Source organism: Ranitomeya imitator, chromosome 4 (genome assembly GCF_032444005.1).
Source record: "Ranitomeya imitator isolate aRanImi1 chromosome 4, aRanImi1.pri, whole genome shotgun sequence".
NCBI lineage: Eukaryota > Metazoa > Chordata > Amphibia > Anura > Dendrobatidae > Ranitomeya > Ranitomeya imitator.
Genome location: NC_091285.1, coordinates 482,559,418 through 482,629,327, shown reverse-complemented (window position 1 = coordinate 482,629,327; position 69,910 = coordinate 482,559,418). Strand labels below are relative to the sequence as shown.

The window sequence follows — 69,910 nt, the reverse complement described above, 5'->3', positions numbered from 1 at the left end:
CCTCTAAAATTCCATCTCAAACAAGGAGAAGACTGATCAGAGATGCAGCCAAGAGGCCCATGATCACTCTGGATGAACTGCAGAGATCTACAGCTGAGGTGGGACAGTCTGTCCATAGGACAACAATCAGTCCTACACTGCACAAATCTGGCCTTTATGGAAGAGTGGCAAGAAGAAAGCCATTTCTCAAAGATATCCATAAAAACTGTTGTTTAAAGTTTTTGCAACAAGCCGCCTGGGAGACACACCAAACACGTGGAGGAAGGTGCTCTGGTCTGATGAAACCTAAATTGAACTTTTGGCAACAATGCCAAACGATATGTTTGGCGTAAAGGCAACACAGCTCATCACCCTGAACACACCATCCCCACTGTCAAACATGGTGGTGGCAGCATCATGATTTGGGCCTTCTTTTCTTCAGCAGGGACAGGGAAGATGGTTAAAATTGATGGGAAGATGGATGGAGCCAATTACAGGACCATTCTTGAAGAAAACCCGTTGGTGTCTGCAAAAGACCTGAGACTGGGATTGAGATTTGTCTTCCAACAAGACAATGATCCCAAACATAAAGCAAAATCTACAATGCAATGGTTCACAAATAAACGCATCCAGGTGTTAGAACGGCCAAGTCAAAGTCCAGACCTCAATCCAATCGAGAATCTGGAAAGAGCTGAAAACTGCTGTTCACAAACGATCTCCATCAAACCTCACTGAGCTCGAAAACTGATAGAGACATACCCCAAGCGACTTGCAGCTGTAATCGCAGCAAAAGGTGGTGCAACAAAGTATTAAGTTCAAGGGGGCCAAATACTTTCGCAAGGCACTGTATCTGCCCAGGGAGCAGAATAAAGTACCGCAATTCTCCTCCCATGCAACCTCATAAAGAACAAGACATTGCTCCCATAACATCATCAGAGAGTAGAGAGAATAAGTGGTTTTCCTCCACAGGCCCAAATGAGCCTTTGGTCTTTGACTTGTCCACCAGGCCTTTGACATTGACCCCCCTTCATTGTCCCCAAATCTCCCCATTGACTCCTCATTTTGGCAAAAAGTCTTCATCTACTGTAACAACCTGACTGTTTAATAAGTAAAGAAGTTGTCAGGTTTTGACTTAATTATATTTGCCGAAAATAAAAGTGACGCTGCATGCAATGCGATGGACACCTTGGCATTACCCGACACACCCCGATAAGAGTCAACAGTAACTTAGCGTGGTGCAAAAAATGTTGATATTCAACATGCCGGATCCTTCTCTCCCCTGACATAATCTGATGGGAGAAAGTCGGGAGTCCCCCCGACACATGAGGTGGTCGGATGTTCCTTCTAAAATCAGTAAGTTCAATCGACCTATCTAATATGTATGTATGTAGGTGTTTAGCTTGCAGAGCGTACAGTACAGACCAAAAGTTTGGACACACCTTCTCATTTAAAGATTTTTCTGCATTTTCTTGACTATGAAAATTGTACATTCACACTGAAAGCATTAAAACTATGAATTAATACATGTGGAATTATATACTTAACAAAAAAGTGAAACAACTGAAATTATGTCTTATATTCTAGGTTCTTCAAAGTAGCCACCTTTTGCTTTGATGACTGCTTTGCACACTCTTGGCATTCTCTTGACGAGCTTCAAAAGGTAGTCAGCGGGAATGGTTTTCACTTCACAGGTGTGCCCTGTCAGGTTTAATAAGTGGGATTTCTTGCCTTATAAATGGTGTTGGGACCATCGGTTGTGTTGTGCAGAAGTCTGTTGGATACACAGCTGATAGTCCTACTGAATAGACTGTTAGCTGCTTTTTTCTTGCCATAATAAAAATTCTAAGTAAAGAAAAATGAGTGACCATCAGTACTTTAAGAAATGAAGGTCAATCATTCCGAAAATTGGGAAAACATTGAAAGTGTCCCCAAGTGCAGTTGCAAAAACCATCAAGCGCTACTAAGAAACAGGCTCACAAGAGGACCGCCCCAGGAAAGAAAGACCTCTGCTTCTGAGGATAAGTTTATCCGAGTCACCAGCCTCAGAAATCGCGGGTTAACAGCAGCTCAGATTAGAGACCAGGTCAATGCCATACAGAGTTCTAGCAGCAGACACATATCTACAGCAACTGTTAAGAGGAGACTTTGTGCAGCAAGCCTTCATGGTAAAATAGCTGCTAGCAAACTACTGCTAAGGACAGGCAACAAGCAGAAGACTTGTTCGGGCTAAAGAACACAAGGAATGGACGTTAGACCAGTGGGAATCTGTGCTTTGGTCTCATGAGTCCAAATTTGAGATCTTTGGTTCCAATTGAACGGATGGACTCTACATGCCTGGTTCCCACCATGAAGCATGGAGGAGGAGGTGTGATGGTGTGTGGGTGCTTTGCTGGTGACACTGTTGGGGATTTATTCAAAATTGAAGGCATACTGAACCAGCATGGCTACCACAGCATCTTGCAGCAGCATGCTATTCCATCCGGTTTGCGGTTAGTTGGACCGTCATTTATTTTTCAACAGGACAATGACCCCAAACACACCTCCAGGCTGTGTAAGGGCTATTTGACCAAGAAGGAGAGTGATGGGGTGCTATCCCACATGACCTGATCTCCACAGTCACCAGACCTGAACCCAATCAAGATGTTTTGGGGTGAGCTACACCGCAGAGTGAAGGAAAAAGGGCCAACAAGTGCTAAGCATCTCTGGGAACTCCTTCAAGATTGTTGGAAGACCATTCCCGCTGACTACCTCTTGAAGCTCATCAAGACAATGCCAAGAGTGGGCCAAGCAGTCATCAAAGCAAAAGGTGACTACTTTGAAGAACCTAGAATATAAGACATAATTTCAGTTGTTTCAAACTTTTTTGTTAAGTATATAATTCCACATGTGTTAATTCATAGTTTTGATGCCTTCAGTGTGAATGTACAATTTTCATAGTCATGAAAATACAGAAAAATATTTAAATGAGAAAGTGTGTCCAAACTTTTGGTCTGTACTGTATGTTGTGCATTATTCTGTAAGAGCAGAGTATCCATTGTACTAGATTGTGAGCTCCTATGAGCAGGTTGCATGTCTTTCTTTCCAGGGTCGGCTCTCCTGAGCTTATAATTACATACAGCCAAGAGTGGGCAAAGCAGTCATCAAAGCAAAAGGTGGCTACTTTGAAGAACCTAGAATATAAGACATATTTTCAGTTGTTTCACACTTAGTTTTGATGCCTTCAGTGTGAATGTTCAATTTTCATAGTCATGAAAATACAGAAAAATCTTTAAATGAGAAGGTGTGTCCAAACTTTTGGTCTGTGCTGTATGTCTAATATTTACCTGCAGAGCTAGGCTCCATCAGAGGAGATGTACACTCATCTGTCCAAAAGGTTAGTGGAGGAGATGAATTGATTGATATGTCTCTGCCCACTTGGCTAAAAGGACGATTTACATACAGGACAAAGGGGCAGTAACACAAGAAAAACAATGCCGGATTCAGAACAGCGGCATTTACAGAAGGATAAAAATTACATATTTCTGGAAAGTGGCAAGTTCACTTTAAAGGGATTTTGTGGAAGACTGAGAACATCTCTATCACCTGAACTTGAGGACCCACATCTCTGGTGTCGTCTATAATAACCGATCATTAATGGGAGAAGTATGGAGATGGGACCAGTTGTTTGCAAGGTCTTCACATTCGCAGATGCCGCACACAACTAGTGACCATGGTTACAACACCGGAGGTGTGACGGAGGAAGGTAAGAGGAGTCCTCCGCTGAGCACACAATGGGGGAGTCGGTATGCCGCATGCAGAGGGCACCATGGTTACCGCTACGCAGGCTTGGTGACGTAGGTAGGAGGAGCAGGGGAGCCCTGTTGGCTCACAGTATGTTAGCTCACTTGGCGCCGCCTCCGGAATCACCGGACAATTCAGCACATGCTTACCTCTAGGAAGCAGCACAGCTGCAGCTGCGTGAAGTACAATCACTAGACTAGATAAGGACACCGGATGTCCACAGGAGCTACCCCTGACGAAGCCACTGCTGTGGCGACACGCGTCGGGTCTCTGCTCCTCCAGTCGATATCCTCCCAGGTTGTACATAGGACTTGAACAGCATTTGGGTTTGTGCACCAGCTCTGGTCATTAGCCATCCAAATAATCTAGCAGGTTTCCTATTCTCCTTATCATAGGAGTTTATGTGTACATTGCTTTTTATGTTCTAGGCCTTATTATTTGGCAGACCAATCAGTGGAACCACTATCCACCCGGAGTTGGATACATTGTTATGCGGGCAAGTTCACCTGTCACATTTGTGGTTTAGAACCTACCTGTTCTACTGTGTATGCTGTATTCTTAGTTCCTTATATCTGTCCTTTGTAATATTGTAATAAGGTTTTGCCACATATTTGTGTTCTATACGATATTCTAATTAGCCTGCAGTTATCAGGTTCTCACTAACTGGTGCATTATTCCCATTGGATAAAATGTCTTAAGGTATGGGTATTTTACCTGATATCCTTTGTTGTGCTGTTCATGCAGACATCCTATAGTATATATATATATATTAATAATAGCTGATATAAAGTGTATTGGGAGGAAACGTACAAGGAGGAGGGCTCTATTATGGGCCATGTGTCTATGTCTTTAGGTCCTATGTGTGACCAATTTTAAATGTTTTTAACTGTGTGACCCATGTGGCCATCTGTTTGTCCATTAATGTTATCTCAATAAAGATTGTATATTTTTTATACTCAATCCATTGCCTTGGGTGATCCCCGTGTATGGTCTATTTCTGTTTCTGTTTTCCATGGTCTTCACATACAAAGGTTGCAAACAGTTGGAGGGGCTGGTATCTACTATACAGTAGACTTGCATGTTGTGAAGTATGAAGAATGGTGGTCCGTGTGCATTTCCTACATCCCCATTGGTTATTAATTTGTGGGAATAATTGGGGACATGAATGGGGCAGACTGTTCTAGTGTCCCTTAGACCCAATAGGGCCAGACGAAGCCCTGATTGTTTAGAAATGGGTGCCCACTATGGTTACTGGATGCAAGAAGTCTCCCACAACCACGATACCCATGCACAATAGATAAAAGTTGGAAAGCCTTGCCCTGTTGAACACTACACCTGAATAGAGGCCACCGCCTCTTGGTGGTTCTTCTGTAGGGCTCTTCTCATATATCCATTCCACCAGAATACCAAGGCTTGGGTGGATGACTGAGAGACCCTGTGGTGATCATAACTGCGGCAGCCAGGGGGCCATACTCCATAATAACAGTCCCCTGAGGTGATGTAGGATGTAAGGACCCATTTACACTACATTCAGCGGTGCATTCATGTCTTTACACAAGACTTCCAGCTGAATCCCTGAAATACAGGTCCTGCCTTCTGAAATGAGACATATACAAAAAGTAGAGCAAATGGAGCCCAAAGATTCATACTTTAAGCCCTGTTTTACTTTGTTCTGTTCAATGGCAATATCAAATGCACATCTGAATCTCATATTTCAGTGATTTAGACAGAAGCCCTGAAGGGGACATGAATGCAATGCAAAATTCAGTATGAATAGACTCATATCTGAGTTCTTGCTATTGATGCAATGTGTATATTACTTACATTTAACTGACGGCACATCGCTAGCGCACGCCCAATGTGGGCGTGCACTAGCGATGCGTTCGCCATTACAGGCTATGGCGGTGTTAACGGACTACGTTACACCGCGGTGTAACGTACTCCGTTAAACTCGGTCACATAATGCAATGTGACCCTAGCCTTAGGGGTGATGAGGCTTGAGGAAGGCAGAGAAATCTGCCGAAACGTTGCTGCAAATGGTTCAGTAAAGCCGCAGCTTTTCACTTTGATTTTTGGAGTGCTGCCTGTTTTTTTCTGAATATGTGTATATATATAGCCTATGGGAGAAAGCAAAAGCTGCAAAGAGGTAAGTTGCACAACTTGTCAAACGTGTGCAAACTTAGAAGAAGATACACTCCAGAAACCATAAATAGGTATATACCTAATACTATGTGCATAGGATTGTGCACAGTAACCTACAGACAGTGTCAGGGTGGCGCCGTTATACTTATTAAAATGATACCTTGTTTGATGAAATTCGTCTTGCTGTTGTTTAATCTTTATTTTTGTGTTAATGAGATGCTCGTCCCTAAGGCAGGCCTGGTGTATGTGGTGCTCTGATTATATATTCATAATGCAGACTGATTACAGGTCACTGATCCCTCACTGACCTGCCCCCTAGTTTGCATAATGAATACCTAAGATACTGGCTGTGGCACCTGCACTGCAGCATAATCGCATGTTCACTTTGCACCAAAATGGCGCCACCTGCGCCTGCGTAGTAGCAGCTCTAGGAGATCGCTGACAGCTGCTATTGTGCATGCGTGGGCGGCACCATCTTGTTGGAGGACATTTTGTTTTCTTCTCCAGCAAGATGGCGCTGCCAACGCCTGCACAACAGCAGCTATCGGATCTCTATACAAACTGATAGCTGCTACTGCGCAGGTGCGGCAGGCGCCATTTTCAAAATGATTTTTTTCCTCACTCAAGTAAATCTGCAAAAGGGAATAAATGCAAAGTACACATGCAATTATGCTGCAGCGCAGGTGCCACGGCCGGCACCTTCCTGCAGAAGCTTTTCCTTTTATTCAGTATGTTAGGTATTCATTATCCAAACTAGTGGGAAGGTCAGTGAGGGATCAGTGGCCTGTCAGCAGGCTGTATTATGAATATATAATCAGAGCACCACATACCCCAGCCCTGCCTTAGGACACGAGCATATCATTAACACAAAACTAAAAATAAAGATTAAGAAACAGCAACAAGACGGATTTCATTAACCAAGGTATTATTTTATTCAGTATAACGGCGCTCAACTGACTCTGTGTGTAGGTTACTATGCACATTCCTGCTGACAGGTTCCCTTTAACACTCGTAGGTCCCAGGAGCACGTAGGACCCACAAGTGTGCGAAATTGCAAAAAACTTTATGCATATGGGGCGCGCGCTGGGACCATGGGGTACTCCTGTACCGGGTCTGGTGGTTCTTAAAGGGGTGGTCACAGCAGCAGTGATGCGGTCCGTGGCCCTGGGCATTCAATTAAAGGGGTTTTAAAGTGGGAAAATAAAGTCTAAAGAGTCGTGTTTGTGACGCCACCTGTGGTACTCGGCCAAGGATGGCCGACACTGCTTAAAGAGGTCCTCTGGGGATGATGGTATTGCAAAAGAGGTGGTATAGTTCCCCACAGGCAGAACTTGGTCCCTAGGGCTCTCGGTGCAGTTGGTAGAGATGATAGATGGTGAAGTGCAGGAAAGAATTAGAGGATACAAGGTTGCAGTCTCTTTACCTTTTACTGATGCAGCTCAGGGTCAGGTTACAGGTGGTCTTTGGAATCCGGGCAGCCTGGAAGCGATTTGGAATCCCCCTAGCAGGGTGGGGTTGGAAGCCTTTCTTACTGCGCTGTGTTCTATGTTCCTTGCTGTCTGAGCCTTCACACAAGGTCCTCTCTTTCTCTGTGTCCCTTTTAGGTAGAGGCTACCCGCATGGCAGGCAACTCAAGCCTTTTTACAGGGGTCACTCTCTCGTGGTGACTCTGGGCTCTATCTGCTGCTGTGCCTTCAGGTGTAATGGTGGCCAGGAGACTTGGAATCTCCTGCCCGCCGGTTTCTGATGTGGGGTATACAGTTACCCCCACAACCTCGGAATTCCGGCTTCTGCGCTCGATCCTGGAGTGAGCCTGATCGCAGCTCCACTCCAGTTTCTTTCCTCCTTTGCTCCTTCTCCCCTCACTGTCTCTTACAATCTGTCTGACTCTCTTGTCAGGAGCTGCAGAGCCGCATGTCTGCTCGGCTCCAGCTCTCCTCACAGACTCTCCACTACTGACTGACTAACTCCTCCAGCCAGAATATATATAGGGAAACTACCGTGAAACCGGGTCTAGAGCTCCCCCTTCTGTCCTGGAGTCAGAACAGTGTTGTATGCATGTGTTACCTGTTAAGGGGATCCTTGTCGCTTCCAGGCATGACATCACCTCCCCGGTGAGGAAGGCAATACAACTGTAACAACCGGCTTCTTGGGGTGTTACACATACATCAACAGCACAATCTGTATATATGTAAATGAGCACAAATAAAAAAAAATAAAAAATGGCTCTATAAGTGCAGTGATCACTGAATATTAAGCTTTGGTGTAGGTGACGAGGCTGCAAAGAGGTGATTTATAAAAACTGACGTATGGAGATCAACCTAATTTGCCCACCCTGCCATCATAGCATATGTGCCAATTGTTAGACTCTGTTTTGTTTTTTGACCATCCGCCATCTTGTTGTGGTTTTCTGGCTGCTGGTCTTTTTCCCCTGGTGCTGGGTTGTCTTAGGTCAGGTGATTGTATCACCCTTTATTACCCAGCACCTGCCTCCCATTCCTTGCTGGACAACAGTGTTAATCCGCTTGAGTTCTGGTTAGGTGCTTTGATAGCTTTCTGTGTTTGATATTGTGCAGTTCTGGGATCTCTGGTTTTGCTATCCTTAGTTTCTGTTTTCAGTTGGTTTCTGCAGCCGTCTCGGTGTTTCTATTAGGAGGTGACCTGTTTTTATACCCAGTCCTTAGATCTTTCAGGGACCTCCCACCCCCTATCTATAGGTCTTAGCTGAGACTAACTTAGGATCGTCAGTGGGTCTATTCGCAAGGAATGGGTCGCCCACTCGATCGTAGGGTATCAGCCTAGTCTTAGTGCAGGTCTATCCTAGTTCTGTGTTGCAGTTCCGTAACACCAATATGTATCCAGTTACACATTAAAAAAACTCAAAACACAGTGAAACACACTGTACACTAACGAAGTAGGCAATTACCCTATTCACCACTGCGCAGTACAGCAAAATCCTTAGTTGTATCCAATTGAAAGTGCATGGGAAGATTGTTAAAGCAAACCTAGACCTGGTAGACCAAGGAAGACATCAAAGCGTCATGACCGGAAATTTCAAGCAATATGTCTCCAAAACAGGAAATGCACAACAAAACAAATGAGGAACGAATGGGTGGAAACTGGAGACAATGTCTGTGACTGAACTGTAAGAAACCGCCTAAAGGAAATGGGATTTACATACAGAAACGCTAAACAAAAGCCATCATTAACACCTAAACAGAAAAAAAAACAAGGTTACAATGGGCTAAGGAAAGCAATCGTGGACTGTGGAAGACTGGATGAAAGTCAAATTCAATGATGAATCGTGAATCTGCATTGGGCAAGGTGATGATGCTGGAACTTTTGTTTGGTGCCGTTCCAATGAGATTTATAAAGATGACTGCCTGAAGAGAACATGCAAATTTCCACAGTCATTGATGATATGAGGCTGCATTTCAGGTAAAGGCACTTGGGAGATGGCTGTCATTACATCTTCAATAAATGCACAAGTTTATGTTGATATTTTGGACACCTTTCTTATCCCATCAATTAAAAGGATGTTTGGTGATGATGAAATCATTTTTCAAGATGATAATGCATCCTGCCATAGAGCAAAAACTGTGAAAACATTCCTTGAAAAAAGACACATAAGGTCAATGTCATGGCCTGCAAATAGTCTGGATCTCAATCCGATTGAAAATCGTTGGTGGAAGTTGGAGAAAATGGTCCATGACAAGGCTCCAACCTGCAAAGCTGATCTGACAACAGCAATCAGAGAAAGTTGGAGCCAGATTGATTAAGAGTACTGTGTGACACTCATTAAGTCCATGCCTCAGAGACTGCACGCTGTTATAAAAGCCAGAGGTGGTGCAACAAAATACTAGTGATGTGTTGGAGTGTTTTTTTGTTTGTTTGTTTTTCATGATTCCATAATTTTTTCCCTCATAATCGAGTGACTCCATATTTTTTCCCTATAATTGGTTAAAAAAAAAGTAACCATTACTTACTACCACATTTTTTGTTCTTGATTTCTTTTAGTGCTTCTTAAAGCCAGAAAGTTACCATTTGAAATTACTTTAGGTTTGTGCCATGTCTGCTTTTTTTCTACAAAATTAAACAACTGAATGAACATCTTCCAAGGCCGGTGATTACATAATTTTAGCCAGGGGTTGTATATAATGGCAAAATAAAATGTAATTAAACATACAGTACAGACCATAATTTTGGACACACCTCATTTAAAGATTTTTCTGTATTTTCATGACTATGAGAATTGTACATTCACACTGAAGGCATCAAAACTATGAATTAACACATGTGGAATTATATACTTAACAAAAAAGTGTGAAACAACTGAAATTATGTCTTATATTCTAGGTTCTTCAAAGTAGCCACCTTTTGCTTTGATGACTGCTTTGCACACTCTTGGCATTCTCTTGATGAGCTTCAAGAGGTAGTCCCCGGGAATGGTTTTCACTTCACAGATGTGCCCTGTCAGGTTTAATAAGTGGGATTTTGGAGGCACTGCCGAATGCCTATAAAGAGCCCAGGAGTGCCTGGAGACCAGGTGAACCGAGGGGAATAAGCGGTGATCGGTGGAGAGGCTTCCAGGCCCGGGAATGATGCGAAGGAGCTGGCAATGGTGGAGGGCTGGCGGATTCAACATGGCGCCGAGTCTGCAGAGGGGGAGGCAAAGGTAAGCACCGCATACTGCAAGAAGTTGGAGGTGATTGCCAAGCTGGAGAGATTTGCAAGGTCGGAGGAGGCTGAGAAACTGCGCTCAGAGGCTGAAGGTGAGGAAGCTGGAGGAATAAGTGACTCTGGGAACTTGCTGGATGGAGGTGACGGTGCACAGAGTAGTATGGTGGAGTGGGGGTCCCTGGTGAGAGCCCATACAGGGCCTGAGAAGGAAACCACATCATTTTCTGATCTGGCCCCACAAGCTGACGTGTCTGTGATTGTGGAGATGGCTGAAATGGAGGAACCAACGCTAAAAGACATATTTTCAGTGGTGATGCACTGTAAATCTGCTCTTGCTGCTCTGAACCTGCGTGTGGATGACTTAAAGGGAGAGATGGTGTCACTTAACTCCGCTATGTGCAAAGTTGAGAAGAGAGTGGAGGTGGTGGAAAAGCGTGTGGGGAGTGCTGAAGATCAGGCTAATGAACTGTTAAAAAGGGAAAAAAAGTACATCCAGCGGATTGCAGAGTTGGAGTTTAAGACTGATGATCTTGAAAATCGTTGCCATAGGAACAATTTAAGAATAATAGGTTTGCCAGAAAAAGTGGAAGGGAGTAATCCACTGAGTATATTGAGTCATGGCTGAAAAATACTGTGGGTGATAGCCTCACCAACTTATTTGCGGTTGAAAGAGCGCACAGGGTTCCTACTAGACCTCTACCTCCGGGGTCGGCCCCGAGAGCTATTCTGGCCAAAATTTTGAACTATCGTGACCGTGATATCCTGCTGAGGAAAGCCAGGAATTGTGATGGTCTAACTATTGATGGGAACCGGATATCCATTTTCCCTGACTATTCCACAGTGGTCCAAAAGCTTAGGATGAAGTTTGGAGAGGTCAAGAGGAGACTGCGAGACCTGGGCTTGAGCTACTCAATGATCTATCCGGCTAAACTCAGGGTGGTGGCTTTGGACCGGGTGCATTTTTTTTCAAAATCCGGAGGAGGTGACACAATGGCTGGATCTTAATGCTAAGCACATTGGAGCGGAAAGGACCCGCTGAAGCTGGTGTTGAGTGTTCTTGGGACAGTTAATAATCCCTGAATGTTATTAAGCTATTTCCCAAAAATTGACTGTCATGGGTCATTGTTGATATGACTTGTTATGTAATTGTTCTGAGGTGGTTGTGTTCGGCGGCGGAACGAACATTTTAATTTGACCTAGGTTGGTGGGAGAGGTATAGGTAGGAGGCGGATGTATTTCTAGGCTGTAAAACAGCGTTCCCAGTTCTCGTATAGAGAGAGTAAGTTTGATCTTATATTTAAAGAGTTAATAAAGTTCCTGCAGGGGGGTGGGGAAGAATCCAGGGCATTGCTTCAGTTGGGATTTAGAGATGGGAAAAGAAGTTTTGGTAAGGGGGAAGAGGTTTGGGGAGGGGGTTGGGTTTAGAGGCAATACGGAAATGACTCAAATTTGTGCCTTTATTAATCATAATGGGAGGCGAAATTAAAATTTTAAGTTGGAATGTCAGGGGCCTTGCAAATGCTACTAAGCGCACATCAATATTCCAATATTTGTTGAAACAGAGACCCTCAGTTATATGCCTTCAGGAAACTCACCTGGTGGAGGAAAAAGTGGATATGTTGTAGAAGAGATGGGTGAGAAAGGCGTATCAGTCAACGTTCTCAACCTACGCCAGAGGTGTGTTAATACTGGTACATACAAGTGTTCCGTTTGAAGAAATAGAGGTTATAATAGACAAAGATAGCCAATATGTGTTTATAGTATGTAAGTTGTTAAATAGATTAATGTGCATAGTGTCTTTATATGTTCCTCCGCCATATTCTAAGAAAAAGCTACAGGAGATTCTGGAAATATCAGGTAGATGGGTGGGTATATCCTTGCTTATAATGGGAGATGTGAATAACATAGCTAATGACTATTGGGACAAGGGTAGACATGCTTTGCTGAGAGGGGGAGGAAATGTGACTACTTTTGGTAATTATCTAAGGGAAATAGGATGGATAGATTTATGGAGGGTACGAAATGTAGATAAACGTAGTTACTCATGCTTTTCGGCGACGTATGGCTCTCTGTCTCGTATTGATGTAGCTTTGGGGAATGGAGGGATGGACAACTTGGTACAGGAGGTAGAGTACTTGCCCAGGGTTCTATCGGATCATAACCCGATACAGGTGTCGCTACATTTGGTAGATCAGGGGAGTGGGGTTGGGCTGGGATGGAAAATTCACCCTTTTTTGCTACAGCTCTTGGACATGGAAAAGATTGGGGAGGAACTAGCGGAATTTTTTAGGATAAATGAAGGGAGTGCAGATGGTCATGTAGTTTGGGACTCTATGAAGGCGTTCCAGAGAGGGATTTTATTTCGAGACATTTCCAGGCACAAGAATAGGTCCAAAAACAAAGATAAAGAGGTGATGGAGGAGTCGAGGGCAGCTGAGGTAGCGTTAGGCACCCAATGCACAAGGGATACGCAAAACAGGATGAAGGCGGCGCAGGTGGAGGTAAATCAATTGCAAATGCGTAAGGCAGAGAGGTTGCGAGCATTTCAAAATGAGGCATTTTATACAGAGGGAAGAAAGTGGGGCATTTGCTATCAGTGGTGGCGTCTGCGCAACGCGATTCTTCTCATGTATATACCATAAAATCTGAGGGGGGTAGTGTGGTGACTAGAGGGGGAACAAATTTTGGAAGTTTTCCGGAAATTTTATAGTGAGCTTTATTCCTCTAGGGTACAAAAGGGAAAAGAAGAGATAGATAAATATATGGAAGAGGTTAATTTACCCAGATTACGCAAGGAAGATAGTGAGTGGATGGATAAGCCACTTGGAGAGGAAGAATTGAAGGCGGCTCTGGCGGATTTGGCAGGGGGCAGGGCTCTGGGGGCAGACGGCATCCCAGCGGAGGTTTATAAAATTCTTAATGCAGAATTAATAACCAAATTGGAACGGATTTTTCATGAGTCCTTGGAGAGAGGAGTGCTGCCTCCATCTATGAGAGAGGCCATTGTTGTGGTCATCCCTAAAGCTGACAAAGATCCATAGCTACCAGAGTCATATAGACCAATTTCACTTTTAACGGCAGATATAAAGATTTTGGCGAGAACCTTGGTGAACCGACTGACCCATGTGATTGACAAGGTAATTCATCCGGATCAAGCTGGCTTTATGTCCAATAAATCTATGGCTATCAATTTAAGAAGGCTATATTTAAATATGCAAATTCCAGCTGATAATTCTAGTAAAAGAGCAGTGGTATCTTTGGATGCCCATAAAGCATTTGACTGTGTAGAGTGGAATTACTTGTGGTCGGTACTGGAACGCCTGGGGTTTAGGCCTAACTATATCGCTTGGGAGAGGCTGTTATACTCTGCTCCAACAGCGAAAATCAGAGTAAACAACAAATTGTCTGAGGCCTTTTCGTTGTTCAGAGGCACTAGACAGGGGTGTCTGCTGTCCCCGTTGCTTTTCGCTCTGGCTATAGAGCCCCTGGCGGCTAAAATACAAGGAGCACAAGTGGTAAAGGGTTTAGTTTATGGAACTAAGGAGGAAAAAGTGCCCTTATATGCTGATGATATTTTGTTTTTCTTGGAAGATTCGGAGGGGACCCTGAGTAATGCTGTAGCTCTAACTGAGGAATTTGCACAGTTTTCATGACTTACGATCAATTGGAACAAATCATGTGTTCTACCGATAGACAGGGATAATGAAGGTTGAGGGGAGGTGGAAACTTCTACTAAATTAAAGATGGTTCAAAATTTTAAATACCTGGGGATTCATATTGCCCTTCCTCTAACAAGATTTGAGGATTTAAATTTAAATCTGTTATTGCATATAATACGTACAAAAATTTACCATAAGGTTTGGGAAACAGTGAAGCATATCAGGGGGGTGAATGGGTTTACTAGGTTTTCCCCCATATGAGGCAATATACATTTGTAGGAATTTAGGCACATGAGGGGTTTCTGGGTTTGGAAGGAGGCAGGTGTTAGATTGATAGGCCAACTAGTCAGCCAGGGTAGTCTTAAACCATTTGGGGAATTACATGAAGTTCAGTTACCGGGTTCAGAGTTGTACCAATATAACCGGATTCGTCACGCATACCAGACACAAAGTAGAAGAAGGCCTATAGTGATGCAAAGGGATTGTGGGTCACAGGGACCCAGAAAGAACGATCAACATATCCAAATAGCAAAATGTATAAAAATAAACAACTTTATTGAAATCACATATATAAAACATATACAGATATACATATAATGCTGAGAACAGAATGGATGAGTGGTGCCGCCTGGTGTACAAAGACACCACATAGGCATAAAAACATATTAGGGGCGCATGGAGCCGGGAACATCCGTACCCATATTGGTAAATAGGTGGACCAATCAGGGGTAAAAAAACTACCTCATGCAAATATATATACAGGGAACCGTCCTTTACCTAGTGTGATGAGATATATATAACTCCCATATGGTCCACCTAACAGATGGCAAAAATAAGCATATCACAAAAAGACCAATGGTCCACAGTGTCAGATCTAAGAAATATACCAATTACCTCTAAGTAGAGCACCGGGTAGGATGTACACAGGGTCCGTGCGCCCTCCCCAACGCACGTTTCGGATATCACACCTTCCTCAGGGGAATTACGGTGGATAGCTAGGTGTGTTATTTTATATCTAACGATACCGGAAGTAACCGGGACTAAACCGGAAATGACGTATCGCAGGCATGGTAACTATTATGCATTCCCCTTAATACAATAGGATAAAGGCACACAAAGTGGTGGGAATCTCCCCAAGCATACCAGGCGGGGCACGCGCCGCAGATCGCCGACCGCCGACCAATCACAGGGCCCTGTGAAGATCGGCGGCGGACGAACACACAGCGCAGGCGCCAACCAGGCAACTCCCCCAATTTCAAAGCTCTAGTATTAGAGGTGTTAGAATTTACTCTAACCCACAATTTTTTTTACTTTTAAGGGGTCCCTCTACCTACAGCTCCAGGGCACTGCTATGGGGGCGGCCTTTGCCCCCTCGTATGCAAATTTGTTCCTGGGGCTGTGGGAGAGGGACCTTTTCCTGTCAGATGGTTGTTCGGCATCGGTGTGCTGTGTCCTATCCTGGGCGCGGTACATCGACGACGTCTTCCTTATCTGGCAGGGTTCCTCTTCGGCTCTTGATCTTTTCTTTAAGGCGATTAATAATAATGATTATAACATACGCCTTACAGTCAATTATATATAGTCGCAGGGCCGTTAAAAGGGCTTATCATAAAGCTAAATGGTCAGAGAGGAATTCACTACTCTACCAAACTAATACGGGCACAAATGACTCTAGAGTGGTAAGGTTCATCACCAATTTTAACACCCAATCAGAGTCAGTACGTGCAGCTCTCAAAAGAGCGTGGCCTATATTGATGACTGACAATACCATCGCTAAGATTCTCCCCAATCAGCCCGCTATTACCTTTCGACGCGCCAGGAACTTGCGTGACCGTCTGACCCGTAGTCATTATAATGGTGGTTCTCCCAGAACGTTCCTGGATGACATCCCGGTTAGGAGGGACTGCAGGCCCTGTGGTCACTGTGTCGTCTGTATAAATGTGGATCGTAGTGACTCATTTGTTGATTCATCTGGGTGTAAGACCTATCAAATCGAGAAGTCTATCACCTGTGAGTCAAGGAATGTTATATATTATGCCACGTGCCCGTGCTCCCTGATCTATGTAGGTCTTACCACACGCCAACTAAAGGTACGGATCAGGGAGCACGTGCATGGCATCCAGGCGGCCGGTGACCGGGGTGATGTAGCCCTCCTTAAAACCATACCCAGGCACTTTAAGATACATCATAGCTGTAATAGTAAGGAGTTGCGTGTAAAGGGTATTGATACAATCGACCTGGGTATTCGTGGTGGCAATATCTCTCAACGTCTGGCACAGCTCGAGTCCCGCTGGATATGGACTCTGGGCACGGTTTTTCCACGGGATCTCAACGAGGCGCTCAATTTCTCATCCTTCCTGTGATCACCGTTCGCTTTCTACATCCTTGCGGGACACTGCTGCGGTTTTTATTTATTCTTTTATTATTTTTTATGTTACTTATTTTCATATTTTGTTTTTGGTTAGGTGTTGTCGTTTATTTTTGTGCTGTTCCTGTTGCACTCTGAGGATGTGTGGATACGCTTACCTTTCAAGATTCCATCTGCTGTTCCGCTGGACTGGTAGCTCCCATTATGGAGCAGCATTAGGTGCTGCCGGTTGATACCTCTGAAGCCTTCTCCAGTTTAAGGACGTTTGGACTTTCTACTTCGGTCATAGCTATCTTTTCTAATAATTTATGTGTTGATGTATCTGTTTTGTGATATTATATTGCATCATTATCCACATCCCTGAGTGTATCTCTATGTATGTGTTTCTTGTATATATATATATATATATTATTGCGTTTGCATATATTGTTTTTTGTCTCTACCTGGGCACGTCATTCCCTTTCTTATGATGGTGGTATCGGTTTCCGATATCATTTTGCGCATGCGCGCTTGTGCCTTTTGCCCTGTTGGCGCCTGCTCTGGGCACGTTATCCTCTATCCTGCTGCGGTGGTGTATTGCCATTCTGCGCACGCGTGTCTATATCCCCTTGCCTGGTTGGCGCCTGCGCTGTGTGTTCGTCGGCCGCCGATCTTCACAGGGCCCTGTGATTGGTTGGCGATCTGCGGCGCGTGCCCCGCCTGGTATGCTTGGGTAGATTCCCACCGCTTTGTGTGCCTTTATCCTATTGTATTAAGGGGAATGCATAATAGTTACCATGCCTGCGATACGTCATTTCCGGTTTAGTCCCGGTTACTTCCGGTATCGTTAGATATAAAATAACACACCTAGCTATCCACCTTAATCCCCCTGAGGAACGTGTGATATCCGAAACGTGCGTTGGGGAGGGCGCACGGACCCTGTGTACATCCTACCCGGTGTTCTACTTAGAGGTAATTGGTATATTTCTTAGATCTGACACTGTGGACCATTGGTCTTTTTGTGATATGCTTATTTTTGCCATCTGTTAGGTGGACCATATGGGAGTTATATATATCTCATCACACTAGGTAAAGGACGGTTCCCTGTATATATATTTGCATGAGGTAGTTTTTTTACCCCTGATTGGTCCACCTATTTACCAATATGGGTACGGATGTTCCCGGCTCCATGCGCCCCTAATATGTTTTTATGCCTATGTGGTGTCTTTGTACACCAGGCGGCACCACTCATCCATTCTGTTCTCAGCATTATATGTATATCTGTATATGTTTTATATATGTGATTTTAATAAAGTTGTTTATTTTTATACATTTTTCTATTTGGATATGTTGATCGTTCTTTCTGGGTCCCTGTGACCCACAATCCCTCTGCTATATTTTTCAGCGATTTATCCTGAACTGTAGCTATTTTTCCATCACATGGCTACACTTTTGCCGGGTGTGGCAATTACATTTAGATTATTTGTAGCTATGTTATATTTAGTTGTGCTTTTGTTTATTTACTATAGTGATGCAAGTAGATCTTTGTTATGATAAGGTAATTCAGTACCACAATGGACATAGAGGTCAGAGCACATACAGTGACCTGATAATAACCCAAAAACATAGAACGAGCTCTGAGACGTGGGAACTCTGCTGACCGCAATCCCTAATCCTCTCCAACCACACTAGAGGCAGCCGTGGATTGCGCCTAACGCTCCCTATGCAACTCGGCACAGCCTGAGAAACTAGCTAGCCTGAAGATAGAAAATAAGCCTACCTTGCCTCAGAGAAATACCCCAAAGGAAAAGGCAGCCCCCACATATAATGACTGTGAGTTAAGATGAAAAGACAAACGTAGAGATGAAATAGATTTAGCAAAGTGAGGCCCGACTTTCTGAACAGAGCGAGGATAGGAAAGGTAACTTTGCGGTCAACACAAAACCCTACAAAAACCACGCAAAGGGGGCAAAAAGACCCTCCGTACCGAACTAACGGCACGGAGGTACACCCTCTGCGTCCCAGAGCTTCCAGCAAGCAGAAATAAACAAATAGACAAGCTGGACAGAAAAAAACAGCAAACACAATAGCAAAGCGGAACTTAGCTATGCAGAGCAGCAGGCCACAGGAACGATCCAGGAGGAAACAGGTCCAATACTAGAACATTGACTGGAGGCCAGGATCAAAGCACTAGGTGGAGTTAAATAGAGCAGCACCTAACGACTTCACCACGTCACCTGAGGAAGGAAACTGTTGTGAATTCTGTGGCTGAATTCACTCCTGTGGTCACAAGTGGTACTGCAGCTTCTGAGCTTCCTCCCTCAGGTGTTCTGGTGAGCTCGTTAACTGCTTCATTACTTAACTCCGCCTGATGCTGCTATCCTTGCTCCTTGTCAATGTTTCAGTGTTGGATCTGAGCTTCTCCTGATTGTTCCTGTGACCTGCTGCTCTGTATAGCTAAGTGCCTTTTGCTTTTTTGTTGCTTTTTTTCTGTCCAGCTTGTCTTTTGTTTTGCTGGAAGCTCTGAGACGCAAAGGGTGTACCGCCGTGCCGTTAGTTCGGCACGGTGGTTTTTTTTGCCCCCTTTGCGTGGTTTTGCTTTAGGGTTTTTTGTGGACTGCAAAGTTCGCTTTACTGTCCTCGCTCTGTCCTAGAATATCGGGCCCCACTTTGCTGAATCTATTTCATCCCTACGTTTTGTCTTTTCATCTTACTCACAGTCATTATATGTGGGGGGCTGCCTTTTCCTTTGGGGAATTTCTCTGGGGCAAGTCAGGCCTATTTTTCTATCTTCAGGCTAGCTAGTTTCTTAGGCTGTGCCGAGTTGCCTAGGTAGTTGTTAGGCGCAATCCACAGCCGCTTTTAGTTGTGTTTAGGATAGGATCAGGTGTGCAGTCTACAGAGTTTCCACGTCTCAGAGCTCGTTCTTGTATTTTTGGGTATTTGTCAGATCACTGTGTGCGCTCTGATCGCTAAGCACACTGTGTTTCTGGATTGCCTTCATAACACCTGTCATTAGCAAACATAACAGTACAAGGAGCCCAACTAATGATTCTCAATAGAGGGAAAGAAAAAGTTCTGACATCATTTTTTTTTTTTTTTTCTGCTCTGTGTTCACTTTTTTTTTCCCCCTAGACATTTGGGTGATTCTGGACACAGGTGTGGACATGGATATTCAGGGTCTGTGCTCTTCAATGGATAATCTCGTTATAAATGTACAAAAAATTCAAGATACTATTGATCAGAAATCTATGTTAGAACCAAGAATTCCTATTCCTGATTTGTTTTTTGGAGATAGAACTAAGTTTCTAAGTTTCAAAAATAATTGTAAGCTATTTCTGGCCTTGAAACCTCATTCTTCTGGTAATCCTATTCAACAGGTTTTGATTATTATTTCTTTTTTGCGCGGCGACCCTCAAGACTGGGCATTTTCTCTTGCGCCAGGAGACCCTGCATTGAGTAGTGTCGATGCGTTTTTCCTGGCGCTCGGATTGCTGTACGATGAGCCTAATTCAGTGGATCAGGCTGAGAAAAATTTGCTGGCTTTGTGCCAGGGTCAGGATGATATAGAAGTATATTGTCAGAAATTTAGGAAATGGTCAGTACTCACTCAGTGGAATGAATCTGCGCTGGCAGCTTTGTTCAGAAAGGGTCTCTCTGAGGCTCTTAAGGATGTCATGGTGGGATTTCCTATGCCTGCTGGTTTGAATGAGTCTTTGTCTTTGGCCATTCAGATCGGTCGACGCTTGCGCGAGCGTAAATCTGTGCACCATTTGGCGGTACTGCCTGAGGTTAAACCTGAGCCTATGCAGTGCGATAGGACTATGACTAGAGTTGAACGGCAGGAATACAGACGTCTGAATGGTCTGTGTTTCTACTGTGGTGATTCCACTCATGCTATTTCTGATTGTCCTAAGCGCACTAAGCGCTCCGCTAGGTCTGCCGTCATTGGTACTGTACAGTCCAAATTCCTTCTGTCCATTACCTTGATATGCTCTTTGTCGTCGTTTTCTGTCATGGCGTTTGTGGATTCGGGCGCTGCCCTGAATCTGATGGATTTGGATTATGCTAAACGTTGTGGGTTTTTCTTGGAGCCTTTGCGGTGTCCTATTCCATTGAGAGGAATTGATGCTACACCTTTGGCCAAGAATAAACCTCAATACTGGGCCCAGTTGACCATGTGCATGGCTCCTGCACATCAGGAAGTTATTCGCTTTCTGGTGTTGCATAATCTGCATGATGTGGTCGTGTTGGGGTTGCCATGGCTACAAACCCATAATCCAGTATTGGATTGGAATTCCATGTCGGTATCCAGCTGGGGTTGTCAGGGGGTACATGGTGATGTTCCATTTTTGTTGATTTCGTCATCCACCCCTTCTGAGGTCCCAGAGTTCTTGTCTGATTATCAGGATGTATTTGAAGAGCCCAAGTCCGATGCTCTACCTCCGCATAGGGATTGTGATTGTGCTATCAATTTGATTCCTGGTAGTAAATTCCCTAAAGGTCGATTATTTAATTTATCCGTGCCCGAACACGCCGCTATGCGCAGTTATGTGAAGGAATCCCTGGAGAAGGGACATATTCGCCCATCGTCATCACCACTGGGAGCAGGGTTCTTCTTTGTAGCCAAGAAGGATGGTTCGCTGAGACCGTGTATTGATTACCGCCTTCTTAATAAGATCACTGTTAAATTTCAGTATCCCTTGCCATTGTTATCTGACTTGTTTGCTCGGATTAAGGGGGCTAGTTGGTTCACTAAGATAGATCTTCGTGGTGCGTATAATCTGGTGAGAATCAGGCAAGGAGATGAATGGAAAACTGCATTCAATACGCCCGAGGGTCATTTTGAGTATCTAGTGATGCCGTTCGGACTTGCCAATGCTCCATCTGTGTTTCAGTCTTTTATGCATGACATCTTCCGTGAGTATCTGGATAAATTCCTGATTGTTTACTTGGATGACATTTTGATCTTCTCAGATAATAATAATAATCTTTATTTTTATATAGCGCTAACATATTCCGCAGCGCTTTACAGTTTTGCACAATTATCATCGCTGTCCCCGATGGGGCTCACAATCTAGAATTCCTATCAGTATGTCTTTGGAATGTGGGAGGAAACCGGAGTGCCCGGAGGAAACCCACGCAAACACGGAGAGAACATACAAACTCTTTGCAGATGTTGTCCTGGGTGGGATTAGAACCCAGGACCCCAGCGCTGCAAGGCTGCAGTGCTAACCACTGCGCCACCGTGCTGCCCTCAGATGATTGGGAGTCTCATGTGAAGCAGGTCAGAATGGTTTTTCAGGTCCTGCGTGCTAACTCTTTGTTTGTGAAGGGATCAAAGTGTCTCTTCGGTGTGCAGAAAGTTTCATTTTTAGGGTTCATCTTTACCCCTTCTACTATCGAGATGGATCCAGTTAAGGTCCAAGCCATCCAGGATTGGATTCAGCCGACATCTCTGAAAAGTCTGCAAAAGTTCCTGGGCTTTGCTAATTTTTATCGTCGCTTCATCTGTAATTTTTCTAGCATTGCCAAACCATTGACCGATTTGACCAAGAAGGGTGCTGATTTGGTTAATTGGTCTTCTGCTGCTGTGGAAGCTTTTCAGGAGTTGAAGCGTCGTTTTTGTTCTGCCCCTGTGTTGTGTCAGCCAGATGTTTCTCTTCCGTTCCAGGTCGAGGTTGATGCTTCTGAGATTGGAGCAGGGGCGGTTTTGTCACAGAGAGGTTCTGATTGCTCAGTGATGAAACCATGTGCTTTCTTTTCCAGGAAGTTTTCGCCCGCTGAGCGTAATTATGATGTGGGCAATCGAGAGTTGCTGGCCATGAAGTGGGCATTCGAGGAGTGGCGTCATTGGCTTGAAGGAGCTAAGCATCGCGTGGTGGTATTGACTGATCATAAGAACTTGACTTATCTCGAGTCTGCCAAGTGCTTGAATCCTAGACAGGCCCGTTGGTCGTTATTTTTTGCCCGCTTCGACTTTGTGATTTCGTACCTTCCGGGCTCTAAAAATGTGAAGGCGGATGCTCTGTCTAGGAGTTTTGTGCCCGACTCTCCGGGTTTATCTGAGCCAGCGGGTATCCTCAAGGAAGGAGTCATTGTGTCTGCCATCTCCCCTGATTTGCGGCGGGTGCTGCAAAAATTTCAGGCGAATAAACCTGATCGTTGTCCAGCAGAGAAACTGTTCGTCCCTGATAGGTGGACTAATAAACTTATCTCTGAACTTCATTGTTCGGTGTTGGCTGGTCATCCTGAAATCTTTGGTACCAGAGAGTTAGTGGCTAGATCCTTCTGGTGGCCATCTCTGTCACGGGATGTACGTACTTTTGTGCAGTCCTGTGGGATTTGTGCTAGGGCTAAGCCCTGCTGTTCTCGTGCCAGTGGGTTGCTTTTGCCCTTGCCGGTCCCAAAGAGGCCTTGGACACATATTTCGATGGATTTCATTTCTGACCTTCCCGTTTCTCAAAAGATGTCAGTCATTTGGGTGGTCTGTGATCGCTTTTCTAAAATGGTCCATCTGGTGCCCTTGGCTAAATTGCCTTCCTCCTCTGATTTGGTACCTTTGTTCTTTCAGCATGTGGTTCGGTTGCATGGCATTCCTGAGAATATTGTTTCTGACAGAGGTTCCCAGTTTGTTTCAAGGTTTTTGCGAGCCTTTTGTGGTAGGATGGGCATTGACCTCTCCTTTTCCTCGGCTTTCCATCCTCAGACTAATGGCCAGACCGAACGAACCAATCAGACCTTGGAAACATATCTGAGATGTTTTGTTTCTGCAGACCAGGATGATTGGGTGTCCTTTTTGCCGTTGGCTGAGTTCGCCCTTAATAATCGGGCCAGCTCGGCTACCTTGGTTTCTCCATTTTTTTGCAATTCTGGGTTCCATCCTCGTTTCTCTTCAGGACAGGTTGAGTCTTCGGACTGTCCTGGTGTGGATTCTGTGGTGGATAGGTTGCAGCAGATCTGGACTCAGGTAGTGGACAATTTGATCTTGTCCCAGGAGAAAGCTCAACTTTTCGCTAATCGCAGACGCCGTGTGGGTCCCCGACTTCGTGTTGGGGATCTGGTTTGGTTATCTTCTCGTCATATTCCTATGAAGGTTTCCTCTCCTAAATTTAAACCTCGTTTTATTGGTCCGTATAGGATTTCTGAGGTTCTCAATCCTGTGTCTTTTCGTTTGACCCTCCCAGACTCCTTTTCCATACATAATGTATTCCATAGGTCGTTGTTGCGGAGATACGTGGCACCTATGGTTCCATCTGTTGAGCCTCCTGCCCCGGTTTTGGTGGAGGGGGAATTGGAGTATATTGTGGAGAAGATTTTGGATTCTCGTGTTTCTAGACGGAAACTCCAGTATCTGGTTAAATGGAAGGGTTATGCTCAGGAAGATAATTCCTGGGTTTTTGCCTCTGATGTTCATGCTTCCGATCTTGTTCGTGCCTTTCATGCGGCTCATCCTGGTCGGCCTGGGGGCTCTGGTGAGGGTTCGGTGACCCCTCCTCAAGGGGGGGGGTACTGTTGTGAATTCTGTGGCTGAATTCACTCCTGTGGTCACAAGTGGTACTGCAGCTTCTGAGCTTCCTCCCTCAGGTGTTCTGGTGAGCTCGTTAACTGCTTCATTACTTAACTCCGCCTGATGCTGCTATCCTTGCTCCTTTTCAATGTTTCAGTGTTGGATCTGAGCTTCTCCTGATTGTTCCTGTGACCTGCTGCTCTGTATAGCTAAGTGCCTTTTGCTTTTTTGTTGCTTTTTTTCTGTCCAGCTTGTCTTTTGTTTTGCTGGAAGCTCTGAGACGCAAAGGGTGTACCGCCGTGCCGTTAGTTCGGCACGGTGGTTTTTTTTGCCCCCTTTGCGTGGTTTTGCTTTAGGGTTTTTTGTGGACTGCAAAGTTCGCTTTACTGTCCTCGCTCTGTCCTAGAATATCGGGCCCCACTTTGCTGAATCTATTTCATCCCTACGTTTTGTCTTTTCATCTTACTCACAGTCATTATATGTGGGGGGCTGCCTTTTCCTTTGGGGAATTTCTCTGGGGCAAGTCAGGCCTATTTTTCTATCTTCAGGCTAGCTAGTTTCTTAGGCTGTGCCGAGTTGCCTAGGTAGTTGTTAGGCGCAATCCACAGCCGCTTTTAGTTGTGTTTAGGATAGGATCAGGTGTGCAGTCTACAGAGTTTCCACGTCTCAGAGCTCGTTCTTGTATTTTTGGGTATTTGTCAGATCACTGTGTGCGCTCTGATCGCTAAGCACACTGTGTTTCTGGATTGCCTTCATAACACCTGTCATTAGCAAACATAACAGGAAACTCAGAAGCCGCAGTACCACTTTCCTCCACCAACGGAAGCTCACAGAGAGAATCAGGCGAAGTACCACTTGTGACCACAGGAGGGAGCTCTGCCACAGAATTCACAACAGTACCCCCCCTTGAGGAGGGGTCACCGAACCCTCACCAGAGCCCCCAGGACGACCAGGATGAGCCATATGAAAGGCACGAACAAGATCGGGAGCATGGACATCAGAGGCAAAGACCCAGGAATTATCTTCCTGAGCATAACCCTTCCACTTAACCAGATACTGGAGTTTCCGCCTTGAAACACGAGAATCCAAAATCTTCTCCACAATATACTCCAACTCCCCCTCCACCAAAACCGGGGCAGGAGGGTCAACAGATGGAACCATAGGTGCCACGTATCTCCGCAACAATGACCTATGGAATACGTTATGTATGGAAAAAGAATCTGGGAGGGTCAGACGAAAAGACACAGGATTAAGAACCTCATAAATCCTATACGGACCAATGAAACGAGGTTTAAACTTAGGAGAGGCAACCTTGATAGGAATATGACGAGAAGATAACCAAACCAAATCCCCAACACGAAGTCGGGGACCCACACAGCGTCTGTGATTAGCGAAACGTTGAGCCTTCTCCTGGGACAAGGTCAAATTGTCCACTACATGAGTCCAAATCTGCTGCAACCTGTCCACCACAGTATCCACACCAGGACAGTCCGAAGACTCAACCTGCCCTGAAGAGAAACGAGGATGGAACCCAGAGTTGCAGAAAAACGGCGAAACCAAGGTAGCCGAGCTGGCCCGATTATTAAGGGCGAACTCAGCCAAAGGCAAAAAGGACACCCAGTCATCCTGATCAGCAGAAACAAAGCATCTCAGATATGTTTCCAAGGTCTGATTGGTTCGTTCGGTCTGGCCATTAGTCTGAGGATGGAAAGCCGAGGAAAAAGACAAGTCAATGCCCATCCTACCACAAAAGGCTCGCCAAAACCTCGAAACAAACTGGGAACCTCTGTCAGAAACGATATTCTCTGGAATGCCATGTAAACGAACCACATGCTGGAAGAACAATGGCACCAAATCAGAGGAGGAAGGTAATTTAGACAAGGGTACCAAATGGACCATCTTAGAGAAGCGATCACAGACCACCCAAATGACTGACATCTTTTGAGAGACGGGAAGATCTGAAATAAAATCCATAGAGATATGTGTCCAAGGCCTCTTCGGGACCGGCAAGGGCAAAAGCAACCCACTGGCACGAGAACAGCAGGGCTTAGCCCGAGCACAAATCCCACAGGACTGCACAAAAGTACGCACATCCCGCGACAGAGATGGCCACCAAAAGGATCTAGCCACTAACTCTCTGGTACCAAAGATTCCAGGATGACCAGCCAAAACCGAACAATCAACCTCAGAGATAACTTTATTCGTCCACCTATCAGGGACAAACAGTTTCTCCGCTAGGCAACGATCAGGTTTATTAGCCTGAAATTTTTGCAGCACCCGCCGCAAATCAGGGGAGATGGCAGACACAATTACTCCCTCTTTGAGGATACCCGCCGGCTCAGATAAACCCGGAGAGTCGGGCACAAAACTCCTAGACAGAGCATCCGCCTTCACATTTTTAGAGCCCGGAAGGTATGAAATCACAAAGTCAAAACGGGCAAAAAACAACGACCAACGAGCCTGTCTAGGATTCAACCGCTTGGCGGACTCGAGATAAGTCAAGTTCTTATGATCAGTCAAGACCACCACGCGATGCTTAGCTCCTTCAAGCCAATGACGCCACTCCTCGAATGCCCACTTCATGGCCAGCAACTCTCAATTGCCCACATCATAATATCGCTCAGCAGGCGAAAACTTCCTGGAAAAGAAGGCGCATGGTTTCATCACCGAGCAATCAGAACTTCTCTGCGACAAAACAGCCCCTGCTCCAATCTCAGAAGCATCAACCTCGACCTGGAACGGAAGCGAAACATCTGGTTGACACAACACAGGGGCAGAAGAAAAACGACGCTTCAACTCTTGAAAAGCTTCCACAGCAGCAGAAGACCAATTGACCACATCAGCACCCTTCTTGGTCAAATCGGTCAATGGTTTAGCAATACTAGAAAAATTGCAGATGAAGCGACGATAAAAATTAGCAAAGCCCAGGAACTTTTGCAGACTTTTCAGAGATGTCGGCTGAGTCCAATCATGGATGGCTTGGACCTTAACAGGGTCCATCTCGATAGTAGAAGGGGAAAAGATGAACCCCAAAAATGAAACCTTCTGAACACCAAAGAGACACTTTGATCCCTTCACAAACAAAGAATTAGCACGCAGGACCTGAAACACCGTTCTGACCTGCTTCACATGAGACTCCCAGTCATCCGAGAAGATCAAAATGTCATCCAAGTACACAATCAGGAATTTATCCAGGTACTCTCGGAAGATGTCATGCATAAAGGACTGAAACACTGATGGAGCATTGGCAAGTCCGAATGGCATTACTAGATACTCAAAATGGCCCTCGGGCGTATTAAATGCAGTTTTCAATTCATCGCCTCGCTTAATACGCACAAGATTATACGCACCACGAAGATCTATCTTGGTGAACCAACTAGCCCCCTTAATCCGAGCAAACAAATCAGATAACAACGGCAAGGGGTACTGAAATTTAACCGTGATCTTATTTAGAAGGCGGTAATCTATACAAGGTCTCAGTGAACCATCCTTCTTGGCCACAAAAAAGAACCCTGCTCCCAATGGCGACGACGACGGGCGAATATGCCCCTTCTCCAAGGACTCCTTCACATATCTCCGCATAGCGGCGTGCTCAGGCACAGATAAATTAAACAGTCGACCTTTTGGGAACTTACTACCAGGAATCAAATCGATAGCACAATCACAATCCCTATGCGGAGGTAGGGTATCGGACTTGGGCTCATCAAATACATCCCGGTAATCAGACAAGAACTCTGGAACCTCAGAAGGGGTGGATGACGAAATAGTCAGCAATGGGACATCACCATGTACCCCCTGACAACCCCAGCTGGACACAGACATGGATTTCCAATCTAATACTGGATTATGGACTTGTAGCCATGGCAACCCCAACACGACCACATCATGCAGATTATGCAACACTAGAAAGCGAATATCCTCCTGGTGCGCAGGAGCCATGCACATGGTCAGCTGGGTCCAGTACTGAGGCTTATTCTTGGCCAAAGGCGTAGCATCAATTCCTCTCAATGGAATAGGACACTGCAAGGGCTCCAAGAAAAACCCACAACGCCTAGCATACTCCAAGTCCATCAAATTCAGAGCAGCGCCTGAATCCACAAATGCCATGACAGAATACGATGACAAAGAGCAGATCAAGGTAACGGACAGAAGAAATTTTGACTGTACCGTACCAATGGTGGCAGACCTAGCGAACCACTTAGTGCGCTTAGGACAATCAGAGATAGCATGAGTGGAATCACCACAGTAGAAACACAGCCCATTCAGACGTCTGTGTTCTTGCCGTTCAACTCTGGTCAAAGTCCTATCGCACTGCATAGGCTCAGGTTTAAGCTCAGGTAATACCGCCAAATGGTGCACAGATTTACGCTCACACAAGCGTCGACCGATCTGAATGGCCAAAGACATAGACTCATTCAGACCAGCAGGCATAGGAAATCCCACCATGACATCCTTAAGGACTTCAGAGAGACCTTTTCTGAAAATAGCTGCGAGCACACTTTCATTCCACTGAGTGAGTACGGACCACTTTCTAAATTTCTGACAATATACCTCTATCTCATCCTGACCCTGACACAGAGCCAGCAAATTCTTCTCTGCCTGATCCACTGAATTAGGCTCATCGTACAGCAATCCGAGCGCCAGGAAAAACGCATCGATATTACTTAATGCAGGATCTCCTGACGCAAGAGAAAATGCCCAGTCCTGAGGGTCGCCACGTAAAAAAGAAATAATGATCCTAACTTGTTGAACTGGGTCACCAGAGGAGTGAGGTTTCAAAGCCAGAAATAGTTTACAATTATTTTTGAAACTCAGAAATTTAGTTCTATCTCCAAAAAAACAAATCAGGAATAGGAATTCTCGGTTCTAACATAGAATTCTGAACCACAAAGTCTTGAATATTTTGTACTCTTGCCGTGAGCTGATCCACACATGAAGACAGACCTTTAATGTCCATCGCTACACCTGTGTCCTGAACCACCCAAATGTCTAGGGGAAAAAAAAGGCAAAACAGAGTGCAGAGAAAAAAAAATGGTCTCAGAACTTCTTTTTTCCCTCTATTGAGAATCATTAGTACTTTTGGCCTCCAGTACTGTTATGATAAGGTAATTCAGTACCACAATGGACATAGAGGTCAGAGCACATACAGTGACCTGATAATAACCCAAAAACATAGAACGAGCTCTGAGACGTGGGAACTCTGCTGACCGCAATCCCTAATCCTCTCCAACCACACTAGAGGCAGCCGTGGATTGCGCCTAACGCTCCCTATGCAACTCGGCACAGCCTGAGAAACTAGCTAGCCTGAAGATAGAAAATAAGCCTACCTTGCCTCAGAGAAATACCCCAAAGGAAAAGGCAGCCCCCACATATAATGACTGTGAGTTAAGATGAAAAGACAAACGTAGAGATGAAATAGATTTAGCAAAGTGAGGCCCGACTTTCTGAACAGAGCGAGGATAGGAAAGGTAACTTTGCGGTCAACACAAAACCCTACAAAAACCACGCAAAGGGGGCAAAAAGACCCTCCGTACTGAACTAACGGCACGGAGGTACGTCCCAGAGCTTCCAGCAAGCAGAAATAAACAAATAGACAAGCTGGACAGAAAAAAACAGCAAACACAATAGCAAAGCGGAACTTAGCTATGCAGAGCAGCAGGCCACAGGAACGATCCAGGAGGAAACAGGTCCAATACTAGAACATTGACTGGAGGCCAGGATCAAAGCACTAGGTGGAGTTAAATAGAGCAGCACCTAACGACTTCACCACATCACCTGAGGAAGGAAACTCAGAAGCCGCAGTACCACTTTCCTCCACCAACGGAAGCTCACAGAGAGAATCAGGCGAAGTACCACTTGTGACCACAGGAGGGAGCTCTGCCACAGAATTCACAACAGATCTTATGCTGGAATTTATCCTTAAAAATTGTGGTACGAGGGGGCGATTTCAGAGGCATACGGTGATCTTCTATTTGCCTTTCTTGGTAACCATCCTATTAAGGCTAGAGGGAAATGGGAAGCTGAGCTGGGAGAGATTGATGATGATATTTGGGAATGAATATTAGAGTACGTGCCTAAGATCTCTATGAGTGAACCTGGGAGGTTATCACAGCTATTTGTAATCCATAGGGTTTATAGAACCCCTGAAAGATTATTCAAGGCCAGACTGAGGCCTAATTCTAATTGCCCAAGGTGTTCACAATCTCAGGCGGGAATGCTGCACATGCTGTGGCATTGCCCTAGGCTGTCTTCCTTCTGGATAGTGGTATTGAATCGTATTGAACTGGTTTATGGGTGCACGGTCCCTAAAAACCCATTGGTATGCATATTGGGATATGTGGAAGAAATAATAACGGACAATTCGACCAAAATAGTAATTGCACGATTGTTATTTATTGCAAGAAAGCTGATAGCAAAATTTTGAATAAGAGAGGAACCTCCAACTAGAAGAGAATTTATCACACAAACAGATCATATATTTCTTCTGGAAAAAAGCATATACACCAAGAGAAACAAGTTGGATCTTTTTCACAAGTTATGGCAACTGTGGATTGATTGGAACTAGTGTGGTGGAAATGATGGGATGCCAAGGTGCTCAGGGGTTGTGATAGTTCTCTAATCGATTTTGAGTACAATGTGAGGGATCCTGTTTGTTTACGTTACGGTCTCGGGTATGTGCACACGTCAGGATTTCTTGCAGAAATTTTCCTGCCAAAAACCGGAGATTTCTGCCAGAAATCCGCATGCGTTTTTACCGCGATTTTGACGCGTTTTTGACGCGTTTTTGGTGCGTTTTTTGTGCGTTTTTTTCCAAATGCATAGAATTGAGTGAAAAACACAGAAAATCCGCAAAAATAATGAACATGCTCATTTTTTTACCGCGATGCGTTTTTTTCACGGAAAAAAACGCATCCATGTGCACATAACATGCAGAATGCATTGTAAATGATAGAATTTTTAATGAGTTTTTATAGCGTTTTTTTCCGCGAAAAATGCGAAAAAAAGCGAAAAAAACTGAACGTGTGCACATAGCCTAAGGGTAGGGGGGTTGGGGGAGGGGGGAATACTTTACACTAAAAACTGTTACCTGAGTAAATTGTACTGTCATGAGTTATGTATGGTTTAATTTGCCATACTTAATAAAAATGTATCTGATAAAAAAAAAGAAATCAATATTTTGTGGAATAACCATGATTTTTATTCAGAGCTTTCATGTGTCTTGGCATGCTTGCCACCAGTCTTTCACACTGCTTCTGGTACAAAAATGTATTTTGTAGATATCCCTCAGAGGAACATGGACCCGTATGTTATATTTTATGCTTTCATCCTCCAAAGATTATGCAGGGAAAGAAATTCCACACATACACAAGTCAACACACAAATTGCCATATGTTAGGGCTAGCGGAACGCACCAAATAATAAGACTGATAGTGTACGGTGCGTTCGTAGCCCGGAGTCCACCGTGCAGAGATGGAACCTGCTGCTGAGTAATGACGGACTATATGGCGGTACTCATAAGTATACTCGCGTGGGTTAAACTTCACCCAACGTGAAGGAAGCGATCCTGTTGCGTCACAGGATCGCGGTACCGCACATAGAAGGCGAGCAAGCAGTCAGCGAACTTAACCCCAACTAGGATTGAAGTCCGATTAGACCACTTGCTGGCACAACACCGCAACAGGGTGTGTTAGGCAACTCTTATAATTAGAGCACCGAAGTGCGAACTGTGCCGTGCTGGCAGGCACCACTAAGCACCCAGACGTGGGTCAGGAAGCGCACTACTGGCGCGTGGCGCCGCACTGGCGGTCACAGCAATAGACGCTGATACGTGTGTGACACGAGTGATTTGTCGGGCGCTAGATAGCAGCCATACTCCATACGCGAACAGTCATACAATAGGGTAGGGGTATTTAATGAACGACTTGAACTCACAACAAACACACGTATTCAATTGTACACTAGCGCATGGCCGTGCGGTCATGCGCAGTTTATATAATTGCAGGACAGGAAGTGGCCACAGAAACTTTGCCCTTCCAGGGCCTGCCAAGAGGACCAATGGAATGCGCTGCAGAGCCAGAGCACAAGACCCTCGATCTCCAACGGTAGATCTTGCTCTGGGCATGCTCAGTGTGCGCAAACAAGGACTTAGTCCCAGGGAAGTCCGCTCGCCGCTGACCAGCACTGACTTTAATGGCAGGAGCTGAAGAAGCAGCAGTAACTCTCTGTACAGAGTGAGAGCGAGCAAGACACTGGGAGCGACGTCCCTGCTGAGCAGACTCCACTGCGGCTGGAGGAGAATGGGAGACCGCAGCGGAGAAGGATCGAGATTCCCCCTGTGCAGCAGAGGAAACTCGACTCCTAACACCATATCCCTCAACTCTGCACTCCACTGTCCAGAGGAGCCAAACTCAGAGAAAGCCCAGTGGGTCAAGTCAAGAAATGAATTCAGAGACTAAAGGACCAGAGTACAAGTGCAAAAAGGCAACAAGTTCTGTGTCATGGCTGAGGCCACTACATGTAAGAACATTCCAGTTAAAAATCCATTTGGATTCCACCCTTGACATCCGTGCCATAAAATTGCCACCCCTCCAATTCTTACCGATATTCTCCAGGGGGAGCACCGCCGATCGCGGCCGGGTGTCAGCTGTTTATCGCAGCTGACATCCGGCACTATGTGCCAGGAGCGGTCACGGACCGCCCCCGGCACATTAACCCCTGGCACACCGCGATCAAAGATGATTGCGATGTGCCGGCGGTATAGGGAAGCTTCCCGCAGGGAGGGGGCTCCCTGCGGGCTTCCCTGAGCCCCCCGCAGCAACGCGATGTGATCGCGTTGCTGCGAGGGTCTCACCTCCCTCCCTGCTTCCTCCAGCCCCGGATCCAAGATGGCCGCGGATCCGGGTCCTGCAGGGAGGGAGGTGGCTTCACAGAGCCTGCTCAGAGCAGGCACTGTGAAGGCTGCAGCGCTGCATGTCAGATCAGTGATCTGACAGAGTGCTGTGCAAACTGTCAGATCACTGATCTGTGATGTCCCCCCCTGGGACAATGTAAAAAAGTAAAAAAAAAAAATTCAAAATGTGTAAAAAAAAAATAAAAAAAAATATTCCTAAATAATGAAAAATATATATATATATTATTCCCTTAAATACATTTCTTTATCTAAATAAAAAAAAAAACAATAAAAGTACACATATTTAGTATCGCCGCATCCGTAACGGCCCGACCTATAAAACTGGCCCACTAGTTAACCCCTTCAGTAAACACCGTAAGAAAAAAAAAAAAAACGAGGCAAAAAACGCTTTATTATCATACCGCCGAACAAAAAGTGGAATAACACGCGATCAGAAAGACAGATATAAATAACCATGATACCGCTGAAAGCGTCATCTTGTCCCGCAAAAAACGAGCCGCCATACAGCATCATCAGCTAAAAAAAAAAAAGTTATAGTCCTGAGAATAAAGCGATGCAAAAATAATTATTTTTTCTATAAAATAGTTTTTATCGTATAAAAGCGCCAAAACATAAAAAAATGATATAAATGAGGTGTCGCTGTAATCGTACTGACCCGAAGAATAAAACTGCTTTATCAATTTTACCAAACGCGGAACGGTATAAACGCCTCCCCCAAAAGAAATTCATGAATAGCTGGTTTTTGGTCATTCTGCCTCGCAAAAATCGGAATAAAAAGCGATCAAAAAATGTAACATGCCCGAAAATGTTACCAATAAAAACATCAACTCGTCCCGCAAAAAACAAGACCTCACATGACTCTGTGAACCAAAATATGGAAAAATTATAGCTCTCAAAATGTGGTAACGCAAAAAATATTTTTTGCAATAAAAAGCGTCTTTCAGTGTGTGACGGCTGCCAATCATAAAAATCCGCTAAAAAACCCGCTATAAAAGTAAATCAAACCCCCCTTCATCACCCCCTTAGTTAGGGAAAAATTAAAAAAATGTATTTATTTCCATTTTTCCATTAGGGCTAGGGTTAGGGCTAGGGCTAGGGTTAGGGCTAGGGTTAGGGTTTGGGCTAGGGTTAGGGCTAGGGCTAGGGCTAGGGTTAGGGTTAGGGTTAGGGCTAGGGTTAGGGTTAGGGCTAGGGTTAGGGCTAGGGTTAGGGTTAGGGTTAGGGCTAGGGTTAGGGCTAGGGCTAGGGTTAGGGCTAGGGTTAGGGTTAGGGCTATGGTTAGGACTAGGGTTAAGGCTACAGTTAGGGTTGGGGCTAAAGTTAGGGTTAGGGCTATGGTTAGGGCTAGGGTTAGGGCTACAGTTTGGGTTGGGGCTAAAGTTAAGGTTGGGGCTAGGGTTAAGGCTACAGTTAGGGTTGGGGCTAAAGTTACGGTTAGGGTTTAGATTACATTTACAGTTGGGAATAGGGTTGGGATTAGGGTTAGGTGTGTGTCAGGGTTAGAGGTGTGGTTAGGGTTACTGTTGGGATTAGGGTTAGGGGTGTGTTTGGATTAGGGTTTCAGTTATAATTGGGGGGTTTCCACTGTTTAGGCACATCAGGGGCTCTCCAAACGCGACATGGCGTCCGATCTCAATTCCAGCCAATTCTGCGTTGAAAAAGTAAAACAGTGCTCCTTCCCTTCCGAGCTCTCCCGTGTGCCCAAACAGGGGTTTACCCCAACATATGGGGTATCAGCGTACTCAGGACAAATAGGACAACAACTTTTGGGGTCCAATTTCTCCTGTTACCCTTTGGAAAATACAAAACTGGGGGCTAAAAAATAATTTTTGTGGGAAAAAAAAGGATTTTTTATTTTCACGGCTCTGCGTTATAAACTGTAGTGAAACACTTGGGGGTTCAAAGTTCTCACAACACATCTAGATAAGTTCCATGGGGGTCTAGTTTCCAATATGGGGTCACTTGTGGGGGATTTCTACTGTTTAGGTACATTAGGGGTTCTGCAAACGCAATGTGACGCCTGCAGACCATTCCATCTAAGTCTGCATTCCAAATGGCACTCCTTCCCTTCCGAGCCCTCCCATGCGCCCAAACGGTGGTTCCCCCCAACATATGGGGTATCAGCGTACTCAGGACAAATTGGACAACAACTTTTGGGGTCCAATTTCTCCTGTTACCCTCGGGAAAATACAAAACTGGGGGCTAAAAAATAATTTTTGGGGGAAAGATTTTTTTTTACAATTCTCACGGCTCTGCGTTACAAACTGTAGTGAAACACTTAGGGGTTCAAAGCTCTCACAACACATCTAGATGAGTTCCTTAGGGGGTCTAGTTTCCAAAATGGTGTCACTTGTGGGGGGTTTCTACTGTTTCGGTACATTAGGGGCTCTGCAAATGCAATGTGACACCTGCAGACCATTCCATCTAAGCCTGCATTCCAAATGGAGCTCCTTCCCTTCCGAGCCCTCCCATGCACCCAAACAGTGGTTCCCCCCCACATATGGGGTATCAGCGCACTCAGAACAAATTGGACAACAAATTTTGGGGTCCAATTTCTCCTGTTACCCTCGGTAAAATACAAAACTGGGGGCTAAAAAAATAATTTTTGTGGGAAAAATTTTTTGTTTTATTTTTACGGCTCTGTATTATAAACTTCTGTGAAGCACTTGGTGGGTCAAAGTGCTCACCACACATCTAGATAAGTTCCTTAGTGGGTCTACTTTCCAAAATGGTGTCACTTGTGGGGGGTTTCAATGTTTAGGCACATCAGTGGCTCTCCAAACGCAACATGGCGTCCCATCTCAATTCCTGTCAATTTTGCATTGAAAAGTCAAACGGCGCTCCTTCCCTTCCGAGCTCTCCCATCCGCCCAAACAGTGGTTTACCCCCACATATGGGGTATCAGCGTACTCAGGACAAATTGTACAACAACTTTTGGGGTCCAATTTCTTCTCTTACCTTTGGGAAAATAAAAAATTGGGGACGGAAAGTTAATTTTTGTGAAAAAAATATGATTTTTTATTTTTACGGTTCTACATTATAAACTTCTGTGAAGCACTTGGTGGGTCAAAGTGCTCACCACACATCTAGATAAGTTCCTTAAGGGGTCTACTTTCCAAAATGGTGTCACTTGTGGGGGGTTTCAATGTTTAGGCACATCAGGGGCTCTCCAAACGAAACATGGCGTCCCATCTCAATTCCTGTCAATTTTGCATTGAAAAGTCAAACGGCGCTCCTTCCCTTCCGAGCTCTCCCATCCGCCCAAACAGTGGTTTACCCCCACATATGGGGTATCAGCGTACTCAGGACAAATTGTACAACAACTTTTGGGGTCCAATTTCTTCTCTTACCTTTGGGAAAATAAAAAATTGGGGACGGAAAGTTAATTTTTGTGAAAAAAATATGATTTTTTATTTTTACGGTTCTACATTATAAACTTCTGTGAAGCACTTGGTGGGTCAAAGTGCTCAACACACATCTAGATAAGTTCCTTAAGGGGTCTACTTTCCAAAATGGTGTCACTTGTGGGGGGTTTCAATGTTTAGGCACATCAGGGGCTCTCCAAACGAAACATGGCGTCCCATCTCAATTCCAGTCAATTTTGCATTGAAAAGTCAAATGTCGCTCCTTCGCTTCCGAGCTCTGCCATGCGCCCAAACAGTGGTTTACCCCCACATGTGGGGTATTGTCGTGCTCAGGACAAATTGTACAACAATGTTTGGGGTCTATTTTCTCCTGTTACCCTTGGTAAAATTAAACAAATTGGAGCTGAATTAAATTTTTTGTGAAAAAAAGTTAAATGTTCATTTTTATTTAAACATTCAAAAAATTCCTGTGAAGCACCAGAAGGGTTAATAAACTTCTTGAATATGGTTTTGAGCACCTTGAGGGGTGTAGTTTTTAGAATGGTGTCACACTTGGGTATTTTCTATCATATAGACCCCTCAAAATGACTTCAAATGAGATGTGGTCCCTAAAATAAAATGGTGTTGTAGAAATGAGAAATTGCTGGTCAACTTTTAACCCTTATAACTCCCTAACAAAAAAAAATTTTGGTTCCAAAATTGTGCTGATGTAAAGTAGACATGTGGGAAATGTTACTTATTAAGTATTTTGTCTGACATATCTCTGTGATTTAATTGCATAAAAATTCAAAGTTGGAAAATTGCGAAATTTTCATAATTTTTGCAAATTTCCGTTTTTTTCACAAATAAACGCAGGTACGATCAAAGAATTTTTACCATTGTCATGAAGTACAATATGTCACAAGAAAACAATGTCAGAATCACTGGGATCCGTTGAAGCGTTCCAGAGTTATAACCTCACAAAGGACAGTGGTCAGAATTGTAAAAATTGGCCCGGTCATTAACGTGCAAACCACCCTTGGGGGTAAAGGGTTTAAAAAAAAATCATTGAAAACAGGCCACTGTGACATTTGTAGCTGTTTTCACTTTAAAAATGCAGCTTTTGGCTGTGTTCATGTGCAGAATTTTTCCAGTGTTTTTTTCTGCAAATAAGTTTACAACACAAGCAAAAACTATGAGATTTCAGAAATCTCCTGCACGCGCTTGTTTTTTCTCCCGACTGAATTTCAGAACTGCAGCGTTTTTTAAATCTTCAGTATGTCAATTCTTTCAGCATTTTTTTGACCCATAGAAAGCAATAAAATAGAGAAAAAAGCTGTAAATATCGCAACTGCGTTTTTTGCTGTGTTTTGTTGAATAACACTAATTTTATTAAACATGTATTGTAGACAATGGGCAAATGTAATCTGCACCCAAAAAATGCTGTAAAAAAATGACAACAAAACTCTGAAAAACGGGCATTTTGAAAGCAGAGTTTTTGCTGCCAAGAGTGTAGGTTTTAACTGCAAAAAAAAAAAACAAAATGCTGCAAAAACGCTGAATTATGTGCCAGTGGTTTAGGTAACACGAGTCTTGTGTGAGGTTCCATTTGGTAGCGTTTTATATATAAAATACATGTTTGCGTATATATATATATATATGTCTAAGGGTCTCTTCCGTCTGTCTGTCACGGAAATCACAAGTCGCTGATTGGTCTTGGCAAAATGGCCACGACCAATCAGCAACGGGCACAGTCCGGCAGCAAAATGGCCGCTCCCTACTCCCCTGCAGTAAGTGCCCGCTCCATACTCCCCTCCAGTCAGCACTCACACAGGGTTAATGGCAGCATTGACTACCACGTTATGCTGCGGTGTAACGCACTCCATTAACGCTCCTATTAACCCTGTGTGACCAACTTTTTACTATTGATGCTGCTTATGCAGCATCAATAGTAAAAAGATCTAATGCTAAAAATAATAAAAAAATATTATATACTCACCCTCCGTCGGCCTCCCAGATCCAGCCCAGGCCTTTCCCGCTCCTCGCGATGCTCCGGTGACCGGTCCATGCATTGCGGTCTTGCGAGATGATGACGTAGTGGTCTCGCGAGACCGCTACATCATCATCTTGCGAGACCACAATGCACCCTTGGGACCGGAGCGTCGCGAGGAGCATCGGTGAACGCCTGGGCTGGATCCGGGGGTCCGACGGAGGGTAAGTATATAACTATTTTTTATTTTAATTCTTTTTTTAACAGGGATATGGTGCCCACATTGCTATATACTACATGGGCTGTGTTAGATACTGCGTGGGCTGTGTTATATACTACATCTCTGTGCTATATACTATGTGGGCTGTGCAATATATTACGTGGCTGTGGAATATATTACTTGGCTGGGCAATATACTACATCGCTGTGCTCTATACTACGTGGCCTGTGTTATATACTGCATGGGCAGTGTTATATACTACGTCTCTGTGCTATATACTACGTGGCTGTGCTATATACTACGTGGCTGTGCTATATACTACGTGGCTGTGCAATATATTACGTGGCTGTGCAATATACTATGTGGCTGTGCAATATACTATGTGGCTGTGCAATATACTATGTGTCTGTGCAATATACTATGTGGCTGTGCAATATACGTGTCTGTGCTATATACTACGTGTCTGTGCTATATACTACGTGGCTGAGCAATATACTATGTGGCTGGGCAATATACTACGTTTCTGTGCTATATATTACGTGGCTGGGCAATATACTACATGGCTGTGCTATATACTACGTGGGCTGTGCTATATACTACGTGGGCTGTGTTATATACTACGTGGGCTGTGTTATACGCTACTTGGCTGTGCTATATTTCTCTGCTGTATCTCTGCATCATGAATCGTGGTATCTGTTAAAGAGGAGGGCCCACTGAGACTCTTTCGCCCGGGGCCCTCAAAAACCTGGAGCCGGCCCTGGTTTTACTGATTAGTCATGCCCAGCCACGAAAAAATCAGCGACAGATGCAGTGTGCCCGCGAATTGGCGCGGAATTTGAACCATGCTTCGCTAATTGGTCGCGGCCGGCCGAATCCTGTGTATAAATTGCATTATTCTGAAAGCTTCATAAATAAACTACATACATATTCTAGCATACCCTATGCGTTAGAATCGGGCCACCATCTAGTGTATATATATATATATATATATATATATATATATATATTATTATTAACTAAAATGGTATATACTGGTAGTACGCACCTGTACTATATATGCGTATAGTCTACCCTTAATATTTCACATGGGAATTCATTTATTTCTATATAATAAAGGCGAAGAAGAAACCCGACACAGAGTCCGAAAATTGAAGTATAATGTGACAATATTTATTAAAATGTATAAATCGAAAAAAGGGGGGTACAGTGAGAAAAATACCATAAAACGGCACTACACCAGGGACAGAAAAATGGCAATAAAACAGTTCAAAATAACACCTCAATGGGAATTTTCACTTTCATATATGTGCATAGTTATATACATACAGTGGGGCAAAAAAGTATTTAGTCAGTCAGCAATAGTGCAAGTTCCACCACTTAAAAAGATGAGAGGCGTCTGTAATTTACATCATAGGTAGACCTTAACTATGGGAGACACACTGTGAAAAAAAAATCCAGAAAATCACATTGTCTGTTTTTTTATCATTTTTTTTGCATATTATGGTGGAAAATAAGTATTTGGTCAGAAACAAACAATCAAGATTTCTGGCTCTCACAGACCTGTAACTTCTTCTTTAAGAGTCTCCTCTTTCCTCCACTCATTACCTGTAGTAATGGCACCTGTTTAAACTTGTTATCAGTATAAAAAGACACCTGTGCACACCCTCAAACAGTCTGACTCCAAATTCCACTATGGTGAAGACCAAAGAGCTGTCAAAGGACACCAGAAACAAAATTGTAGCCCTGCACGAGGCTGGGAAGACTGGATCTGCAACAGCCAACCATCTTGGAGTGAAGAAATCAACAGTGGGAGCAATAATTAGAAAATGGAAGACATACAAGACCACTGATAATCTCCCTCGATCTGGGGCTCCACGCAAAATCCCACCCCGTGGGGTCAGAATGATCACAAGAACGGTGAGCAAAAATCCCAGAACCACGCGGGGGGACCTAGTGAATGAACTGCAGAGAGCTGGGACCAATGTAACAAGGCCTACCATAAGTAACACACTACGCCACCATGGACTCAGATCCTGCAGTGCCAAACGTGTCGCACTGCTTAAGCCAGTACATGTCCGGGCCCGTCTGAAGTTTGCTAGAGAGCATTTGGATGATCCAGAGGAGTTTTGGGAGAATGTCCTATGGTCTGATGAAACCAAACTGGAACTGTTTGGTAGAAACACAACTTGTCGTGTTTGGAGGAAAAAGAATACTGAGTTGCATCCATCAAACACCATACCTACTGTAAAGCATGGTGGTGGAAACATCATGCTTTGGGGCTGTTTCTCTGCAAAGGGGCCAGGACGACTGATCCGGGTACATGAAAGAATGAATGGGGCCATGTATCGTGAGATTTTGAGTGCAAACCTCCTTCCATCAGCAAGGGCATTGAAGATGAAACGTGGCTGGGTCTTTCAACATGACAATGATCCAAAGCACACCGCCAGGGCAACGAAGGAGTGGCTTCGTAAGAAGCATTCAAGGTCCTGGAGTGGCCTAGCCAGTCTCCAGATCTCAACCCTATAGAAAACCTTTGGAGGGAGTTGAAAGTCCATGTTGCCAAGCGAAAAGCCAAAAACATCACTGCTATAGAGGAGATCTTCATGGAGGAATGGGCCAACATACCAACAACAGTGTGTGGCAACCTTGTGAAGACTTACAGAAAACGTTTGACCTCTGTCATTGCCAACAAAAGATATATTACAAAGTATTGAGATGAAATTTTGTTTCTGACCAAATACTTATTTTCCATCATAATATGCAAATAAAATGTTAAAAAAACAGACAATGTATTTTCTGGATTTTTTTTTCTCAGTTTGTCTCCCATAGTTGAGGTCTACCTATGATGTAAATTACAGACGCCTCTCATCTTTTTAAGTGGTGGAACTTGCACTATTGCTGACTGACTAAATACTTTTTTGCCCCACTGTATATATGCCATATAGCTATAAATAGTGGTAACACCCGGACTGGGGTGTAAAGTGCATGTGCAAGATAAAGTGGCTACAGTCTAATAGGAGTAGATAAAAGAGGATAATATGGACTAATCAATGTGTGATAATACCCATAATGTGACAGCCCATATAGTAATGAGCCATAAGCGGACAAAAGGAACAATCATATATGCCCAAAAAAACTTTGTACATAGGGAAAGAGCCACCTGGTATTTAACTGCAGTATAAAATGTAAGTCCCTGGGATGTGCCGAGCCCCGACGCGCGTTTCGGCGTCTGCCTTCGTCTGACGGCAGACGCCGAAACGCGCGTCACATTATACTTCAATTTTCGGACTCTGTGTCGGGTTTCTTCTTTGCCTTTATTGTCTGTTTTCCGATTGTCCAGTACATTCCATGTGGTGCACACTGGTGGTGATGTTTCCCTCCTTTACATAAAGTACATGTGTGCACTGTGCCTTGAGTTTTTATATTTTATTTCTATATAATGTACACCCGAGTTCAACAGACAGTAGTAAGACAAGGTCATCCTGAGATTACAAGCAGTGACTGTGGTCGGAGCTCCAGTGCTGGTCGGTGCTGAATGCGGCTTTGTAACCTGATCCTGCAGTGATCAGCAAGGAGCTCTGACTTCACAGTGCGAAAATCATTGCTCTCTTGTGAGATTTTGGTGAATAGACTAAAGGTACCGTCACACTAAGCGACACTGCAGCGATACCGACAACGATCCGGATCGCTGCAGCGTCGCTGTTTGATCGCTGGAGAGCTGTCACACGGACAGCTCTCCAGCGACCGATTCACACACGCCGATTCAGCGATGTCAGCAGGAAGTCCAGCGACGAAATAAAGTTCTGGACTTTCTGCAGCGACCAACGACATCACAGCAGGATTCTGATCGCTGCTGTGTGTCAAACTGAACGATATCGCTAGCCAGGACGCTACATGTTATGACCTGGTGGTCAGGACAATAATGGACCTGGTGGTTAAGAGCACACGGACTGACCTGATAGTTACTGATAATAAAGGACGAGCTCTGGGACGTGGGAACTCTGCTGACCGCAATCCCTAAACCTATCAACCACACTAGAAATAGCCATGGATTGCACCTAACGCTCCCTATGCAACTCGGCACAGCCTAAGAAACTAGCTAGCCCTGAAGATAGGAAAATAAAGCCTACCTTGCCTCAGAGAAATTCCCCAAAGGAAAAGGCAGCCCCCCAAATATAATGACTGTGAGTAAAGATGAAAATACAAACACATAGATGAAATAGATTAAGCAAAGTGAGGCCCGACTTACTGAACAGACCGAGGATAGGAAAGGTTACTTTGCGGTCAGCACAAAAACCTACAAAAAGACCACGCAGAGGGCGCAAAAAGACCCTCCGCACCGAATCACGGTGCGTAGGCGCTCCCTCTGCGTCCCAGAGCTTCCAGCAAGCAAGACAACAAATTAAATAGCAAGCTGGACAGAAAAATAGCAAACCAAAGAAATACAAGCTGGAACTTAGCTTCTGATGGGAAGACAGGTCACAAGAACGATCCAGGAGTGAACTAGACCAATACTGAAACATTGACAGGTGGCGTGGAGCAAAGATAAATAGATAAAGTTAAATAGAGCAGCAGCTAACGAATTAACCTCGTCACCTGTGAAAGGAAACTCAGAAACACCCACCAGAGGAAGTACATGGACAGAACCAGCCGAAGTACCATTCATGACCACAGGAGGGAGCCCGACAACAGAATTCACAACAGTACCCCCCCCCCCTTGAGGAGGGGTCACCGAACCCTCACCAGAGCCCCCAGGCTGACCAGGATGAGCCAAATGAAAGGCACAAACCAGATCGGCAGCATGAACATCAGAGGCAAAAACCTAGGAATTATCTTCCTGACCATAACCCTTCCACTTGACCAGGTACTGGAGTTTCCGTCTCGAAACACGAGAATACAAAATCTTCTCCACCACATACTCCAACTCCCCCTAAACTAACACCGGGGCAGGAGGATCAACGGATGGAACCACAGGCGCCATAGTAGTGTATAATTCATAGGTTTCGTCAAACTCAATCTGACAGGTGCCCCGCCCCTATCAAAGTGTATCAAAATGTGTAACCCCTCCCCTCCCCTTGTCTGCCGGCTGGTAGCCAGCTGGCCCTCCTTGTTTGATTACCCCTTTTGATATAGTTTAATATAGTTTAATTTGTTGTAGTTTTGATATTATTCCCGTATTTTGTGGAATAACACATGTTTATAATTATAGCCTAGTCGTGTATTTATTTTACACGTGGTTTATAACACCTTTCTCATTTGTTTTATAATAGATTTTATACGTAGCCCCGAGTTTGATTCTGTAAGCTTTTGTTTTATTCACAGTGTATTCATATAGTGGAGAACTTAAAGCTGTTTATATGTGTCTCTACTGAACACTATGGTGAACATTAACTAAATGTTTATTTTCACAAACAGAGAATCTGCTGTGGGTATTTGCAGTGTATTCATATAGTGGAGAACTTAAAGCTGTCTATTTGTTTTTGTAAATGGTGAACACTAACTAAATGGTGAACATTACCTAAATGTTTAGGTTAACTGCGGTTCAGAGGTTTATAACACCTAGGTCAATTGTTGTTGTATTTGCGTACCCCATAAATGTTTATTTTCACAAACAGAAGAGGCAGCTTTTTTTGTTTGTACATGTATTGTACCTGAAGGTTATCTACTGAGGGCATTGTAAGTTGTGTTTATTCACATTGTAGCAGATTTTCTCCTTGTGGCTGCCTTATATACACAGAAGCGATATGCACCAATGTCACAACACAAGTTATAATATGACCCAATGTTACAACACAAGTAAAACCAAAGACACGATATTGTAAAAAATTTAAAAAGATTTATTTCTCACGATAAAACAACAGCTCAAATTTTAAGTTAGCTAACAGCATGATGCTGACAAATGCATCATTGCGGTATCTGATAACGACACGATGAACAAGTATGAAAATACACCAATATTAACTATTTTCGCCCGCATTTTATATAAAATCTGCATAAAAAATCTTCTTGGCTGCACCAAAACACGTAAGAAACAAATGTACAACTTTTAGCGCTGCAGCATACGCAGATATTATTTCGGCGTTCTTTAATTCTACATTATTTTATCACACATTAATTTCACAACTTTTATATGATATTTATAACACATTCTCATTTATAAGGGATTTATAGCACAATATTGTAAAATCATTTATTGGTGCGCGGCCTTACTAATATCCTTTGAAAATAAATTCAACATTATTATTCCATGCTGTGACATTTTTATTCTTCAGCAACCTGTTTAGTAAAAATTCAGCATTCTTTTTATATCTTTGGTTTATATTATATTAGCTTTTTGTCATAGGTCAGGGATTTTTTTTTTTTTTTGCACTTTATTAATATGCGGTTATTAGTCATTTAGGACTTATGTTATCATGTTTTTTGCACTTTATTAATATGTTGACCACATAGGTCAGGGATTTTTGCACTTTATTAATATGCGGGCCACATAGGTCAGTGATTTTTGCACTTTATTAACATACAACACACACAAGAAATAGACATTTAGAACTTATTTATGATTAATATGCGATTATTAGGCATTTAGGACTTATGTTATCATGTTTTTGCACTTTATTAATATGCGGTTATTAGGCATTTAGGATTTATGTTATCATGTTTTTTGCACTTTATTAATATGCTGACCACATAGGTCAGGGATTTTTTGTGCTTTATTAATATGCGGGCCACAAACACTTCTGCACCCACGGGCGCTTCTCAACCAACCATGCATCCGGTACTCATCAGGCACTGTGAAATAATGCAAAAATACATCTGTGTGCGGCTGTCGGCATCAACATTTTGCTATTATAAGTTTATGGTTCTGTAAAGAACACGCAACACATACAGAACTCACACACACACACAAATACACACAGCACACAACACGCACATATTATGAAAAATGACAACCATTGTATGTGATTTAAAAGACTTTAGTTAGATTTATCAGGGGTGATTTAGTTTGAAAGCACGCAGCTCCTCGGTATTGTCAGGTGTTGGACACGCATTTAACAGTCTTTCATATGTATCGCAGAAAGATTTTAGTTCCAACTGCGGGTCAGCGGCTTAAAGAAAAGTTATTGTGGCCTTGATTCTGGGGTAACACATGTTTATAAATATAGCCTAGTCGTGTATTTATTTTACACATGGTTTATAACACCTTTCATTTGTTTTTGTTGTTTGATTGTCATGTAAGAAGCGTTGTGTTTTATACGAATATAAAAGTGACACATTCCCATATATTATTACAGCTTTCATTAATTCTACATTATTTTAGCACATATTAATTTTACACTATTAATTTTACAGGTGCCTGTGCTGCCTATAATTTGACTCCTTTTTATACAAAGACATCTAACATATACAGACTTTTAATGTTTTTGTGTAAAATCGCGGTCAGACAGGCAAAAACACACACACACACACACACGCACACAACACAGAACCACACACAACAAACACACAGAACCCACACACACACAACACATACAGCACACACACACACACAAGAAATAGACATTTAGGACTTATTTATGTTATTATCTTTATGCACTTTGGATGTGCTGTCTATAATTTGACTCTATCCTTGTTTTGTTGAAAATAACTGGACATACATAAGAAACCGGGCAATATATCTTTATAGAAATAACACTTCTGCACTCTTTGTGCATTTCTATCAGTTTTATTCATGCATTTATAACACAACATGTTTGATATTGGTAATTTGATTCTGGGAACACATTTTAAGTTACTGCTGCACATGTATTACTGTTTTTCTTGTTTTTTTGTGTAAAATTTCGTTGTTGGCTTACAAAGACATTTCTTTGAGAAATGTGTAGCATAACCAATTACCCATCACGGCCACTAGATGGCAGAATATCATATTAATTATTCTGGGATAACATTTCTCTTTGTGCATTTCTATCAGTTTTATTTATGCTTTTATAACACAACATGTTTGATATTGTTAATTTGATTCGGGGATAACACATGTTTATAAAAATAACGCTATAGCAAGCGGTAATGTCAAATTCTGAAAATAGCCATTTTATATTGAATTACTAACATTTTTCTATTTTAGCGCTGACACAGCCACATATATTATTCCCGCTTTCTTTAATTCTGCATTATTTTATCACATGATGAAAATAGTCATGGGATAACATTTCTCTTTGTGCATTTCTATCAGTTTTATTCATGCATTTATAACACAACATGTTTGATATTGGTAATTTGATTCTGGGAACACATTTTAAGTTACTGCTGCACATGTATTACTGTTTTTCTTGTTTTTTGTGTAAAATTTCGTTGTTGGCTTACAAAGACATTTCTTTGAGAAATGTGTAGCATAACCAATTACCCATCACGGCCACTAGATGGCAGAATATCATATTAATTATTCTGGGATAACATTTCTCTTTGTGCATTTCTATCAGTTTTATTTATGCTTTTATAACACAACATGTTTGATATTGTTAATTTGATTCGGGGATAACACATGTTTATAAAAATAACGCTATAGCAAGCGGTAATGTCAAATTCTGAAAATAGCCATTTTATATTGAATTACTAACATTTTTCTATTTTAGCGCTGACACAGCCACATATATTATTCCAGCTTTCTTTAATTCTGCATTATTTTATCACATGATGAAAATAGTCATTTTATATTGAATTATTGCAGCTCGCGGCGCATTACCACTGGACTCGTTTCTCAATTAATTTCCCAGCTGGCGACGCTATCTATAATTCTGCGTATACCTTAGGCGTGTATTTACATGGCAGTGTAATTATTTCTCACAATAAAACAGCATCTCAAATTTTAAGTTAGCTAACAGCATAATGATGACAAATGCATCTTTGCGGAATCTGATAACGAAACGATGAACAATGGACGGACCCTGACAAATACACACAACACACAACACGCACATATTATGAAAAATGACAACCATTGTATGTGATTTAAAAGACTTTAGTTAGATTTATCAGGGGTGATTTAGTTTGAAAGCACGCAGCTCCTCGGTAACGTCAGGTGTTGGACATGCATTTAACAGTCTTTCATATGTATCGCAGAAAGATTTTAGTTCCATCTGTGCAAGTTTGCTTTGAGCATACTGCGCAGACATGTCAGTAAACATTTTGACATGGTCAGCATCCCACGAAGGACGACCTGTGTAAGGTGTATGTACAGCAACTTTCTGCTTTCTACCTACATGGCGTCGGGATACGGCTCGTTTCTTTAGAGGTAATACAGGGGCAAAAACGCTAGAAGAGCCTGCAAGAGCAGTATCTGCAGATTGCACAGTCTGGCACACAGGTATATTGAGGGGCTCTGTGGGTGACCACATACCCTCGGAGAGCTGTTCAATTTCTCTGTTTTCAGGCGTAACTTGTGGTATGACGCCTGTGCTATTGGCGGGCCGAGTTATGCGGGGCCTAGCGTTCGGCGCTGCACGTTTCTCTCTTGAAACGTTCGTATATTTCTGATGTGAAATCTTGGGGCTTGGATTCCCGGGTTGTTTTGGTGCAGCGTAGCATTCATCACGATCCACAACACAGATGGGCGAGAGAGATGTTGTTCGCACCGCCGTATTAGCTCTTTGTGGTTGATTCTCTTCAGCGTCGTAATTACGCCGGTGCAAAACTCGTTGCTGAAGAGGCGACGTATCTAAAAGAAAAGATACAAGTGGCGGTTAGCCGCGAAACGGCGCAAAATTGGAAAAGCTAAACGGCGACGCATAGCTATGATCATGCGTAATATTTGAAAAGTTAATGGGGACAGGTACCCATGAAATCATTGTAACAATATTTACATAAACCTGTATAGAGCAGTCCAGATATATACTTACAAGTATGAAGCGGGAATTGTCCCACATCAGCTCCTGGTTTAACGGGCGGCGCAATGCTCAAACTCGCAGAGGCGGGAATATTCTCTTTTTCAAGCTGTATTTTCCGGGCAACTAGATTAGCGGGTGTAAGTAAAAATATAACGATTAGCGAACACAGAATTGATTTTCTACACAAAACTGCAGCGGTGAGACGAATATATATATATATATATATATATATATATATATATTCAAAAATGAATTTTCTGACAGTTAGCTAGCAGCTGTAAGTAAATATGAGTATTACACAAAAGTGAGAATCGACTGTATTTCAAGTGAACAGATACCTTTTCTATTCTTGAAACATCGGCGTAACGAGTTGCCGCGTCTTTTAGGAGCATCGGGTTTCGCTGAAGTTGCAGGGTTCTTGACATCTATGATCTCCACGTCTGAACCCAGCGTATCGCGTGGTTCGGGAACACACCAGTTTTCAGCCATATCGTCAGATGTCTCCGTGTCAGTATCTGTATGAGAAATTGCGCGTAGTTCGTGTTTACATACAAAGGATTAAAGCAACTGATATAGTATAATATAGTTTTACGGTATAAACATATTTGCGGTGTAAATTAATATAGCAAGACTTATGCCGCTATATATTAATAATTCAGTATTATATTGGTGGCTACCGCTATTATTTGTTTTATTAATTTAATCATATATTTATTATGACATAATTTGTGTAATACAATAGTTAATAGATGCTATAGTTTTACGCCATAAACAGTATATATTAACATAGATAATATATATATATATATATATATATATATATATTTAGCATTCTTACATGTGATACATGAAAGATAAATATCTATGTACCGTGTTACAATGACATTTTTCCCTATCTAAAAGCAAAAAGGTGCTCCTAATTACCCATGATGAGATGAAGAGCAGGCCCATTATCGGCTATCGGCGCCACGGCTTCAATGCGCGCATAATTCTGCGTTATGAAATTATTGCGCCAATCGGGCGACATACACGGCTCTTAAATAAGAAAGAATGCATGAATATATAATACTTATAATATAATGACACAATCAGAATGAGTCAATACTCTGTACATTATACGCGTATAATACCTAATTGTGTGCTTGCAAGAAGGGGGCTGCATTGCTCGCGAGGGTATTGGGCTTCCATCTTAAATAAATAGGGGATAAGTTTTATCTATAACTGCTCCGCCAATAAATACAGTTTAAAACTACGTTACAAAAAATATGCTTTACAGGCATTGATAATATTAGACCGCAAATAAAACAGTAAACACTTACTTTTCAGAGAGTAGCGCAACTGTTCAGAGAGAAATTACCACCCACCGTGAACACACCTACAGGAAACCGCATTATACGGCACCCGTGACTAATTGCTCGCACATGTCAGATAACAATGGTTGTTATGACCCAGCCATAAGCCTTTCTATATTAATTATGTCCCACAAATATTGCTTATACAGTAAAAACTATATTATACATCGCTACTAAATATGCAGTTAGCTTCCAGTATAACACTAACTTATTAAACAAATAACATCCTTAATTATGGTTTAGAGATGCATAGTTAAATATAATTAAGCATTTGCGAATAATAACACAACTGTCTTATATACTTACATTTAGAATAGCTCTGCTTTTTAACCTAGTCGGGCTTCTGGTGGATGTCTGTTGTCCTGTAGTGGGACAGTCAGCTGTATTTATCCTGAGTGTCAGAAAGCAACTCAGGTGTTAACACCCAGAAACACACCCAGTTACGCCACATCACACGCCTTCTGTTAACACCCAGAACACAGTCATACATGCAATTAATGCATGTATTAACTCGGTATTATACGCGTATAATGTACAGAGTATTGACTCATTCTGATTGTGTCATTATATTATAAGTATTATATATTCATGCATTCTTTCTTATTTAAGAGCCGTGTATGTCGCCCGATTGGCGCAATAATTTCATAACGCAGAATTATGCGCGCATTGAAGCCGTGGCGCCGATAGCCGATAATGGGCCTGCTCTTCATCTCATCATGGGTAATTAGGAGCACCTTTTTGCGTTTAGATAGGGAAAAATGTCATTGTAACACGGTACATAGATATTTATCTTTCATGTATCACATGTAAGAATGCTAAATATATATATACAGTGGGGCAAAAAAGTATTTAGTCAGTCAGCAATAGTGCAAGTTCCACCACTTAAAAAGATGAGAGGCATCTGTAATTTACATCATAGGTAGACCTCAACTATGGTAGACAAACTGAGAAAAAAAAATCCAGAAAATCACATTGTCTGTATTTTTAACATTTTATTTGCATATTATGGTGGAAAATAAGTATTTGGTCAGAAACAACATTTCATCTCAATACTTTGTAATATATCCTTTGTTGGCAATGACAGAGGTCAAACGTTTTCTGTAAGTCTTCACAAGGTTGCCACACACTGTTGTTGGTATGTTGGCCAATTCCTCCATGCAGATCTCCTCTAGAGCAGTGATGTTTTTGGCTTTTCGCTTGGCAACACGGACTTTCAACTCCCTCCAAAGGTTTTCTATAGGGTTGAGCTCTGGAGACTGGCTAGGCCACTCCAGGACCTTGAAATGCTTCTTACGAAGCCACTCCTTCGTTGCCCTGGCGGTGTGCTTTGGATCATTGTCATGTTGAAAGACCCAGCCACGTTTCATCTTCAATGCCCTTGCTGATGGAAGGAGGTTTGCACTCAAAATCTCACGATACATGGCCCATTTATTCTTTCATGTACCCGGATCAGTCGTCCTGGCCCCTTTGCAGAGAAACAGCCCCAAAGCATGATGTTTCCACCACCATGCTTTACAGTAGGTATGGTGTTTGATGGATGCAACTCAGTATTCTTTTTCCTCCAAACACGACAAGTTGTGTTTCTACCAAACAGTTCCAGTTTGGTTTCATCAGACCATAGGACATTCTCCCAAAACTCCTCTGGATCATCCAAATGCTCTCTAGCAAACTTCAGACGGGCCCGGACATGTACTGGCTTAAGCAGTGGGACACGTCTGGCACTGCAGGATCTGAGTCCATGGTGACGTAGTGTGTCACTTATGGTAGGCCTTGTTACATTGGTCCCAGCTCTCTGCAGTTCATTCACTAGATCCCCCCGCGTGGTTTTGGGATTTTTGCTCACCGTTCTTGTGATCATTCTGACCCCACAGGGTGGGATTTAGCGTGGAGCCCCAGATCGAGGGAGATTATCAGTGGTCTTGTATGTCTTCCATTTTCTAATTATTGCTCCCACTGTTGATTTTTTCACTCCAAGCTGGTTGGCTATTGCAGATTCAGTCTTCCCAGCCTGGTGCAGGGCTACAATTTTGTTTCTGGTGTCCTTTGACAGTTCTTTGGTCTTCACCATAGTGGAGTTTGGAGTCAGACTGTTTGAGGGTGTGCACAGGTGTCTTTTTATACTGATAACAAGTTTAAACAGGTGCCATTACTACAGGTAATGAGTGGAGGAAAGAGGAGACTCTTAAAGAAGAAGTTACAGGTCTGTGAGAGCCTGAAATCTTGATTGTTTGTTTCTGACCAAATACTTATTTTCCACCATAATATGCAAATAAAATGTTAAAAAAACAGACAATGTGATTTTCTGGATTTTTTTTTCTCAGTTTGTCTCCCATAGTTGAGGTCTACCTATGATGTAAATTACAGACGCCTCTAATCTTTTTAAGTGGTGGAACTTGCACTATTGCTGACTGACTAAATACTTTTTTGCCCCACTGTATATATATATATATATATATATATATATATATATTATCTATGTTAATATATACTGTTTATGGCGTAAAACTATAGCATCTATTAACTATTGTATTACACAAATTATGTCATAATAAATATATGATTAAATTAATAAAACAAATAATAGCGGTAGCCACCAATATAATACTGAATTATTAATATATAGCGGCATAAGTCTTGCTATATTAATTTACACCGCAAATATGTTTATACCGTAAAACTATATTATACTATATCAGTTGCTTTAATCCTTTGTATGTAAACACGAACTACGCGCAATTTCTCATACAGATACTGACACGGAGACATCTGACGATATGGCTGAAAACTGGTGTGTTCCCGAACCACGCGATACGCTGGGTTCAGACGTGGAGATCATAGATGTCAAGAACCCTGCAACTTCAGCGAAACCCGATGCTCCTAAAAGACGCGGCAACTCGTTACGCCGATGTTTCAAGAATAGAAAAGGTATCTGTTCACTTGAAATACAGTCGATTCTCACTTTTGTGTAATACTCATATTTTACTTACAGCTGCTAACTAACTGTCAGAAAATTCATTTTTGAATATATATATATATATATATATATATATTCGTCTCACCGCTGCAGTTTTGTGTAGAAAATCAATTCTGTGTTCGCTAATCGTTATATTTTTACTTACACCCGCTAATCTAGTTGCCCGGAAAATACAGCTTGAAAAAGAGAATATTCCCGCCTCTGCGAGTTTGAGCATTGCGCCGCCCGTTAAACCAGGAGCTGATGTGGGACAATTCCCGCTTCATACTTGTAAGTATATATCTGGACTGCTCTATACAGGTTTATGTAAATATTGTTACAATGATTTCATGGGTACCTGTCCCCATTAACTTTTCAAATATTACGCATGATCATAGCTATGCGTCGCCGTTTAGCTTTTCCAATTTTGCGCCGTTTCGCGGCTAACCGCCACTTGTATCTTTTCTTTTAGATACGTCGCCTCTTCAGCAACGAGTTTTGCACCGGCGTAATTACGACGCTGAAGAGAATCAACCACAAAGAGCTAATACGGCGGTGCGAACAACATCTCTCTCGCCCATCTGTGTTGTGGATCGTGATGAATGCTACGCTGCACCAAAACAACCCGGGAATCCAAGCCCCAAGATTTCACATCAGAAATATACGAACGTTTCAAGAGAGAAACGTGCAGCGCCGAACGCTAGGCCCCGCATAACTCGGCCCGCCAATAGCACAGGCGTCATACCACAAGTTACGCCTGAAAACAGAGAAATTGAACAGCTCTCCGAGGGTATGTGGTCACCCACAGAGCCCCTCAATATACCTGTGTGCCAGACTGTGCAATCTGCAGATACTGCTCTTGCAGGCTCTTCTAGCGTTTTTGCCCCTGTATTACCTCTAAAGAAACGAGCCGTATCCCGACGCCGTGTAGGTAGAAAGCAGAAAGTTGCTGTACATACACCTTACACAGGTCGTCCTTCGTGGGATGCTGACCATGTCAAAATGTTTACTGACATGTCTGCGCAGTACGCTCAAAGCAAACTCGCACAGATGGAACTAAAATCTTTCTGCGATACATATGAAAGACTGTTAAATGCATGTCCAACACCTGACATTACCGAGGAGCTGCGTGCTTTCAAACTAAATCACCCCTGATAAATCTAACTAAAGTCTTTTAAATCACATACAATGGTTGTCATTTTTCATAATATGTGCGTGTTGTGTGTTGTGTGTATTTGTCAGGGTCCGTCCATTGTTCATCGTTTCGTTATCAGATTCCGCAAAGATGCATTTGTCATCATTATGCTGTTAGCTAACTTAAAATTTGAGATGCTGTTTTATTGTGAGAAATAATTACACTGCCATGTAAATACACGCCTAAGGTATACGCAGAATTATAGATAGCGTCGCCAGCTGGGAAATTAATTGAGAAACGAGTCCAGTGGTAACGCGCCGCGAGCTGCAATAATTCAATATAAAATGACTATTTTCATCATGTGATAAAATAATGCAGAATTAAAGAAAGCTGGAATAATATATGTGGCTGTGTCAGCGCTAAAATAGAAAAATGTTAGTAATTCAATATAAAATGGCTATTTTCAGAATTTGACATTACCGCTTGCTATAGCGTTATTTTTATAAACATGTGTTATCCCCGAATCAAATTAACAATATCAAACATGTTGTGTTATAAAAGCATAAATAAAACTGATAGAAATGCACAAAGAGAAATGTTATCCCAGAATAATTAATATGATATTCTGCCATCTAGTGGCCGTGATGGGTAATTGGTTATGCTACACATTTCTCAAAGAAATGTCTTTGTAAGCCAACAACGAAATTTTACACAAAAAACAAGAAAAACAGTAATACATGTGCAGCAGTAACTTAAAATGTGTTCCCAGAATCAAATTACCAATATCAAACATGTTGTGTTATAAATGCATGAATAAAACTGATAGAAATGCACAAAGAGAAATGTTATCCCATGACTATTTTCATCATGTGATAAAATAATGCAGAATTAAAGAAAGCAGGAATAATATATGTGGCTGTGTCAGCGCTAAAATAGAAAAATGTTAGTAATTCAATATAAAATGGCTATTTTCAGAATTTTACATTACCGCTTGCTATAGCGTTATTTTTATAAACATGTGTTATCCCCGAATCAAATTAACAATATCAAACATGTTGTGTTATAAAAGCATAAATAAAACTGATAGAAATGCACAAAGAGAAATGTTATCCCAGAATAATTAATATGATATTCTGCCATCTAGTGGCCGTGATGGGTAATTGGTTATGCTACACATTTCTCAAAGAAATGTCTTTGTAAGCCAACAACGAAATTTTACACAAAAAAACAAGAAAAACAGTAATACATGTGCAGCAGTAACTTAAAATGTGTTCCCAGAATCAAATTACCAATATCAAACATGTTGTGTTATAAATTCATGAATAAAACTGATAGAAATGCACAAAGAGAAATGTTATCCCATGACTATTTTCATCATGTGATAAAATAATGCAGAATTAAAGAAAGCGGGAATAATATATGTGGCTGTGTCAGCGCTAAAATAGAAAAATGTTAGTAATTCAATATAAAATGGCTATTTTCAGAATTTGACATTACCGCTTGCTATAGCGTTATTTTTATAAACATGTGTTATCCCCGAATCAAATTAACAATATCAAACATGTTGTGTTATAAAAGCATAAATAAAACTGATAGAAATGCACAAAGAGAAATGTTATCCCAGAATAATTAATATGATATTCTGCCATCTAGTGGCCGTGATGGGTAATTGGTTATGCTACACATTTCTCAAAGAAATGTCTTTGTAAGCCAACAACGAAATTTTACACAAAAAAACAAGAAAAACAGTAATACATGTGCAGCAGTAACTTAAAATGTGTTCCCAGAATCAAATTACCAATATCAAACATGTTGTGTTATAAATGCATGAATAAAACTGATAGAAATGCACAAAGAGTGCAGAAGTGTTATTTCTATAAAGATATATTGCCCGGTTTCTTATGTATGTCCAGTTATTTTCAACAAAACAAGGATAGAGTCAAATTATAGACAGCACATCCAAAGTGCATAAAGATAATAACATAAATAAGTCCTAAATGTCTATTTCTTGTGTGTGTGTGTGTGTGTGTGTGTGCTGTATGTGTTGTGTGTGTGTGGGTTCTGTGTGTTTGTTGTGTGTGGTTCTGTGTTGTGTGCGTGTGTGTGTGTGTGTGTGTTTGTGCCTGTCTGACCGCGATTTTACACAAAAACATTAAAAGTCTGTATATGTTAGATGTCTTTGTATAAAAAGGAGTCAAATTATAGGCAGCACAGGCACCTGTAAAATTAATAGTGTAAAATTAATATGTGCTAAAATAATGTAGAATTAATGAAAGCTGTAATAATATATGGGAATGTGTCACTTTTATATTCGTATAAAACACAACGCTTCTTACATGACAATCAAACAACAAAAACAAATGAAAGGTGTTATAAACCATGTGTAAAATAAATACACGACTAGGCTATATTTATAAACATGTGTTACCCCAGAATCAAGGCCACAATAACTTTTCTTTAAGCCGCTGACCCGCAGTTGGAACTAAAATCTTTCTGCGATACATATGAAAGACTGTTAAATGCGTGTCCAACACCTGACAATACCGAGGAGCTGCGTGCTTTCAAACTAAATCACCCCTGATAAATCTAACTAAAGTCTTTTAAATCACATACAATGGTTGTCATTTTTCATAATATGTGCGTGTTGTGTGCTGTGTGTATTTGTGTGTGTGTGTGAGTTCTGTATGTGTTGCGTGTTCTTTACAGAACCATAAACTTATAATAGCAAAATGTTGATGCCGACAGCCACACACAGATGTATTTTTGCATTATTTCACAGTGCCTGATGAGTACCGGATGCATGGTTGGTTGAGAAGCGCCCGTGGGTGCAGAAGTGTTTGTGGCCCGCATATTAATAAAGCACAAAAAATCCCTGACCTATGTGGTCAGCATATTAATAATGTGCAAAAAACATGATAACATAAGTCCTAAATGCCTAATAACCGCATATTAATAAAGTGCAAAAACATGATAACATAAGTCCTAAATGCCTAATAATCGCATATTAATCATAAATAAGTTCTAAATGTCTATTTCTTGTGTGTGTTGTATGTTAATAAAGTGCAAAAATCACTGACCTATGTGGCCCGCATATTAATAAAGTGCAAAAATCCCTGACCTATGTGGTCAACATATTAATAAAGTGCAAAAAACATGATAACATAAGTCCTAAATGACTAATAACCGCATATTAATAAAGTGCAAAAAAAAAAAAAAATCCCTGACCTATGACAAAAAGCTAATATAATATAAACCAAAGATATAAAAAGAATGCTGAATTTTTACTAAACAGGTTGCTGCAGAATAAAAATGTCACAGCATGGAATAATAATGTTGAATTTATTTTCAAAGGATATTAGTAAGGCCGCGCACCAATAAATGATTTTACAATATTGTGCTATAAATCCCTTATAAATGAGAATGTGTTATAAATATCATATAAAAGTTGTGAAATTAATGTGTGATAAAATAATGTAGAATTAAAGAACGCCGAAATAATATCTGCGTATGCTGCAGTGCTAAAAGTTGTACATTTGTTTCTTACGTGTTTTGGTGCAGCCAAGAAGATTTTTTATGCAGATTTTATATAAAATGCGGGCGAAAATAGTTAATATTGGTGTATTTTCATACTTGTTCATCGTGTCGTTATCAGATACCGCAATGATGCATTTGTCAGCATCATGCTGTTAGCTAACTTAAAATTTGAGCTGTTGTTTTATCGTGAGAAATAAATCTTTTTAAATTTTTTACAATATCGTGTCTTTGGTTTTACTTGTGTTGTAACATTGGGTCATATTATAACTTGTGTTGTGACATTGGTGCATATCGCTTCTGTGTATATAAGGCAGCCACAAGGAGAAAATCTGCTACAATGTGAATAAACACAACTTACAATGCCCTCAGTAGATAACCTTCAGGTACAATACATGTACAAACAAAAAAAGCTGCCTCTTCTGTTTGTGAAAATAAACATTTATGGGGTACGCAAATACAACAACAATTGACCTAGGTGTTATAAACCTCTGAACCGCAGTTAACCTAAACATTTAGGTAATGTTCACCATTTAGTTAGTGTTCACCATTTACAAAAACAAATAGACAGCTTTAAGTTCTCCACTATATGAATACACTGCAAATACCCACAGCAGATTCTCTGTTTGTGAAAATAAACATTTAGTTAATGTTCACCATAGTGTTCAGTAGAGACACATATAAACAGCTTTAAGTTCTCCACTATATGAATACACTGTGAATGAAACAAAAGCTTACAGAATCAAACTCGGGGCTACGTATAAAATCTATTATAAAACAAATGAGAAAGGTGTTATAAACCACGTGTAAAATAAATACACGACTAGGCTATAATTATAAACATGTGTTATTCCACAAAATACGGGAATAATATCAAAACTACAACAAATTAAACTATATTAAACTATATCAAAAGGGGTAATCAAACAAGGAGGGCCAGCTGGCTACCAGCCGGCAGACGAGGGGAGGGGTTACACATTTTGATACACTTTGATAGGGGCGGGGCACCTGTCAGATTGAGTTTGACGAAACCTATGAATTATACACTACTCGCCATGTATCTCCGCAATAACGACCTATGGAACACATTATGGATGGCAAAAGAAGCAGGAAGGGCCAAACGAAATGACACAGGATTGAGAACCTCAGAACTCTTATACGGACCAATGAAACGAGGCTTAAACTTAGGAGAGGAAACCTTCATAGGAACATAACGAGACGACAACCAAACCAAATCCCCAACACGAAGTCAGGGACCCACACAGCGCCGGCGGTTAGCGAAACGTTGAGCCTTCTCCTGGGACAATGTCAAATTGTCCACCACATGAGTCCAAATCTGCTGCAACCTATCCACCACAGTATCTACACCAGGACAGTCTGAAGACTCAACCTGCCCTGAAGAGAAACGAGGATGGAAACCAGAATTGCAGAAAAACGGCGAAACCAAAGTAGCCGAGCTGGCCCGATTATTAAGGGCTAACTCAGCCAACGGCAAAAAGGACACCCAATCATCCTGATCAGCAGAAACAAAGCATCTCAGATATGTTTCCAAAGTTTGATTAGTTCGTTCGGTTTGGCCATTTGTCTGAGGATGGAAAGCCGAGGAAAAAGACAAATCAATGCCCATCCTAGCACAAAAGGATCGCCAAAACCTTGAAACAAACTGGGAATCTCTGTCAGAAACGATGTTCTCCGGGATACCATGTAAACGAACCACATGCTGGAAAAATAATGGCACCAAATCAGAGTAGGAAGGCAATTTAGACAAAGGTACCAAATGGACCATCTTAGAAAAGCGATCACAAACCACCCAAATGACCGACATCTTTTGAGAGACAGGGAGATCCAAAATAAAATCCATAGAAATATGCGTCCAGGGCCTCTTCGGGACCGGCAAGGGCAAAAGCAACCCACTGGCATGAGAACAGCAGGGCTTAGCCCGAGCACAAGTCCCACAGGACTGCACAAAAGAACGCACATCCCGTGACAAAGACGGCCACCAGAAGGATCTAGCCACCAAATCTCTGGTACCAAAAATTCCAGGATGCCCAGCCAACACAGAACAATGAATCTCAGAGATAACTCTACTAGTCCATCTATCAGGGACAAACAGTTTCTCCGCTGGGCAACGGTCAGGTCTATCAGCCTGAAATTTTTGCAGCACCCGCAGCAAATCAGGGGAGATGGCAGACAAAATTACCCCCTCTTTGAGAATACCCGCCGGCTCAGGAACACCCAGAGAGTCAGGCACAAAACTCCTTGACAGGGCATCAGCCTTCACATTCTTAGAGCCCGGAAGGTACGAAACCACAAAATCAAAACGGGAGAAAAATAACGACCATGGAGCCTGTCTCGGATTCAACCGTTTGGCAGACTCAAGATAAGTCAAATTCTTGTGATCTGTCAAGACCACCACGCGATGCTTGGCTCCTTCCAGCCAATGACGCCACTCCTCGAATGCCCACTTCATGGCCAACAATTCACGATTACCAACATCATAGTTACGCTCAGCAGGCGAAAACTTTCTAGAAAAGAAAGCACATGGCTTCATCACCGAGCCATCAGAACTTCTTTGCGACAAAACAGCCCCTGCTCCAATCTCAGAAGCATCAACCTCAACCTGAAACGGAAGCGAAACATCTGACTGGCACAACACAGGGGCAGAAGAAAAACGACGCTTCAACTCCTGAAAAGCCTCTACAGCCGCAGAAGACCAATTGACCACATCAGCACCCTTCTTGGTCAAATCAATCAACGGTTTAGCAACAGTAGAAAAATTAGCGATGAAGCGCCGATAAAAATTAGCAAAGCCCAGGAGCTTTTGCAGGCTCTTCACAGATGTCGGCTGAGTCCAATCGTAAATGGCCTGGACTTTAACAGGGTCCATCTCGATAGTAGAAGGGGAAAAAATGAACCCCAAAAATGAAACCTTCTGAACTCCAAAGAGACACTTTGACCCCTTCACAAACAAGGAATTCGCACGAAGGACCTGGAACACCATTCTGACCTGCTTCACATGAGACTCCCAATCATCCGAAAAGACCAAAATATCATCCAAATATACAATCAGGAATTTATCCAGGTACTCTCGGAAGATGTCATGCATAAAGGACTGAAATACTGATGGAGCATTGGAAAGCCCGAATGGCATAACCAGGTACTCAAAATGGCCCTCGGGCGTATTAAATGCTGTTTTCCATTCATCGCCTTGTTTAATACGCACAAGATTATACGCCCCTCGAAGATCTATCTTCGTGAATCAACTAGCCCCTTTAATACTAGCAAACAAATCAGACAGCAACGGCAAAGGATACTGAAATTTGATTGTAATTTTATTAAGAAGGCGGTAATCAATGCAAGGTCTCAAAGAACCATCCTTCTTGGCCACAAAAAAGAACCCTGCTCCTAACGGTGATGACGACGGGCGAATATGGCCTTTCTCCAAGGATTCCTTTATATAACTCCGCATAGCGGCGTGTTCTGGCACAGATAAATTGAACAATCGACCCTTAGGAAACTTACTACCAGGAATCTAATTGCACAATCGCAATCCCTATGAGGAGGTAGGGCACTGGCTTTGGGCTCATCAAATACATCCCGATAATCCGACAACTCTGGAACTTCAGAAGGAGTGGAAGACGAAATAGACAAAAATGGAACATCACCATGTACCCCCTGGCAACCCCAGCTGGACACAGACATAGATTTCCAGTCCAATACTGGATTATGAACCTGTAGCCATGGCAACCCCAAAACGACCACATCATGCAGATTATGCAACACCAGAAAGCGGATATCCTCCTGATGTGCAGGAGCCATGCACATGGTCAATTGGGTCCAATACTGAGGCTTATTCTTGGCCAAAGGCGTAGCATCAATTCCTCTCAATGGAATAGGATACTGCAAGGGCTCCAAGAAAAAACCACAGCGCCTAGCATACTCCAAGTCCATCAAATTCAGGGCAGCGCCTGAATCCACAAATGCCATAACAGAATAGGATGACAAAGAGCAAATCAGAGTAACAGACAATAGAAATTTAGACTGTACCGTACCAATGGTGGCAGACCTAGCGAACCGCTTAGTGCGCTTAGGACAATTGGAGATAGCATGAGTGGATTCACCACAGTAAAAACACAGCCCATTCCGACGTCTGTGTTCTTGCCGTTCAGCTCTGGTCAAAGTCCTATCACATTGAATAGGCTCAGGCCCATGCTCAGATAGTACCGCCAAATGGTGCACAGCTTTACGCTCACGCAAGCGTCGATCGATCTGAGTGGCCAAGGACATAGACACATTCAGACCAGCAGGCATGGGAAACCCCACCATGACATCCTTAAGGGCTTCAGAGAGACCCTTTCTGAAGATTGCTGCCAGGGCACATTCATTCCACTGAGTGAGCACAGACCACTTTCTAAACTTCTGACAATATATCTCCGCTTCATCCTGACCCTGACACAGAGCCAGCAAGATTTTCTCTGCCTGATCCACTGAATTAGGTTCGTCATAAAGCAATCCAAGCGCCAGGAAAAACGCATCAACATCACGCAATGCCGGATCTCCTGGCGCAAGAGAAAATGCCCAGTCTTGAGGGTCCCCACGTAACAAAGAAATAATGATCTTAACTTGTTGAACAGGGTCACCTGAGGAGCGAGGTTTCAAGGCAAGAAACAATTTACAATTATTTTTGAAATTCAAGAACTTAGATCTATCACTAGTGTTGAGCGATACCTTCCGATATCGGAAAGTATCGGTATCGGATAGGATCGGCCGATATTCAAAAAATATCAGATATCGCCGATACCGATACCCGATCCCAATGCAAGTCAATGGGACCAAAATATCGGAATTAAAATAAACCCTTTCTTGCCTTGTAGGTTCATTCTACATGAAGGAAAACAACTAAGAATAATGCCGGATGTATTTGGGGAGGTGGCGGAGACATTAAAGTCATAGAGGTTTATCCCAATCAAATAGAATAGCATGTTTTTTGTTTTTTTTAAGACGTTCGGAGTGACAAAGATATTGACTATGTAAATTTTTTTTTTTATTTTGTCAGGTCTTGATGTTTCACTATTCCACGCCCTTCCCCTTCTTTTTTTTCTTTTTCCACACTTTCATCTTCATCATCATCAGCATCTTTGACATCAACTTCTTCTTCACCTTATTCATCTTCTTCTTCATCCTTTACCTTTTTTTTTTTTTTTTTTATTACATTCTTCATATTCATTTTATTCAACTATTATTATTCTTCCTATTCTACATATTCTTTTTATTCCACTGTTATTATTCTTCCTATTCTACTTCTTCATCATATTCTCATTTGTGACAGGCATTCCCGTAGTTGTTATCTATAAAAGTTGGAAGATTACACCTTCCGTTCTGCCAGTCACAAAAGTTACATTTGTCCGCGTTCAGTTTGGCCTGCAGCATCAGGCTTTATCCAGGGGCACCACGAGGAGGAACGGACTCACCCCCATACACTGCTTAGTCTTCTTCTGCATATAATTTAGATAATATCTTTTGCTCTGATATTAAGTCTTATGCTTAATGTTCTTCTGCTCTTTGTTCTGCAGCCTCTTGTTCTTCTGCTTCTCGGTCTTCCATGTCGTCGTCTCCAGGGTCGTCGTCTCCAGTGTCGTCATCTCCGCCGTCGTCGTCTCAGCCGTCGTCGTCTCCGCCGTCGTCGTCTCCGCCGTCGTCGTCGTCGTCGTCATCGGGGTGGTCTTCCGGGTCGTCGACGTCGTCATCGGGGTGGTCTTCCGGGTCGTCGACTTTAGGGTCTTCAACTTGGAAATGTAGCAGAAGGTACAAGAAGGCTGAGAAAATGCCAAGAACCAGCTGATGGAACTGGAACTCTGATGGCTACCCGAAGGTTCAAGAGCCTATGGAACTACCGAGGACCAGCTGACGTTACTGGAACCCGGTTACTAAGCAGGAGGTACCCGTGCTAAAAAGCACTACCAAGGACCGCCTGACGTTGGCGGAACTCGGATACCCAGAAGGAGGCACCTAAGCCAAAGGCTCTGCCCGGAACCAGCTGACGGCACTGGAACCAGGATGGGGAGCAGAAGGTACAAGAGCAAAAGACACTGCCGAGAACCAGCTGACGGTACTGGAACCCGGATGGGTAGTCGAAGGTCCAAGAGCCAATGGAACTACCGAGGACCAGCTGACGTTACTGGAACCCGGTTACTAAGCAGGAGGTACCCGTGCCCGAAAGCACTACCAAGGACCACCTGACGTTGGTGGAACTTGGATACCCAGAAGGAGGCACCTAAGCCAAAGGCTCTGCCCGGAACCAACTGACGGTACTGGAACCAGGATGGGGAGCAGAAGGTACAAGAGCAAAAGACACTGCCGAGAACCAGCTGACGGTGCTGGAACCAGGTGGTGGACCTGAAGGTCCACAGGAGAGGAGAGAAAAGCTAGGCCGCGAGGCAGCCGCAGTTACCGAACCCCAACAGTCTTACAGGGGGAGCTGGGCCTACTGGCACTACAGAACCAGCCTTGACTACCAGTTCACGCAGCCCACATAGGAAGCTCCTAAACTGGAGGCACCCTGGAGTTGGCTAACCCGACCGCACCACGACGGGGCAAGCATAGGCGTCTCATTGAGCTTGACACAACCCGGAAACAGCTGACGGTGCTGAAACCAGGCTTGGCACGAGAGAGTACCTGTGTCAAGAACACTGCCGAGAACCAGCTGGCGGTGCTGGAACCCAGATGCGTTGCCCCAGTGTGCAAGAGCCAATGGCACGACCGAGGACCAGCTGGCGGTGCTGGAACCCGGTTACTAAGCTGTAGGTGCCCGCGCTTAAAAGCACTACCAAGGACCGCCTGACATTGGCGGAACTCGGATACCCAGGAGGAGGCACCTAAGCCAAAGGCTCGGCCTGGAACCAGCTGACGGTGCTGGAACCAGGTGGTGGACCCGAAGGCCCACAGGAGAGGAGAGAACAGCTAGGCCGCGAGGCAGCCGCAGTTACCGAACCCCAACAGTCCTACAGGGGGAGCTGGGCCTACTGGCACTACAGAACCAGCCTTGACTACCAATTCATGCAGCCCACATAGGAAGCTCCTAAACTGGAGGCACCCTGGAGTTGGCTAACCCGACCGCAACACGACGGGGCAAGCATAGGCGTCTCAGCGAGTTTGACACAACCCGGAAACAGCTGACGGTGCTGAAACCAGGTTTGGCACGAGGGAGTACCTGTGACAAAAACACTGCCGAGAACCAGCTGGCGGTGCTGGAACCCAGATGCGTTGCCCCAGTGTGCAAGAGCCAATGGCACGACCGAGGACCAGCTGACGGTGCTGGAACCCGGTTACTAAGCTGTAGGTGCCCGCGCCTAAAAGCACTACCAAGGACCGCCTGACGTTGGCAGAACTCGGATACCCAGGAGGAGGCACCTAAGCCAAAGGCTCGGCCCGGAACCAGCTGACGGTGCTGGAACCAGGTGGTGGACCCCAAGGCCCACAGGAGAGGAGAGAACAGCTAGGCCGCGAGGCAGCCGCAGTTACCGAACCCCAACAGTCCTACAGGGGGAGCTGGGCCTACTGGCACTACAGAACCAGCCTTGACTACCAGTTCACGCAGCCCACATAGGAAGCTCCTAAACTGGAGGCACCCTGGAGTTGGCTAACCCGACCGCACCACGACGGGGCAAGCATAGGCGTCTCAGTGAGCTTGACACAACCCGGAAACAGCTGACGGTGCTGAAACCAGGCTTGGCACGAGGGAGTACCTGTGTCAAGAACACTGCCGAGAACCAGCTGGCGGTGCTGGAACCCAGATGCGTTGCCCCAGTGTGCAAGAGCCAATGGCACGACCGAGGACCAGCTGGCGGTGCTGGAACCCGGTTACTAAGCTGTAGGTGCCCGCGCTTAAAAGCACTACCAAGGACCGCCTGACGTTGGTGGAACTCGGATACCCAGGAGGAGGCACCTAAGCCAAAGGCTCGGCCTGGAACCAGCTGACGGTGCTGGAACCAGGTGGTGGACCCCAAGGCCCACAGGAGAGGAGAGAACAGCTAGGCCGCGAGGCAGCCGCAGTTACCGAACCCCAACAGTCCTACAGGGGGAGCTGGGCCTACTGGCACTACAGAACCAGCCTTGACTACCAGTTCACGCAGCCCACATAGGAAGCTCCTAAACTGGAGGCACCCTGGAGTTGGCTAACCCGACCGCACCACGACGGGGCAAGCATAGGCGTCTCAGTGAGCTTGACACAACCAGGAAACAGCTGACGGTGCTGAAACAAGGCTTGGCATGAGGGAGTACCTGTGTCAAGAACACTGCCGAGAACCAGCTGGCGGTGCTGGAACCCAGATGCGTTGCCCCAGTGTGCAAGAGCCAATGGCACGACCGAGGACCAGCTGGCGGTGCTGGAACCCGGTTACTAAGCTGTAGGTGCCCGCGCTTAAAAGCACTACCAAGGACCGCCTGACGTTGGCGGAACTCGGATACCCAGGAGGAGGCACCTAAGCCAAAGGCTCGGCCTGGAACCAGCTGACGGTGCTGGAACCAGGTGGTGGACCCCAAGGCCCACAGGAGAGGAGAGAACAGCTAGGCCGCGAGGCAGCCGCAGTTACCGAACCCCAACAGTCCTACAGGGGGAGCTGGGCCTACTGGCACTACAGAACCAGCCTTGACTACCAGTTCACGCAGCCCACATAGGAAGCTCCTAAACTGGAGGCACCCTGGAGTTGGCTAACCCGACCGCACCACGACGGGGCAAGCATAGGCGTCTCAGTGAGCTTGACACAACCCGGAAACAGCTGACGGTGCTGAAACAAAGGCTTGGCACGAGGGAGTACCTGTGTCAAGAACACTGCCGAGAACCAGCTGGCGGTGCTGGAACCCAGATGCGTTGCCCCAGTGTGCAAGAGCCAATGGCACGACCGAGGACCAGCTGGCGGTGCTGGAACCCGGTTACTAAGCTGTAGGTGCCCGCGCTTAAAAGCACTACCAAGGACCGCCTGACGTTGGCGGAACTCGGATACCCAGGAGGAGGCACCTAAGCCAAAGGCTCGGCCTGGAACCAGCTGACGGGCTGGAACCAGGTGGTGGACCCCAAGGCCCACAGGAGAGGAGAGAACAGCTAGGCCGCGAGGCAGCCGCAGTTACCGAACCCCAACAGTCCTACAGGGGGAGCTGGGCCTACTGGCACTACAGAACCAGCCTTGACTACCAGTTCACGCAGCCCACATAGAAAGCTCCTAAACTGGAGGCACCCTGGAGTTGGCTAACCCGACCGCACCACGACGGGGCAAGCATAGGCGTCTCAGTGAGCTTGACACAACCCGGAAACAGCTGACGGTGCTGAAACCAGGCTTGGCACGAGGGAGTACCTGTGTCAAGAACACTGCCGAGAACCAGCTGGCGGTGCTGGAACCCAGATGCGTTGCCCCAGTGTGCAAGAGCCAATGGCACGACCGAGGACCAGCTGGCGGTGCTGGAACCCGGTTACTAAGCTGTAGGTGCCCGCGCTTAAAAGCACTACCAACACTACCAAGGACCGCCTGACGTTGGCGGAACTCGGATACCCAGGAGGAGGCACCTAAGCCAAAGGCTTGGCCTGGAACCAGCTGACGGTGCTGGAACCAGGTGGTGGACCCCAAGGCCCACAGGAGAGGAGAGAACAGCTAGGCCGCGAGGCAGCCGCAGTTACCGAACCCCAACAGTCCTACAGGGGGAGCTGGGCCTACTGGCACTACAGAACCAGCCTTGACTACCAGTTCACGCAGCCCACATAGAAAGCTCCTAAACTGGAGGCACCCTGGAGTTGGCTAACCCGACCGCACCACGACGGGGCAAGCATAGGCGTCTCAGTGAGCTTGACACAACCCGGAAACAGCTGACGGTGCTGAAACCAGGCTTGGCACGAGGGAGTACCTGTGTCAAGAACACTGCCGAGAACCAGCTGGCGGTGCTGGAACCCAGATGCGTTGCCCCAGTGTGCAAGAGCCAATGGCACGACCGAGGACCAGCTGGCGGTGCTGGAACCCGGTTACTAAGCTGTAGGTGCCCGCGCTTAAAAGCACTACCAAGGACCGCCTGACGTTGGCGGAACTCGGATACCCAGGAGGAGGCACCTAAGCCAAAGGCTCGGCCTGGAACCAGCTGACGGTGCTGGAACCAGGTGGTGGACCCCAAGGCCCACAGGAGAGGAGAGAACAGCTAGGCCGCGAGGCAGCCGCAGTTACCAAACCCCAACAGTCCTACAGGGGGAGCTGGGCCTACTGGCACTACAGAACCAGCCTTGACTACCAGTTCACGCAGCCCACATAGGAAGCTCCTAAACTGGAGGCACCCTGGAGTTGGCTAACCTGACCGCACCACGACGGGGCAAGCATAGGCGTCTCAGTGAGCTTGACACAACCCGGAAACAGCTGACGGTGCTGAAACAAAGGCTTGGCACGAGGGAGTACCTGTGTCAAGAACACTGCCGAGAACCAGCTGGCGGTGCTGGAACCCAGATGCGTTGCCCCAGTGTGCAAGAGCCAATGGCACGACCGAGGACCAGCTGGCGGTGCTGGAACCCGGTTACTAAGCTGTAGGTGCCCGCGCTTAAAAGCACTACCAAGGACCGCCTGACGTTGGCGGAACTCGGATACCCAGGAGGAGGCACCTAAGCCAAAGGCTCGGCCTGGAACCAGCTGACGGTGCTGGAACCAGGTGGTGGACCCCAAGGCCCACAGGAGAGGAGAGAACAGCTAGGCCGCGAGGCAGCCGCAGTTACCGAACCCCAACAGTCCTACAGGGGGAGCTGGGCCTACTGGCACTACAGAACCAGCCTTGACTACCAGTTCACGCAGCCCACATAGAAAGCTCCTAAACTGGAGGCACCCTGGAGTTGGCTAACCCGACCGCACCACGACGGGGCAAGCATAGGCGTCTCAGTGAGCTTGACACAACCCGGAAACAGCTGACGGTGCTGAAACCAGGCTTGGCACGAGGGAGTACCTGTGTCAAGAACACTGCCGAGAACCAGCTGGCGGTGCTGGAACCCAGATGCGTTGCCCCAGTGTGCAAGAGCCAATGGCACGACCGAGGACCAGCTGGCGGTGCTGGAACCCGGTTACTAAGCTGTAGGTGCCCGCGCTTAAAAGCACTACCAAGGACCGCCTGACGTTGGCGGAACTCGGATACCCAGGAGGAGGCACCTAAGCCAAAGGCTTGGCCTGGAACCAGCTGACGGTGCTGGAACCAGGTGGTGGACCCCAAGGCCCACAGGAGAGGAGAGAACAGCTAGGCCGCGAGGCAGCCGCAGTTACCGAACCCCAACAGTCCTACAGGGGGAGCTGGGCCTACTAGCACTACAGAACCAGCCTTGACTACCAGTTCACGCAGCCCACATAGAAAGCTCCTAAACTGGAGGCACCCTGGAGTTGGCTAACCCGACCGCACCACGACGGGGCAAGCATAGGCGTCTCAGTGAGCTTGACACAACCCGGAAACAGCTGACGGTGCTGAAACCAGGCTTGGCACGAGGGAGTACCTGTGTCAAGAACACTGCCGAGAACCAGCTGGCGGTGCTGGAACCCAGATGCGTTGCCCCAGTGTGCAAGAGCCAATGGCACGACCGAGGACCAGCTGGCGGTGCTGGAACCCGGTTACTAAGCTGTAGGTGCCCGCGCTTAAAAGCACTACCAAGGACCGCCTGACGTTGGCGGAACTCGGATACCCAGGAGGAGGCACCTAAGCCAAAGGCTTGGCCTGGAACCAGCTGACGGTGCTGGAACCAGGTGGTGGACCCCAAGGCCCACAGGAGAGGAGAGAACAGCTAGGCCACGAGGCAGCCGCAGTTACCGAACCCCAACAGTCCTACAGGGGGAGCTGGGCCTACTGGCACTACAGAACCAGCCTTGACTACCAGTTCACGCAGCCCACATAGGAAGCTCCTAAACTGGAGGCACCCTGGAGTTGGCTAACCCGACCGCACCACGACGGGGCAAGCATAGGCGTCTCAGTGAGCTTGACACAACCCGGAAACAGCTGACGGTGCTGAAACCAGGCTTGGCACGAGGGAGTACCTGTGTCAAGAACACTGCCGAGAACCAGCTGGCGGTGCTGGAACCCAGATGCGTTGCCCCAGTGTGCAAGAGCCAATGGCACGACCGAGGACCAGCTGGCGGTGCTGGAACCCGGTTACTAAGCTGTAGGTGCCCGCGCTTAAAAGCACTACCAAGGACCGCCTGACGTTGGCGGAACTCGGATACCCAGGAGGAGGCACCTAAGCCAAAGGCTCGGCCCGGAACCAGCTGACGGTGCTGGAACCAGGTGGTGGACCCCAAGGCCCACAGGAGAGGAGAGAACAGCTAGGCCGCGAGGCAGCCGCAGTTACCGAACCCCAACAGTCCTACTGGGGGAGCTGGGCCTACTGGCACTACAGAACCAGCCTTGACTACCAGTTCACGCAGCCCACATAGGAAGCTCCTAAACTGGAGGCTCCCTGGAGTTGGCTAACCCGACCGCACCACGACGGGGCAAGCAT

General features: G+C 44.3%; 2 protein-coding genes across 2 annotated transcripts; one reads left to right on the top strand and one right to left on the bottom strand.

The window, feature by feature from the left end:
- Nucleotides 1-16,324: 16,324 nt before the first annotated feature.
- Nucleotides 16,325-49,700, bottom strand: LOC138674568 (uncharacterized). The gene is made up of 6 exons (XM_069762390.1): nt 49,574-49,700; nt 49,368-49,478; nt 48,782-48,958; nt 48,456-48,566; nt 47,816-48,274; nt 16,325-16,431 (listed from the first exon to the last, which is right to left on the bottom strand). Exons 1-6 carry the CDS (start codon nt 49,629-49,631, stop codon nt 16,325-16,327), a joined length of 1,023 nt encoding a protein of 340 aa, XP_069618491.1. The 5' UTR covers nt 49,632-49,700.
- Nucleotides 49,701-52,386: 2,686 nt separating this feature from the next.
- Nucleotides 52,387-54,668, top strand: LOC138674218 (uncharacterized). Its single transcript, XM_069762121.1, has 3 exons — nt 52,387-52,720; nt 52,929-53,039; nt 53,221-54,668. The coding sequence occupies exons 1-3, from the start codon at nt 52,570-52,572 to the stop codon at nt 53,901-53,903; spliced, it is 945 nt and encodes a 314-aa protein (XP_069618222.1). The 5' UTR covers nt 52,387-52,569; the 3' UTR covers nt 53,904-54,668.
- The last annotated feature ends 15,242 nt before the right edge of the window (nt 54,669-69,910 follow it).

Bases quoted from the DNA above. Each gene is read 5' to 3' on its own strand.
- LOC138674218 (XM_069762121.1), top strand. From the start codon at position 52,570: ATGGCTGAAAACTGGTGTGTTCCCGAACCACGCGATACGCTGGGTTCA. The intron at 52,721-52,928 runs GTATCTGTTCAC...CCGCTAATCTAG, and splicing joins ATGTTTCAAGAATAGAAAAG to TTGCCCGGAAAATACAGCTT. The intron at 53,040-53,220 runs GTAAGTATATAT...CTTTTCTTTTAG, and splicing joins ACAATTCCCGCTTCATACTT to ATACGTCGCCTCTTCAGCAA.
- LOC138674568 (XM_069762390.1), bottom strand. From the start codon at position 49,631: ATGGAAGCCCAATACCCTCGCGAGCAATGCAGCCCCCTTCTTGCAAGC. The intron at 48,959-49,367 runs GTAATTAGGAGC...TTTCTCATACAG, and splicing joins TGCTCTTCATCTCATCATGG to ATACTGACACGGAGACATCT. The intron at 48,275-48,455 runs GTAAGTATATAT...CTTTTCTTTTAG, and splicing joins ACAATTCCCGCTTCATACTT to ATACGTCGCCTCTTCAGCAA.